The sequence below is a fragment of the Tamandua tetradactyla genome, chromosome 5 (genome assembly GCF_023851605.1).
Source record: "Tamandua tetradactyla isolate mTamTet1 chromosome 5, mTamTet1.pri, whole genome shotgun sequence".
NCBI classification, from domain to species: Eukaryota; Metazoa; Chordata; class Mammalia; order Pilosa; family Myrmecophagidae; genus Tamandua; species Tamandua tetradactyla.
Window position 1 is genome coordinate 83,028,165 of NC_135331.1, and position 72,089 is coordinate 83,100,253.

Genomic DNA, 72,089 nt, shown 5'->3' on the forward strand with positions numbered 1-72,089 from the left:
CTTGAATGAAAGTAACCTTTTGTTGGAGCCTCAGTTTGGACATTTTTATAGACTTGCTTTAATTGGGACATTTTCACAACCTCAGAACTGTAAACTTGCAATTTCATAAACTCCCCCTTTAAAAAGCTGTTCTGTTTCTGGTATATTACAGTCCAGCAGCTAGCAAACTAGAATGGATTTTTGTACCATGGAAGTGGGGTGCTGCTATGGTTTGCAAATACTAAACATGTTGGGATGGATTTTTAAATGGATAAGGGGAAGATTTTGGAGAAGCTGTGAGGAGCTTGATATCAAAGGCCTAGAATCCTTTGAAGAGACTCTTGGTAGAGATGTGGACTCTAAACATATGTCTGATGAGACTTTAGACAGATATGGGACATGTGTTATTGCAAACCAGAAGAAAGGTGATCCTTGTCTTAAAATGGCAGATAATCTGGAAAAATTGACTAGTGGCTTTGGCTGGGATGCAGATTTTAAAAGTTATGAACTTGGAAATTCAGCAGAGAAGATTTCCAAGTTAAATGTGGAGAGTGTAGCTTGGTTTCTCCTTGCAGCTTATAGTAAAATGTGACAGGAAAGAGATAATCTGAGAACTGAATTCTTGGGTACAAAGAAACCAAAAATTGATGTTCTGGAAAATTCTGGGTTTCCAAGAAAGGAGATCCCAGAGAATAGTACCCCATGTGAGGATTTAACCAGAAATAGAATTAGTTAATCATTTCAGAGAAAGCCAGGATTGGAGATGGTGGTATCCAGGAATGATTTGTGGAAACTCCTTCTGTTTGATGGGCATGATCTGAGGCTACTGCATGAAAAGTCAACAAATATGCTGCAGGATCTGTATAAACAGAAACACAGCCAGTCTGGACTGAGAGGGAAAAAGAAAATACACTGTTTTAGTTTTCTAGCTGCTGGAATGCAATATACCAGAAATGGAATGACTTTTAAAAGGGGGAATTTAATAAGTTGCTAGTTTACAGTTCTAAGGCCAAGAAAATGTCCCAATTAAAACAAGTCTATAGAAATGTCCAATGAAAGGCATCCAGGGAAATATACCTTGGTTCAAGAAGGCCGATGAAGTTCAGGGTTTCTCTTTCAAGTTAGAAGGCACATGGTGAATACAGTCAGGGTTTCTCTTTCATCTGGAAAGGCACGTGGCAAACACGGTGTCATCTGCTAACTTTCTCTCCTGGATTCCTGTTTCATGAGGCTCCCCAGGATGCATTTTCTTTCTTCATCTCCAAAGCACTGGCTAGTGGACTCTCTGCTTCATGGTGCTGCAGCATTCTCTGCTTTCTCTGAATCTCCTGCATTATCCAAAATGTTTTCTGTTTTATAGGATTACAGTAAACTAATCAAAACTCACCTGGAATGGGTGGAGACACATCTCCACCTAATCCAGTTTAACAACCAGTCTTGATTGAGTTACATCTCCAAAGAGATGATCTAATTACAGAGTCAAACACACAGTATTGAATAGGGATTATTCTGCCTTTATGAAATGGAATTTTGATTAAAACATGGCTTTTCTAGGGTACATACACCCTTTCAAACCAGCACAGACATATTAGAGGAAAAATAACTTCAGAGGCAGAACTATGGAAGTTAAGATCTAAAGTCAAGAAACTTCAGGCCAGGAGGGAAGACCCACCTAAGCACTTGGAGAGGGTGAGTTTGCCCTGAAGACAGAGTGGACCTTTCACCTTGTTGCAGTTGAAAAGTTGTAGCACCTCAGGCATTGTAGAGGGTGGAGCACATTCCGTGGGGATTGGAGAAAGCCTGGCTGCCATGACATGGAGGGGGTTGAGTCTTATCCATGGAGAGGGCAGAGAGCCCAGATGTGACCCTAATGCTTGGATTGGGTGGAACAAAAAAAAAGGTGATCTCCCTAATGTCCCCCAAGGCTGTATTCAGAGAGAGGGGCCACTGCCTAGAACCTTGGAAAGGGTAGGATGTTGCTTTCTAAAGCCCCAAAGATAAACGACTTTCAAAGTTTGAAATCTAATGGAGTTAGTCCTGCAGTTCTTGAAAACTGCATGGGTCTGGTGTGTAGGAGTTAAAAGGTTGATGTTTAACCTAAAGCTTGTAGACACAAGTCTATAAGGAAATGCAGACTTGAGTTTTCAGGATCTGGAACGTCAATAGAAGCTGGAATATGCAGATAAAGCACAATGAGGTGTGGAAGAGACTTGCTTAAGCGAAATTAACATCCTAGCTTTAGAAGTATTTTCTTCCTGGAACTTGTTTTTGCATTGTATACTCCTTAGCTTTTGCATGCAAACAACCTTTATCGCCTTTCTTGCCAGTGTATAATTTTACAGTTGGCTGAAAATAAACTTGTCTGAAGACTGATGTCTCCAGATCCCCTGATCCCTTTCTCTCTCTTATTTTACTTTAACATTCCTTAGGGTCATAGCTGCGGCCAACACTGATGACCTCTGTGTTTCTGACAATCACTCCTTATGCAAATGGACATATTTATCCTATGACTATCCCTCACACATGATGGAATAATTGTATTTTGTATATTGGAAAAAAACATGTCTTTTTTTGGGTCCAGAGAGTGGAATGTGCTGGTTTGAAAGGATTATGCACTCTAGAAAAGTCATGTTTTAATGCTGATCCATCTTGTAGAGGCAGCCTTTCTTCTAACCTCAATTCAGCAGTGTAGGTTAGAACCTTGATTAGATTATATCTATGAAGATGTGAAACCCCAATTTTGGGTTATTAAACTTTGATTAGAGGAAGACATTACTCCACACATTCTGAGTGTATCTTGATTAATTTACTGAAATCCTTTAAAAGAGGAAACATTTTGGAGAAAGCTCAAGAGTTATGAAAGAGTAACAGGAACCCCAAGAGCCCCCATAGGCAGAGACTTTTGGAAATGAAGGTGAAAAATGCCCCCAAGAGATCTTTATGGAATAAGAGGCCTGGAGAGAAAGCTAGCAGACATCACCATGTTCACCATGTGCCTTTCCAGTTGAGAGAGAAATCCTAAATTTCAACAAGCTTTCTTGAGTGAAGGTAAACTTTTGTTGATGTCTCAATTTGGACATATTTATAGATTTGCTTTAATTGGGACATTTTCAAAGCCTTAAAACTGTAAACTTGCAACTTAATAAAATCCCCCTTTAAAAAGCCATTACTTTTCTGGTGTATCACATTCTGGCAGCTACCAAACTAGAATGTACCTACACAAAAATTAACTCAAAATAGATCAAACATCTAAGCATAAAAACCAGTACCATAAAGCCCATAGATAGAAGAAATGTAGGGATATATCTTCAAGACCTAGTAATAAAAGGTAATTTCCTAAACTTTACATGAAAAGAACAAGCAAAAAAAGAAAAAAATAGATTAATGAGAACTCAAAATCAAATGTTTTTGTGCCTCAAAAGATGTTGTCAAGAGAGTGAAGAAGCAGTCAGCTCAATGGGAGAAAATATTTGGAAATCACACATTGGATAAAGATTTGATACCCAGTATACATAAAGAAATTATACGACTCAACAACAAAAGAACAGCAACACAATTATAAAGTGGACTAAAAATATGAACAGACATTTTTCTGAAGAGCAAATGCAGATGGCTAAAAAGCGCATGAAGAGATGCTCACTCTCATCAGCTATAAGGGAAATGCAAATCAAGAGTACAGTGAGATACACCTCACACCTAAAGAATGGCTGCTACTAAACAAGGAGGAAAATACAAATGTTGGCGAGGATGTGGAGAAATTGGAACACTTATGCAGTGCTGGTGGGAATGTATAATGGTACAGCTGGTATGGAAGACAGTCTGGCAGTTCCTCAGAAAGCTAAATATCAAGTTGCATTATGAATGGGCAATAACATTTCTCTGCATATACCCAGAGGAGCTGAAAGCAGTGACACAAACAGACATTTATACACCCATGTTCATAGCAACACTATTTACAATCTTTAAAAGATGGAAACAATCCAAGTGCCCATCAATAGATGAACAGATTAACAAAATGTGGTATATATAGATGATATAATATGTAGCAGTAAGATAAATGATGTCCTGAACCATATGACAAATGGCTGAGCCTTGAGGACATATTGCTGAGTGAAATAAGCCAGACACAAGAGGGCAGATACTGTATTCCACTTTTATGACCATGGTGAAGGTAAAACCAGAGGTTTACAATACAGAATATAGGGGACCTAGAGATACACAGAAGCTTGAGCTGGGTGAATAGTTTCCTAATGAAGTTGAACTTAATTGTAAGGGAGTAGACAGAAGTAAAGGTAGTTCACTTGTGGGTCTATAAGTACTATTACCATATTGAAGGTGAACATGATTGAAAGGGGTTGTATAGACTCATGTGCCCCCCAATTAACACTAAAAATATAAATAAGTTCTTGCATGAACTATTACAAAGGTATGAATCCTATACAAAGAATGTACAATTTGGGGGTCTAGGGTCAAAATTATATGGCAGGCTCTGGGCTGTGTTTAACAGGAAAATATCAACAGTACCACAGCAATACCAAGGATACAAAATGGAGGCAGGGAAAAGAGTTAGGATGAGGTTTGAATTTTGTATTGGTGAGGGTATGTTTATTGGATATCATTCTCTTGGTAACAATGAAATTATCTAAAATTGAGAGTGTTGGTGCACTGTTGACTTTGAACATTATACATGAGGCCCAGTAGATAGAGGTGGCTGAAAGAAGCACTGACTGAGAAGTAGATTTGTGGAAGAATCATGATGCTGCTACAAAAAGGAAGGAAGTTATGAGGCATGTAACAATGTGAATGAACTTGTAGGGCATATGTGAGGTAAAATAAGCCGGAGACAAAAGAACAAGTATTGTATGATCTCAGTTTTAAAAAACGTATAAGAAAACTGGGGCCTAGATTGTAAGTTCTTAAGTTGGTCATGTTTAGCAAGGAATGGTAATCATTATTTTTGGATTTTGAGGGGCTGTTTTATATATGTATATCTGGTATTTAGAGATTAAGATAATTCAGAATAATACATAGGTAAGGGAGATGTTGCATGTATTTTAGAACTTCACTTACTCTTTGAGATGACAGGAAGAAAGTTATATTATGTCCAGAACCTAGGTTTTCTGTAGCACATAATCTAACTCAACTTCTCTGGATAGATCATTTAAACAATCCAAACACCAGGTGCCCAGAATAAGAATGAGATATTTTAATCCTGAATATCTTAATGTAAAAATGCAATATACCACAGTATATTAAGCAGATAATAATAAAAAAAAAATTGGCAAAGTCCCTTGTGGGATGGGAGAAGAATTATGGAACTGTTAAACTTTATCAATGAGGAATCCCTGAATACTATGCCAAAACAAGCATTAGGGGTACCCAAATGAATAGGCCAAGCCCTTGATCTTAAGGCTTGCTCTTGTGAAGTTTATATATGTAGTATAGAAGCTTAACCTACCTATAGGTATACCTAAAAGTCACCTCCTGAGGACTTCTTTTGTTGCTCAGATGTGGCCTTTTACTCTCTAAGCCCTGTTGTGCAAGTGAAAACATTTCCCTTCCTCCTAAGTGGGGCATGACACCCAGGGATAAAAGACTCTCTGGCAATGTGGGAGATGACTCCTCAGGGATGAGTCTGGCTCTAGCATCATGGGATCAACAATGCCATCCTGACCAAAAGAGGGGAAAGAAGTGTAACAAACAAGGTATCAGTGGCTGAGAGAGTTCAAATAGAGTAGAGAGTTTAAACTGGAGGTCACACTTATCCATGTTTCAGTTAGACATGACTACCTATCGTAACTTGCCAACCCCCAACCAAAGCCATTCCTGCCAATCCTAAAGAATACCTGGGGCATTACATAATATTCTACAAAGGTTCCATGCTCTAAGGTAAGTCTTCAAAATCTACAACCTCCAGATGGGTCCCTGGACCAGATAAGTCCTAAAATGCAGAAGAGTCAGCCCTTATAGAACATCAACTAGTTACATCCCCCATCCCATATTATTGACAGTCCCTTCCAACATGAAAAAGCTAGAATGGAATAGACTGAATAGCCCTAAGGAGTTGGGGAAAGAGCAAAGGTGATGGTGGAGTTATACAGAGAAGGTCAAGTTAAACAAATGAGAAATGAGTGCTGAATCATTATACTGATATTAATTTTAGCCTCCAGTCCCTTAGCAAAGCTATAAATAAAAACTTAATATTGTGGAATTGTAACCCATGCAAAACTCTGAAATCTGTTCTATAACTAATTGTTGAAATGTACTTTGACATGTATTGCAATTATATATATGCTATTTAAAGAGAAGGAGGAGAGTAACAGAGAAGATAGGATTTAACAAATGAGTGTGACTTCTAAATCATTATATTGATATTTCTGTTGGTCTCCAGTGTCTTGGAGCAGCTAGAAAAAAATGAAAAATCATGGGCAGTGCAATGATGGCTCAGTGGTAGAATTCTCACCTGCTGTGCTGGAGACCCAAATTTGATTCCCAGTGCCTGCCCATGGAAAAAAAAAAAAAAGAAAATTATGGAACTGTGACCCATACCAAACTTTAAAATCTGTTCTATAACTATTTGTTAATATGTGCTTGGAAATGTATTGCATTTCTGTATATGTTATATTGCACAGTAACAAATTAAAAAAAAATCTCTAGGGCTTAAAACAATAAGAATTTCTTTCATGCAATTATATATCTATTCATCTATGGGCTGTGCCATGACTACTCTTTCAGATTCACAGTCTCAGTGAGCCATTGCCATTCTTAATGTTGCTAAAGGTTATAGGAGAGGGAAAGAAAGTGCTTTGTACATTTATACCCTGACAGTTGACTATTTTGGCTTGGAATTAGCACTGATTACTTTTCATCACATTGCATTGACCAAAACTAGTCACAGGCTCCAACCAGCTGTAAAAGGCATATATAGGGGAAGGAAGTTGGTTACAGGCTACATGGGGAACTATGTACGCTCAATGAAAACATCATGAATGCTTACTATGATAGTCCTTAGCTGATTATCCATACTTAGATTGAGGAATAGGAGAGTGAAGATTTGAAACTGAAGTGAGTATTTCTTTGGCACAGATTTTATTGTACATTTTTACTCCACACCTGAAGTCAAGCAAATAGCATTATGTGGGGTGACCTAGATAACTTGGTAGGTGTTGCTGGGGAGTTGGGGAGCAGAGTGAACTAATCCCATAATACTTGCTTAAAAATGCATGAATGCCAGAGACTGAATGAGCAGTTGTTAGCTGTAAAATAGAGTAAGACTAGTTGTTGAACTTTTCCCTTCACTAGAAGCAGAGTTCACTGAGAGTTTTGAAACTGCATTTATCAAGATACATACATAGAGAAACAGATTCAAGGTGGAGAAGTGGACACGTACAACACTCATATCACCAACGCATCGTCTCTGTTTGGAAACGGCTCAAATTGAGGAAGTCACAGAATCTTGAAATGCAACTGAATTATTATTTGGAGTGAATATTTGTATTACTGTTGTGATAGCATTTTATTACTAGAACTGGGCATTATTAACATCTGAAAATTACCAAACCAGAAAAATTGTAAGATTTTATTAAAATGTAACACAAGGAAAGGTAATAAAAGAAAAGAGGCATTCTATGGTATGGACAGGATGGATAAAAAAATATAGCTATTGTTTTCTTTAAGTACCACTCCATGAGAAATTTAATTGTTAGCAAGTACATAGACAAATGTTCACTGAGCTTTCTAGTTGCCAGTCACACTACTCATGTTTTGTCTCACTAGACCCTGTGCAGTTAGTACTTGCATTCCACTCACTATAAATTTTGAAATTTTATCTTCAAGAGGGGAAATATCTTGCCCTGGGATTCAGTCTTCTTCTAGATTCCAGAGCCTTTTAAAATACAAGATATTTTCCTAGACCTCTTAGAAAATTCCAAATTCACTGGAAGCAAATAAATACTCCTTCATAGTTTGGTCCTTATTTACTTTTCTAAGTCCTGCTCTTCCCTGTTATGATCTCAATCTCTTAACTATAAAAGACCTCTTGGTTTTCTTCAGGATCCCTTTGTTTCATGCATTAATTAATTAGCACACTGAAAATGACATTGCACTGCAAAGGAAGAAGAGGTTTGATTAGCTCATCAGGACACGTTTTGGAAGAGATGAAATTTAAGCAAGACTTTAAGAAGGACTCTTTTGGATTGCTAAAACTGCTGGAATGCAATGTACCAGAAATGGAGCAGCTTTTAAAGTGGGTAGTTTATTAAATTTCGAGTTTACAATTCTATCATTGTAAAAATGTCCAAACCCAAGGCATCCAAGGAGGTACCTTGACTCAAGAAAGAGCCAATGATGTTCAGGGTTTCTCTGTCAGCTGGAAGGCACATGGTAATGTCTGCTAGCTTTCTCTCCCAGCGTTTTCAAATGGCTTCCCTAGGGGTGCTTTCTGTTTTCATCTCCAAACATCTCTGTCTGTGTCAGCTCTGAAGCTTTTCCAAAATGGTTCTCTATTAAAGCACTCCAGGAAGCAACCCCGCCTTGAATGATGGAGACACATCTCCATGGAAGAAACTTAATCACCAAGATCCCACCTAACAATGTTGAATGAGGATTAAAGAACATGGCTTTTTTGGGGTACACAACAGTTTCAAACCAGCACATTCCGCCCTCTGGACTCCAATAAAAAGATGTATAAAAAAATACATTCATTTCACTAAAATAACACAAACCTTAAACCATTTCAGTAACAGTACAAATACAATAAAAGTCAAAACCAGTATAAAATATCATCAAGGTCAGTTACAGACATGTTTTGTCCTAAGGCAACATCCTCCTCCAGCTATGGACATGTAGAACTCAGAAAAATTTATCTGCTGCCAATATACAAAGGAGGAACAGTCATAGGATAGCTTGTCCTATGCCGTAGGGGAGATTGGGAGGGAAACAGGGGTCACTAGACTCAAACATTTCCTAAAACCTACATGGAAATCTCTTTTAGAATTCAAAGTCTGAGAATCATTTATAGAATGATATTTATCCATGGGACTTTAGAAAGTGGCAGTCCCACCCTTTCCAGGGTCCTACACAATAGGCTGGCTCTCTACAAATGCTGGGGTGAGGGTTCCAACACTGGTGAGTTGGAACTCACTGGTGAGTGTTGGAAGAACCAGCATTTTCTCAGCTTCACGCTCTCCAAACATTGGAGCATCACTTATGTTCTCTGCCATCTCCAAGGCACATATTTAAGCCCCAAAGAAAAATGGGGTTACCATCAACTCCACTCAAACTCAAGTTGATATGCCAGACCTTTCTGAGGCCTGGGGTGGCAAATTCTTCCTGAACAATGAAGCAGAATACCCATGCTCTGTTTCAGGGGCAAACTCATCCTCTGCACATGTATGGGTTGATCTACTCTCTTAGCTCAAGATTTCCTGGCTCTAGATCTTAGCTACCATGGTTCTGCCTCTGGAGTAAATTTTCCTTCAATTTGCCTCTTTTCTGACCCTTTTGTTTCAGAATGGCAGTGACTCTATTTATACAGATCCCACAACACTCTTGTTGCTTTCCTATGCAGTATACTGGGATCATGCCCATCAGACAATCAGATTTCCCATAAATCCTTTACAGATAACTCCATCTCAAATCTTTATTTGACTTATAATGGCTGACTGCTCTCAAGTTTGGTTAAATCCCTACATGGGACACTATCTCTGGGGTTTCCCTTTCCGAAAGCTCAGAATTTTCCAGGCCATCAATTCCTGATTTCTTTGTACTCAAGAGTTTGGTTCTCAGCTTACCTCTTTCCTGTTGCATTTCAATATAACCTGCAAGGAGAAACCCTACCGCACTTTTGACATTTAATTTGAAAATCTCATCAGCTAAGTACCCTGGCTTGTTGCTTTTAAAATCTGCTTTCCATTCACAATCAGTCATCAAATTTGCCAATTTCTTTGCCACTTAAAACAAGGATCATCTTCCTTCCGTTTTGCAATAACATGTGTCATTTCTGTCTAAGGCTCTATCATAAGTATCTTTAAAGTCCACATTTCAACCAACAGTCTCTTCAAAGCATTCTAGGCCTTTGCAAGGGAAAGATAAATTTGTAGAGACTTTCTGTTCGACTGATGTTGCCATTACATGACCTTGGTAAAAAACAGTTGAAATGTGCACTCTAGCTAGAAGGATTGGCTATCCTCCTGGAAGGAGGTGTACTTTGATAAAGATATCTGATTTCTAGAAAGCTCCTCTTGGTCCCTAGCCAGTCCCCAGAGGACCAAACTGGGCCCAGTAACGTAAGCTAATTGGAATTTGGCCATTATTGTGTGAAGATATAATAAAACTGCATGCAGGCAATTATAAAGAAAGAAGAGGAAGGAGAGAGGAGAATCTTGTGAGGAAGAAGAAGATAGAGGAGAATCTTATGAGAAAAAGAGAGCATCTCATCAGGATCTTATCTGGGAAAATAATTCTTTTCTGTGGAGTTTTATTAATGAGACTTTGAATGCTGTCTCCAAGATTGCTGTAGATTTTTATAAATGAGACTTGGAATGCTGCTTCTGAGACATCCCAGCACTCCTCTTCAGGTGTTGGTACATCTCATCTGGTGATGTGACTGTCTGTCTGTCTATCTATCTATCTATCTATTTATTTATTTATTCTTCATGGCCAGGCACCGGGAATCAAACCTGGGTTTCTGGTATGGCAGGTGAGAACTCCGCATACTGAGCCACTGTGGCCTGCCTTATGCCTCATTTTTGAAAATTCTTCTAATTACATTCTTTTAATTACTTTTCCAAGAAAATATACTTTCATATCACTGAAATCTGTGTTGTCTGCGAATCTGAACCTATAAATTAAGTGGCCACAAATATTATGGTGCCTTTCGTGCAACAGCCTTCTTTATCAAGCTTCTCACAAGTCCTCCAGAATTTTCCCTTATCCATTTGAAAAGCCATTCCAACATGACTTGATATTTGCTAACCACAGCAGCACCACACTTCCCTGGTACTAAGATCTGTTCTGCTTTGGTAAAGTGCTGGAGTGTAATATACCTTTTATAAAGGGATTTATTAAGTTGTAAATTTACAATTCTAAGACCTTAATAATGCCCAAAATAAGGCATCCAGAAAAAGATACCTTGACTCTGAAGAAAGCCCAATGTCTGTCACATGAGAAGGCACATAGCTGGCATCAGCTAGTTCTTGTTTCTGGTTCCATTGCTCCCAGTTTCTGATTCCAGTGGCTTCCTCTCTAATTGTCTATAGGTCCTCACTTCGGTAATCTAGGGAAAACATGACAATGTCTTCTAGCTTCCTCTCCAGGTTTCTTGCTTCAAAAGTCACTGGCCAGTGGACTCTAAACTTTCCGTGTCTCTGCTGCTCTTGTCATTTTCGTGGCTCTAAAAAAGGGACTCTCTCCAAAATGTTTCCTTTTTTAAAGGATTCCAGTAAACCAATCAAGAACCACACCCCCAGGATGGGTGGAGTCACAATTCATGGAAGTCGTCTACTCAAAAGTTACCACCCACAATTGGGTGGGTCACATCTCCATGGGAACAATCAAAAAGATCCCAGACAGCAATATTGAGAGAGAATTAAAGGACATAGCTTTTCTGGGGCCCACCACAGATTCAGACAGGCACAATGAAGGTGTGTTTATCAGTTATTTTCTTCTTGGAAACAATGAAATTGCCTAAAATTGAGAGTTTTGATGGACTGTTGACTTTGGACATTATACATAATACCCAATGAATAGAGGTATGTTCCAGTTTGCTAGCTGCAGAATGCAATGCACAAGAGATGGATTGGCTTTCAATAAAAGGGGATTTATTTAGTTAATACATAGTTCTTCAGAGGAAAGGCAGCTAACTTTCAACTGAGGTTCTTTCTTACATGGGAAGGCACAGGGCAATCTGTGCTGGCCTTCTCTCCAGGCCTCTTGGTTCCAACAACTTTCCCTGGGGTGATTCCTTTCTGTATCTCCAAGCCCTGGGCTGAGCTGTGAGTGCTGAGGTGAAATATGCTGAGCTGCTTGGGCTGTGCTATGTTGAGCTCTCTCATTTAAGCACCAGCCAATTAAATCAAACATCATTCATTGCAATAGGCACACCTCCTAGATGACTGCAGATGTAATCAGCAACAGATGACGTTCACATGCCATTGGCTCATGTCCACAGCAATAGGTCTAGGTACCTTCACCTGGCCAAGTTGACAACTGAATCTAACTACCATAAGGTGGCTGAAGGATACACTGACTGAAAACTAGAATGGCAAATGATGGTCTATACATATGATTGAATATTGTGCTGCTACAGGAAAGAGCAAAGTTTTGAGGTCTGCAACTTTGTAAATGAACCTGTGGGACATTTTTGATGCAAAATAAACCAGAAGCAAAAGAGCAAATATAGTATGGTCTCATCTAGAATTTTTTTATAAAAAAATTGGGGCCTAGATTGCAAGCTCTTATAGCAGTTACATTTAGTACAGAGGGATAATTGTTATTTCTAGATTTTGAGAGTCTGTGTTATATATGTATAACCTGGTATTTACAGATGAAAACAGATCCAATCAGATTGGGATTATGGTAATTCAGCATACAAGGGTAAGGGAGACATTGTCTGTATTTTAGGACTTCACCTACTCTGAGACCAAAGCACAACAGATTTATTTTGCTCTGATCCTAAATTTTCTGTAGCACATAACCTAACTCAACCTATCTGGATAGATTATTTAAACAACCGAAAGAAGAGGCCCCAGTATAGGAATGAGGGCCTATAATCCGGTGTATCTTACTTTAGTGCCTGAATACATCCCAGAGTATGTCACACAGATAATCAAAAAGAATTGGCAAAGTCCTTTGAGGGATGGGAGAAAAAATATGAAACTATTAAACTCTACCTCTGGGTAAATCCCAATACTGTGTTAAATGTCAAGTCAATAGGCTGAGGCCCTGATCTTTTTGTTTTCTGGTATTTATTTATTTATGAAACATAACCACACACAAACACAAACATTCTTAATATGATCATTCCATTCTTGTTATATAATCAATAACTCACAATGTCACCACATAGTTGTATATTTGTCATCATGATCATTTCTTAGAACATTTGCATCAATTCAGAAAAAGAAATAGAAAGAAAACAGAAAAAAATTCATACATACCATACCCCTTACCCCTCCCTTTCATTGATCACTAGCATTTCAATCTGCTAAATTTATTTTAACACCTGTTCCCCCATTATTTATTTATTTTTAATTCATATGTTTTACTCATCTGTCCATAAGGTAGATAAAGGAGCATCAGACACAATGTTTTCACAATCACACAGTCACATTGCAAAAGCTATATCATTAAACAGTCATCTTTAAGAAACATGGCTTACTGGAACACAGCTCTACATTTTCATGCAGTTCCCTCCAGCCTCTCCATTACACCTTAACTAAACAGGTGATATCTATTTAATGCATAAGACTAACATCTAGGATAACCTCTCGACTCTGTTTGGAATCTCTCAGCCATTGACACTTTATTTTGTCTCATTTCACTCTTTCCCCTTTTGGTCAAGAAGGTTTTCTTGACCTTCTGAGTTCCAGCTCATTCTAGGATTTCTGTCCCACATTGCCAGGAAGGTCCATACCCCTGGGAGTCATGTTCCCCATAGACAGGGGGAGGGCAGTGAGTTTGCTTGTCGTGTTGGCTGAGAGAGAGAGAGGCCACATCTGAGCAACAGAAGAGGTTCTCTTGGGGGTGACTCTTTGGCCTAATTTTAAGTAGGCTTAGCCTATCCTTTGTGGAGTTAAGTTTCATATTAACAAACTCTAAGATTGGTGTGAGCCCCTGATCTTAAGGCTTGCTCTTGTGAAGTTTATTTATGTAGCATAGAAGCTTAGCCTACCTAGAGTTATGCCTAAGAGTTACTTCCAGAGAGCCTCTTTCATTGCTTAGATTTGGCCTCTCCCTCTCTATGCTCAACTCTGCAAGTGAAATCATTACTTTCTTCCCTATGTGGGACATGACAGGCAGGAGTGAAAGTCTTCCTGGCAATAAGGGATATGACTCCCAGGGATGAGCTTGGTCCTGGCACTGTGTGATGTACAATACCATCTTGACCAAAAGGGGGGAAAGGAGTATAAGTATCAGTGGCTCAAAGAGTTCAAATAGAGTCAAGAGGCTCCTCTGGAGGCTACTCTCTTACAAGCTTCTACTAGACAATGCTGCCTATCCCAGTTTGCCAACCCCCAACCAAAACCTTTCCTCCTAACCCTAAAGAATACTTAGGGCTTCATATGAGATTCTACATAGGTTCCATGCAGTAGGGTAACTTTCCAGAAATCTACACCCTCCAGATGGGTTCTTAGACCAGATAAATCCTGAAACTCAGAGAGGCCAGCCTGCTCAAAACATCAACTAGTTCCATCCCCCTATCCCATATTATTGACAGCTCCTTCTAACATGAAAAAGTTAGAATGGTCATAGTCCAATTGCCCTAGAATTGGGAGAAAGATCAAAGGAGATGGTGGAGTTATACAGAGAAGGTAGGTTTTAGCAAATATTGATATTTCTTTTAGTCTCTGGTATCTTGGAGCTGCAAGTAGTGAAAACCTAAAATTGTGGAATTGTAACCTCTATCAAACTTGGTCATCTGTTATACAACTAATTGTTGTATCAAACTTTGAAATTTATTGCTTTTCTGTAGTTATGTTATTTTTCACAAAAAAAGAAAGTCAATTGTGATGGTGAATGCAGACCTATTCTATGATGTAAACCACTGATTATACACTTTGCATGATTACATGGTATGTGAGTATATAATATTTCTCAAATTACATTAAAAGAATAGAACCACAAAAAGAAAAAAAAGGAATGCATAGATTAGTCAAGTGGCCATTCTGGAGGTTATGCTTATGCAAGATTTAGCTAGATATTGCAATTACCACACTTTGCCAAACCTCAACCAAAATCATTCCTGTTAAACCTAAAGAACAGCTACACTCTATCTGAGTTTCTACAAAAGTCTCATGTACAAAGTTCACTTTCCAGAAATGTACAAACTCCAGATGAGTTTCTAGGCCAGATAAGTCATGAAACCCAGAGGGGCCAGCCTCTATAAGAATATCAACTTTTTCCATCTCCCTATCGCATATGACTGACATCCCTTTACAATATTAAATTTTAGAAAAGGCAAAGCCCATATACTACTAAAGATTGGAAGAAAGATCAAAGGAGAAGGAGGAGTTTTAACAGAGAAGATAGAATTTAGCTAGTGAGAATGATTGATGAATTATTATATTGATATTTCTTTCAGTCTCCAGAGTCTTGGAGTAGTTAAAGGGAAAAATTAAAATTTTGGAACAGTAACCTAGACCAAATCTTCTATAGCCACTTGTAGAAATGTAATTTGAAATGTATTGCTGTTTTGTATATATGCTACATTTCATAATTTTTTTAAAATAAAGAAGTAACCTTGGGACTGTACACCCAAGGATATTCTCATCTCTCCCATCCACAGAGGAAACCCCAAGAGAGGTTTCATGAGTCATTTTTATGAATCTGATAACACAGAATAGCTCTCATCATTTTTGATCAAACCTTTAGCTCCATAGCTGGAATCTAATGCAAATTGAAAAGTCAATTTTATGTATTGTCATTGGATCTGAATATTTAAAATAACCAACAAACAAATAGCTTTCCAAACAATAAGTATATCTAAGTTTGGTATATGTGGTAGTTAGGTTTAGGTGTCAACTTGACCAGGTGAATGTGCCTAGTTCTGTTGCTGTGGACATGTGCTAATGGTATGTGAACTTCATCTGTTGCTCATTACATCTGCAGTCGGCTAAGAGGCATGCTTGCTATAATGAATGATGTTTGACTTAATTGGCTGGTGCTTAAATGAGAGAGCTCAATGTAGCACAACCCAAGCAGCTCAGCATACCTCATCTTGGCACTTGCAGCTTGGTCCAGGCCTTTAGAGAGCAGAAAGGAACCACCCTGGGGAAAGATATTGGATATCTATCCAATAAAGATATTGGAACCCAGAGGCCTGCTGGAGAGAAGGCCAGCAGAGATTGCCTTGTGCCTTCTCAAGTAAGAAAGAACCTCAGTTGAAAGTTAGCTGCCTTTCCTCTGAAGAATTATACATTAACTAAAGAAATTGCCTTTTACTGAAAACCAATCTGTCTCTGGTGTGTTGCATTCTGGCAGCTAGCAAACTAGAAGAGATTTAGTACCAGAGAGTGGGGTGCTGCCACAGTTTGCAAGTACCAGATATGTTAGAACATTTTTTTTTTTTGGATGGCTAAGGGAAAGATTTTGGAGGAACTGTGGAGAGAATGATGGAGAAGTCTTGGAGTGCTTGAAGAGACTGCTGGTATAAATGGAACCACTGCCAATCTGGACAAAGGGGGACACAATAGGGACAAATTGGAGTTTGCAGAGTGAGAACCATGGAAGCTCAGGTCTGTAGCCAAAAAACCTCGGGTAGGAGAGTGGACCCACCCATATACATGGAGAGGGTGAGTTTGTCCCGAGGGCAGAGGATAAGCCTCCCATCTCATTGCAGTGGAAGAGTTGCGTTGCCTCAGGCCTTTGAGAAGGTATAAGCACAGTCCTTGGGGACTGCAGAGAGCCTGGCTGCCACCACATGGAGGGGTTGAGCGTGTGCCCCAGAAATGGCAGAGAGCCCAGGTGTGGGCCTGATGCCTGGAGAGAGTGGAGCCGAGAAAAGGTGGTCTCTTCAGTGTTCCCCAAGGTTAATTTGGAAAGAGGCAGGATGCTGCACAGGCCCTTGGAAAGGATGGGACTTTCTAAAGCTGAAGGAAAAATGACTTTCAGACTTTGAAATCCAATGGTGTTTGCCCTGCAGGTTTTCCTTCCAATTTTGCCCTATGGATCCTGTGACTGTCCCTCCTTTGCATATTGGCACCAGATACCTTGTTTTGAGATTCATAGGTCCACAGCCAGAAGAGAATTTGTGCCACTTTAATATTTTTTAAGGTGATGCATATAGTTGCCAAGTTGACAAGGGGTAGACACATGGTAGTTAGATTCAGGTGTCAACTTGGCAAACTAGAACACCATAGTAGTTAAGTATCAAAACCAGGGCATTAACAGGGAACAATACTATAAATGAACCTGTGACCTAAGTAGAATTACAACAGTTTAGTCACTACTGCCTTTTTTTAACATTTCAGGATCCCAAATTACATTTAGTTATTTTGTCTCTTAAGGTCTTCCAAATTGTGACAGCTCCTTGGCCTTTTCTTTTCTTTCATGTCCTTGGTACCTGAAAGGTTCTGATCAGCGTTTTTGTAGAATATCTCTTGATTTAGATTTGTCTAAAGTTTCCTCATTATTATATTGAGGTTATGCATTTTGGCAGAATACTACAGAAGGGTTGTGCTCTTCGTATTTCATCATAACAGAAGGCAAATGATACCTATATCTTATCCTTTAATGCTGGATCAAGGAGGTGCCTCCATTGTGCACTTATTTTTTTCTGTTTGCTATTAATAAAATCACTTAGGTAGGAATTTGATAGTATGGGTGCATCCTTTTTCATCAAAGCCTAGCCCACTGAATTTAGAATCCATTGGTGAATCTTGACTGCAACAGCTTTTATTATGATGTTTGCCTAATGGTGATTTTGTATTTCCCTCACTGCTTCTCCATTTGTTAAGTGGAATTCTTCTGTAAGGTAGAGTAATTCCCCCCTCCTCTTCCTCCCAGCATTCCCCTCTTCCATCTTTCCCACCCTCCTTCCTTCCTTTCTTCATTCTTTCAGTCCTTTCCATTCTTTCTTCAGTCCTTGCATGCTTGTGGGTATTAATGTTATTATATGAATTATATGCAATGGTATATTTTATTTCGTTGCTCAAATAGTTTCATTTGATCACTGACTATCCGTGCCTTTTGATCCAGTGTCCTTACAAAATACCCCGTCTTTCTCAAGCACTTTCTTATTTTCTGGCAAAAGATTTTTCAGTTTCATCTTATTCTTCTTGCTCCATATATGGAATCCATAACTTTTTCAATGAGCCCTTGTTTCTTTTATTGTAGAATGGTACTTAGGAACCAGGAAGCGGGAGCTAGAAGTGGTTTCTGCTAATCAAGTATCATTGCTTCTAGCCCACTCAGCATTCAGAGCTAATATGTATATATATCATCATAGCAGTAATTATTAATTATAAGTGGCCTAAATTTCCAAATACTTACAAAGGTTGTCAGAATGGAATTAAAAAACAAAAACTAGAATGCACCTTGTATTAGTTGGGGTTCTGTAGAGAAACAGAATCAACAGGAAACACTCATAAATATAAAATTTATAAAAATGTCTCACATAATTGTGGAAACACAGAATCCAAAATCTTCAGGGCAGGCTGTGAAGCTGACAATTCCTAAGGAGGGTCTGGATGAACTCCACAGAAGAGGCTTGCAGACCTCTTCTGAATCCTTCCTAAAAGGCTTCCAGTGATTAGATTAAGCATCGCTCATTGCAAAAGATACTCCCCTTAGCTGATTACAAATGGAATCAGCTGTGGATGCAGCTGAGATGATCATGATTTAATTCTATGAAATGTCCTCATCGCAACAGACAGGCCAGCACTTGCCCAACCAGACAAACAGGTACCACCACTTGATTAAGTTGACACATCAACCTGACCATGACACACCTTAACATATGAAGATACCAAACATTTGAAAATAAAAGATAAAAAAAATAAATACCAGGAAGCATTATCCAACAAAAAAGTGAGCTGGACTTACTAGTATCAAACAAAGTAGACTTTGAAGGAAAAACAATTACTTGAAGCTAAGAGGAAAATTTCATAATGTCAAAATAAGTCATCAATCAGGAAGTTTAATAATCTGCATATAATAAGCATTATATAACATAGGTTCAAAATATGAAGAAAAATTCAAAGATAGACAAATTAGCAGTCTTAATTGAAGATTTAAACAAAACCCTCAGAATAACTGATAGAAAAGCCATATTAACATAAATAAGGATATATAACAAATAAATCAGACAATTAACAAGAATTACCTAACAAATATACAGAGACAACCCTGTATCCAACAAATGTGTTCAACATTTTTTCAAGCACACAGAGAACATTTAGAGCAGATTGGATATATATTGGATAATAAAACAAGTCTCAATACATTTGAAAAGACTTAAGTTATAACGGCAATTTAATTGATATATATAAAATAAAAATAGAAAACAACATATAATGGACAAAATACTAATATTTTAATATGTAAAAATTTCAAACAGAGAGATGTAGATAGAATAATATAAACCTATGTATACAGCAAGATGACATTAACAATTTTCAATATTTGGACAACCTTGTTTTACCTAATTTCACCCACATTTTTGCTGTAATTTAAAAACTGAATCCCAGGCCTCTCATCATTGGAATCATAAGTAATGTAGAAGGAAAATTAATGATATTTTTTTATTTTACCTATCAGTCCTGGTTTATATTTCCTGACTTATAAATTACTTCTCTTTGGATTTATACAAATCAGGATTCAAACCAGTACCATATATTGCATTTTGTTGTTAGTTTCTTAAGTCTCTTTTCATCTCTCACATTACTAAGTGAACATATTCTATGAAAGTTTGGAGAGTAAATATTTTAGGCTTTGTGACCCTGTGGGTTCGGTACCAATTTCTGAACTCTGCCATTAGTGCATGAATGCAGTCATAGACAGTATATAAAAGAATGGGAGTAGTTGTGTTCCAATAAAACTTTATTTACACAAGCATGGAGGGCAGAGTTGGCCTACCATTTGTCAGCTAAGAACCAAAGACTGGTATACAGTTCTGCGAAGAGAGAACTTAACTTGCAGAAACTGATAATTTATTATGATTTTATAACTTGGCATTAAAAATAACCCTAAGCACTCTAAAGGTTGAAAGATGATCATTCCCTGTGAGGAACTTTATCTTTGGGCTCCTTATTTTTCAGTCTTGAACAACCTGTCCTTTATCCCCTGCTACTCCATCCATTATTGAATCAACTAATCATTAGCACATTTGAAAAGTCTGCCTGAAATTTGTGTTTTATGACAGAACATACTTATGACCCAATTTTTATATGGTGAACCTAGAAAAGAGGTTATACTGTGTTTATCTGAAAGATAGAAGTGAATTTAGATAATGTTTGAGATTCCTTTAGGATTATTTCCAAATATAAATTAAAAAGATATTGTTTACAGATCATATACTGATTAAAACCAAAGGAGAGGCTTTCAAAAAGAAAAATAACATTGCCAAGCCCCTGAGTTAGAACAGAGTCTAAACAAGGCTATAACTTCCTAGCAAGCCAACTTCTGGAACCATTTCATCCTTTTCACTCTATTTATCTAGGAACTGGGGAATCAGCAGTGATGAGCCACCCCTCAGCAATCTCCACCTCACAGTCTGGGTTCTGGAGTCAGCCTGTGTGGGCTGATCCCTAAGCCCATTTTTCACATGCTGTGGGGACAAGTTACTCCAACAGTCAATTCTTCGGTTTCCACCTGTGTAGAATAAGGACAATAATCATGGAAAGACCAAATTAGACCACACATTTGATGAACTCACTGTCCCTTTCACATGATCAGAATTCTTTTAATGAGTGACATATTATTGTTGTAATTGTTAGAGCTGATGCTGAAGAAAATGTGCACCAAAGGCTCTAAGTACCAAATAGAGTTCAAGAATCAAAGTCAGTGAGGAATTTCTCACTAACTAACAATTCAGGAATATTTAATACAGAAAGTATTGAGAATAAGTTAGTTAATGACAGTATAGACAAAACTTTAAAAATTTAAATGTTCTAATATACACATTTTTCATGTTTTAATGTACAACTTTTTTCAAATAGTATATATTTTCATCACTTAAGCTATCATGACAAATGATTTTTATGGTTCACAGAAAGAAAGTAGCTAAACAAAATAAATCAAATACTTGTATTGGTTATCAATGGGTTGATGTTCATAAGTGGATTAAATGTGAAATTTTGATTTTCATGTGTTCTATAAATTTACTCTGAAAAGCAAGTTTTATATTTAAGAAAAATGCCAGCAGTTAAATATTTTACTATTTTTATTGCAGATGAATTACATTTCATTGAAGAGACCTTAGAAACAGGGATTAAAAAAACTCACCAAAAATATGACTGCCCAAATAAACTACTAACATTTCATTTGCATCCTATGAAGCTTACTTATATAGTTATTATAATAACAAAAATGGGCAGTACTATATGAATTTCTTTAACTTAGTTTATACTTAATAATTTGCTCATGTCTTTCTAGAATAATTTACACTTCTCTACTGGGTGTAAATAAGTCCTGGTAATAATTGTAAAATAATAAACTAGTCATTTATTTTTGCATGTTTAGGTTGCATCCATTATTAACTTCTATGTTCATGTGTAAATGAAAACAACAAAGTATTATGTTTAAATGAAGGAATTAGACTATCTGTAATAAAATATAGATGTTGAACAAACACACACGTGATTCATCATTGAGTATCAGTACTATCCCCCGATAGAGATATTTTTACTAGATTAAGGGGAGACTAAATCACTTTATTTGGGGGATAATCCTCAAATAAATCATAGTAGCACTCAGAGTATGCCTCTTTTTGTGATTTTACAATTAAAATATGGCAACTCTTTAAACCCTCATTTGTTAAGTGCTAATAGGGCACCTCCCTGAGAAGCAGATGTTCACATCCAAGGCAATGGCTTGTTGCCTGGAGCTACTGAATGGAGTGTAACTATGTTCATTTCTCTAAGAGTAATTCTTTGAATGATCTCAAATATATAGACAGTGGATTCATCTGGACATTTATAATATTTTAAAAATTATATTATAATATGAAAAGTATTTATGTAATTATTTTTACAGCACTTTTCTTATTTCATTCTGAACTTTACTATTATTTCTTTCTTTTTAAAACCCTTTCCACATCTGGAATGCAAATATATATTTCCTAATGTGCTTTTAATATTCTGTAACAAGTACCTCTGAACTTGTGTTAGCTCTTTTTTTCTTGTTGACATATTGTTACGACATCTGCAATTCACAAAAAGAAATTTTGACTTCATATTATGCATCAATTAATAAAATTGAAGAAATTATTATAACATTTTTGTTTAATAAAATAAAGCACTTCCCACAGTTAACGTGGATTAAAAGTCATGTGGGGTAGATATATGTACAAAAGGCCCTCATATGACCAGGGCATACATAGGCCCCTCAGAGGCTAGAAAATGCCTGGCCATACAGAGTTAGAATTTTCCAGGCTACTGAGAGAGGAGCTAGCCATTTATATTCTGAACAAAGTCTCAAATATTCTGTAAAACCTTTCTAGTGTTGAACTCACCTCATAAAATTCTTCAATAGACAACTTTCTTCCAGCATTTATAATCAGAACTCTAGCTCTGAGAACAGAGATGACTCCAAAATTACAAAAACTGATATTAAAGAAGCTCCTTACAACAGGTTGATGAATGCACAGGCTGCAGTTTGTTGGTTGGTTTATTTAGTCTTGGGTAATATGTGCATATCGTCAGAAGAGGTTTCATAGTCCTCAAGTACCTACCCCTACATCAAAAATTTTTCTTGCCCAGGGTTCTGCGGAGGGCTGCCTTGACTTCCTTGTTCCGTAAACTATAGATGATGGGGTTGAGCATGGATGTCACCACTGTATAGAAGAGTGCGAGGAGTTTGTCTGTTCCTGGGGAATGGCTGGCCTTGGGCCTCAGGTAGGTGACTGATCCTGAGCCATAGAAAAGTGTTACCACAAGTAGGTGGGAAGAACAGGTGGAAAGAGCTTTATGGCGGCCCTCAGGTGAGGGCATGACCAGCACAGCAGCTAGAATTCTTCCATAGGAAGCAATAATAAGCAAAAATGGGCTGGATATACAAAGTATTGCCACAACAAATACTGCAGCCTCATTATGGGATGTATCCCCACAGGCAAGGGCCAGGATGGGTGGGAGGTCACAGAAGAAGTGGTCTATCTCACAGGGGCCACAGAAGTCCAAGGAGAAAATGTAGTTGGTTTGGCCCAGTCCTACCATGCATCCCACCACCCAAGAAACCATTGCCAGGTGGGCACACACCCCACGACTCATTCGTGTTGCATAGTGGAGTGGGGAGCATATGGCCATATAGCGGTCAAAAGCCATGGCTGCCAAGAGACAGCACTCGCTAATAGCAAATAATGTAAAGAAAAACATCTGTGTGGCACAACCCTCTCGAGAGATCTCTCGGGCTTCACTCACAAGACTCTGCAGCATCTTGGGTATGACAGAGCAGGTGTAGCCCATCTCCAAGAGAGACAAGTTGGCCAGGAAGAAGTACATGGGAGTGTGGAGCCCTGGGGTGGTCCAGATGGCGAGGGCGATGAACGCATTGCCTGTTAGTGATGCTAGGAACATGAGCAGGATGAGGGTAAACAGGAGGAAACACTGCTCAGGGACCTCAGAGAATGCGGCAAATGCAAAGCGTCTGACAGTCATGCTGTTCTCCTGCCACAAGGAGCAGTTGAGGCTCATGACCTGGAAAAGAGAATGGTAAAGTCATCAGAAAAATTCCTTCAGAGGAGAAACATAATTTTTTTAGAATGCTTATAATAAGGTCTTTATGTCAGAAAGATAATGATATTTACTATTCCTTACATACAATCTACAATCCAAAGATTCTAAAATTATAAGCATTCTCATATCTTTTAAAATTCAATCCTCTTTTAGGTCCATCATCTCAATTCATGCATCCAAAATACCTTTTGTTCTCCAAGCACACAGCGAAACAAATTATTTCACTTCAATTCCCTCTTCATCCCTTCCCTTAATAATTTTTTAAGCTCTACCAAATAAATGTTTCCCATTTCTCTCATAGTAATCCATTTCTGTCTATTTCAGTTGTCACTGACTAAATTTCTTTCTTTACCCTTTCATTCAATAAGTATGTATTGAGAAAGTATACTTGCCAGTTACTGTCTTAGCTGTTGGGATATAGCAATAAACAAAATACATTATTATTTGCTTCCTGAGCAAACAGGTTAGCGAAGGAAAGCACAAACTAAATAATCATGCCATACACTAATAACTGGTGTAGTGCAAAGAATCAAAACTGGTGTCTTTACTGATAAATTGGCATAAATTTACATGCCAATTTAGAGTGGGTGGTCAAAGAGGGTACCTGAGGACAAAATGCACTAATTGATATGTGAATGACAAAAAGTAGCGGTGTGCTACCAAGATAACTCCATCATTGTAACTAATTTTTAACCTTCAATATTTCTCATCTGCCGTCTTTTCTCCACCAAAGTGTCTTTACTAAATGAAAATTCCATTGCCTGCAAATTCAAATTCAAATTTCCTAATATGATTCATAAAGACGTCTCACTCAGGTGACTGGCTACCATACCCAAATGAACCCAGGTTACAGTCATGTCAATATAACTGCATCTTTTAGTTCCTGCCTTGCTTACACTTATTTCCCTTTCACTGTACTCCTTTTCCCATGGGGGCTTGAAATTTGCTTCCCTGATTGTCCACCTAGTGAACTGTGATCTGTGTTCAAGTGTTCATCAGGTGGCTATGTCTCCTTTCTTGAAATCCTTCCTAATTCCCTCCACTGGTTCCATTGCCCTATCATTGATATGATAGCACTAGCACCACTCTGATGAAAATTACTTGCTCATTTTTTCTAAGGAGTAGCTTTAGAAACAAGGTGTTGAAATCTTTTCATGTTTAGCACTATGTGAACCACACTTAACAATTAACAAGTTCTCATGCTCTAAAAGAAGGTCTAATGCTAAACATTATTCTTGCTGCCTGTATATTTTGCCCATTCATAAATATTTTCTGAAGTCATTTAAAATAAATATGATCTCCTGAGATATGACAGCTCTTTAACTCTCAACTCAATGATTATCAAAATGGACAAAATTTTCCTTATTTTTTCTGTGGATGTGTTGTAGTTTGGTTTATTCTTTTTAAAATGTAATTAACCAGAAATTTAATTTGCTCTATAAAGGGCAGAAGATTGAGAGGGTTTCACTTCAATTGCTCTGGTCTCTATCTTTTCCTTAGCATAACTTGAGGTTGTGTTATTGTATCGTGTCTGACAAAATTCAAAATGTTTCCACACATTGTGCAAATCATCAATCCAAACCATTCACATTTTCAGATGCATTACTGTGAAGACATTCAGGTAGTGAACATTGATATTTCTATGAGGTTTTAGTCGATACTGAAGGAACAATATTAAATGCAGCCATATAAGTTTTTAGCAGTATAAAATTACCTGTTTTTAGGCTCTACCCATTCTTTAATGCTTTTGAAATTTAGGGGATTCTGATTTAATCATGTTATTTGCTAATAAGGAATTATTTTCATTGACAAATTTAAATAAACCTAATATCTTCCAGTATTATTATTCTATGATCCATACATTTAATCATGATTAAACAGTGAAACATTCACTAAGCAATCACCCCATAACTACCATAATGGGGGAGCAGAAACTGAAATTATAGATAAGAATAGAGGCTCAGATTGATCAAGTGGGATTTCTGAGAACAGAGAGAAAACTTGCAAGTGGTAGAAATGGGATACAAAGCACTTTTTCAACTTTCAAAACATTTGTTATACCACATTAACTACGCATTGTAAGTCGGTATAGTTTAAAAAATACACGATTTTTGAGGATACTAATTATCATGGCTAAACATACAAGATGCAGTCACAAACAGATGTGTACAAATATGTACATTCTTGCATATGCACATACATCTGTACAGCCACAAATACACATCCACACACATATTTCTGGAGCTATTCTCTATGGGTTCAAATCCTATTGCAGTCATCAAACAGCTGCGTCAAATTTAACATTTTTCTTAAGCTCAGATTGCCCATTTATAAAAGTAGATTAAAATAGTACCTTCTTTACAGAGTTTCTATGAATACTAAGTAATTCATTCCCACAAGCACTTAGAAGAGTGCCACTATTAGAAGAGTGGCAACATAATATTGCTCTCCCTCAATTGTAACATTTCCTTGACAAACTTCTTGATCCACCTTTTCCTTGTATAGGATGAAGTCCTTCCTGTTATCATGTTGACTTGTTCTGGGTTACAAACGCAAATATTGTATAAGCAAACCATGAATAAAAAGTAAGGAACAGTCATTAAAATGCAGTTTATTAGTTGTCAACTTTATAGCAACTTTATTAGTTGTCAAACCTCCAGCCTTTAAATCATCACATTAACAAACGCATAAGAAACTACGTAGAATATTGTTATTACCAATCTTTGAATAACCTATGTGGAGTCAGTAATCAAGTCATTCTAACTGGTCATGTGTGTATCTGAAGAAATAGGATTCCATGCCAATGATTAATTATTATAAAAATTCCCCTTAAATGTTTTGAGAGACGAAGTGGCCACTGAGCACTAGCCAGGTTCTGCTGATTTAAATCAGGAGACGGACTTTTAGTGATCACTGGAGCTATAAAAGAAATATAGGAGGGAGATAAGATACTTTTTATATCTTAATGGTTTGCTTCCACATGCCACTTTACCCAGCCCCAATATGCAAGGCAAGCACACTTTATATAGTTCTTCTTTGGAAAAAAATATCCAGCATACACACAAAAAATCAGCTCCAACGTAATTAGAAATGTTCTTATACTGCTATTATTCAACTCTGTTTTCACAGTTAAAGATTTCTTTGTTTTCTATCAGCCATAGGAAAATATGTGATGTACTTTAGATAATTGTATTTGTATATGTACAGTGCTAAGCATACAAGGAACACTTGTTAATGTTAACTTTCTTTTATGTAATCATTATCTCTAAAATGCTTTAATGATATAGAAATTTGTATAAATTTGTCACTAAGGATAATAAAAATGATTACCTTTTGCTTTTTACAATCCCCCATAGCAACTTCAACTGGGACCTAATACTTAGCTGGGTGACAACATAAAATAACCCAACAGAATCTTATCAATTAATGCATAAACATATAGAGGATAAACGAGGTATTTCTATTCCCCAACATTAAAAGAGATATCAACTTCCAATGAAATAATTAATTTTAAGCAACTTTCAACAATTTTATGACAGAGATACTATGAGGTTGAGTGATGTATTATTCTCTTCAGAGAAGGAAATAATAAACTCATTAAAAAAAATAACCAGTACTAAAATGTCCTTTGACGATCAGCTGCCCAGTCTCACACTTTAATCCACCATCTTTTACAACCCTGTTTTCTTAAGGCTTCAGCTAGATCACATACCTTTAATCATAACATTTGAAGGAAAAACAGTGGATTTTAATGGCTTCAGGTGACACACCCTTGATTTTCTCTGAACCTTCTCCTTATATCCTCCAACATTTATAGGATGTAAAACTGTCCCATTTTCACATCAAAGATTGCACTGAGAAGCCTTTGTTGTATTCAGGGACTCTGTCTGATTTCAGGAAGGTTGTGTGTCTCCTGAGAGATTATTGTGTCCCTGCTTGATATGTTCGCAACTCTATGCACATAAAAAAAATCAGAGAAATATAAAAGTCTGTGCTGATTATGTGATGATGCATTTGAACCTGCTTTATCCCTGAAAAGCAGTGTAATGTGAATATGCCATATTGTAATTATTTTCATTCTGCATACTTATCCTTCCTCAGTCCTCTGGAGACTCATATTTTCTTCTCACTGGAGAATGTCAGGAAACAGTATGATTCCATCTCTCAGGAGTTATCATGAGCAGGTTTATCTTTATTAGTAGGAAAAAACCAATATTTAGAAAGAAAAGAAGTGATTGTGAAGAAGCAGGCAAATCAGCCATTGAATATAATGACATGAATCACATAACTACTATCACAAACTATGTACATAATGCAACATGAATTCAAGCAAAAATGATGGCAACTAATTGTTTAATCACGCTAAACTGCTAATATTCATATTGTGACTTTTTCTGAATTAACAGAAGAGTTTTCAAAAATAGTCATTAAAATGTACAATTCAATTTTGTGCCATAGTATGTTGATGTAGTTAATATTTCTCCTTAATATTCTAAAAGTCTCAAAAGCCCAATATTATTCTACTTATACATAATTTTGACTAAGTAACTTTTTGTTTCTGTCAAAGGAAAGAAAAAAAAAAGAAAATAGAGAACCAAATGTGCATATTAAGGTAAAGAATAAAGACTTAATGCTTATTATTTCAATGATAATGAAAGTGGGCAAGGTACTGAATGTTCATTATTTGAGAAGGCAAAGGACAAAGAGTATGCAAAAGGAAGGTGTCATTTGAATAGAAAATTACTTTATTGCAGACTTCTTAAAAGAAACAGATGTACTCTTTGGGATTCCACAGAAAGAATTTATTTTCCCAACCTTATGTAATCTGGTTGATACTTTTTGCCTCCAGAACTCCTGAGTTAGAACATGATTGGATATTATTCAAGGTCATTCTGAAGGTATTATTCTTTGAATTAGATATAGGGCCAATGGGATTTCAAAGTATTATGAAGTTTGAACAAGGCTGTCAGTTGTCTACACCAACAATTCCAATATTTTCAAATGTTCTCTAGCAGTTTAGTAAAAGAAAACTGAATTTATTTAGAGTGACAAATGAACTCAGGTGAATAACATATTTCTTAGTGAAATGCACCTAGTTGCACATTTCTTGCAACTAGGCAATGCTACAATTAATTCTGGCCATTTAAATAGATTGGTATACCCAGAAGTTCCCCTTATATGAAGGACAATGCATATTTTTAACTCCTCCATCCATCCAGCTGCCCTGGAAACTAGAAGTGATGGATGAAGCTCTAGTATATAGCAGGCATAATGAAAACAAATGTCAAAACCAAGGAATGTTAGAGCAGAAATATCAGCAGAATCTGAATTCCTGACAAATTTGTGGACCCTAGTCTTGTATCTCTTTATATGAGAGATATGAACTTCTAATTTTTTTTAAAGTTCCTGTTATTTTGATTTTTTTCATTACATGCCCCATAACCAGAAGCTTACAGATTCAGGAGCATCATTTCAAGCAAGTGGTTCTATTATGTTGTGGAAAACTACTGGTATTATGCATACTTTCTATCCTTGACTCAAGAAGTTACCTCTCTCCATAATGACCACAAAAGATTAAGCAGACTTGTTGGGTCTTTGTAACATGAGTAGATAGAATATATTGACCTAACTCAGTGACTCAGGCAGAGGCATTTGTTTATCAAAGAACAGGTAAAAATTATGTCAAATATTAATTTATATGCTATCAAATGGCTTATCAAAGTACTGAGGGAATGCTAAGGAAAGTGGCCTGTATCAAGCTGAATTAGTAAGGGAAATTTATGTTGAATGGAGAGAGAACTAAAAGCAGAAGGATAAGAGAGGAAAGCAAATGCAAATTTCCAGTGTTGCCTAATTAGGAGATGCCAGGCCAGGGGAGCTTCTAGCATTGTCTTTTATAGTTCAGAAAACAGTTCAGGAAGCAATTGTGTGCTAATACCAGCTCAAAAGTGCTCACTGTTAAATCTTCAGGAATTTTGTGGGCCATTTGTGAAAACCTAAGTAGCTTGATATGAGTCATGGGAGTATAAACACTAGGGAAAACTGCAAATGCTACAAATCAGAGCCTCATCCCCAACAAAAACCATTTTCAGACAGTTAGCACAGCTTGGCCTGGATGGTTTAACTAGCTTACCAAAGGTACTTACTGAATGACTTACTGGAACTTTGAAGCAAAGTTGATCTCCTTAAAAATCTAGTTTTATAACCATTAAACATGTCTTTCCAATATATCAAAAATTTACCAAAAACAGAAGGTCTCTGTAAATTACTGATTATCATGCAGCATATTTCCTTTTTTCATATAATAATTTAAAAAATCATTAGTAATAATTAACAAATAAATAGGCAAATCTTTAAAATGAAACCATAGTTTCTTTTCCAAGTATTATCAAATTAGATTATTAAGACTAACTATATCTCTGAGAAAAATACAAAAAGCTAAACATCTCTTTGAAGGAATGAAAAAGCAACCAAAGAAGTTTGGAATTATATTACAAAAATTCTGGAGAAGGAGAAAACTCCTGGGCATCCATTTGGGGGTACTTGAGGTATCTGCCCTCACAAATGGAATGAAAAATGTTTTGAAGTTGGGCAGCATGCTTAGCAGATTCCACTGGAGGACCAACCCTTGAGTACAGGGCCTACAGAGAAGGGTTTGCTGGTAACCACACCCATTTTTCTTTGTAGAATCCAGAAAGACTCATCCTAAGAACAAGAGTTGACTAAAGATAGACCATACTTCACAGGCCTGGAAGGCCAGCTTTAAATCTTTTCAGTCCCAGAATGAATTAAAGTTTACTTTAATAAACTTAGAGTTATCCTTCTTGTTCAATTATTAGCATCTAAATATTTGCAGGGTGGGCCATGATGGCTCAGCAGGCAAGGATGCTTGCCTGCCATGCCAGAGGACCCGGGTTCACTTCCCGGTGCCTGCCCATGTAAATATTTGCAGGACACTATACATACATATATATATCACTTAATTTGAATCTTCTTTCTTTCATCTTTATCCTCCTAGCTAAATGTTTTTGGTTTTACCTGTCTTTCCAAGAACCAGTATTTGTTTTCATCAATACTCTCGTTTGTTTGTTTGTTTCCTATTTCATTGTTTTCAACTTCTGTCTCTATTATTACCTTTCTCACATACACTTTGGGTTTCATTTGGAGATCTCTTTCCAGATTCTTAAGGTAGAATTGCAGATTACTAAATATACACCTTTCATCTCTTCTAAAATAAGTCTTTAAAACTACTATTTTTCCTCTAAGGATCACTGTAGATGTATCTCACAAATTTTGATGTATGTGTTTTCATATTTTATCAGTTAAAACTACTTTCTAATTTCCCTTTAGTTTCTTCTTTGATCCATTGATTACATAGAAGTGTATTCAATTGCCAAATAAGTATTTTCCAGTTACCATTTGTGCTGATTTGAATCTGTTGTATACCCCAGAAAAGCCAAGTTCTTTAATCATCATTCAATATTGCCAGATAGGATCTTTTTTATTGTTTCCATGGAGAAGTGACCCACCCAGATGTGGGTGGTAATTTTTGATTAAGTGATTTCCATGGAAATGTGTCTCCACCCATTCAAGGTGGGGTTGCTTACAGGAGTCGTTTAAGAGGGAACCATTTTGGAAAAAGCTTTAGACCCAACAGAGGCCACACAGCAGAGAACTTTGGAGATGCAGAAGAAAGGTAACCCTGGAGAAACCTTATGAAATGAGGAGAGAAAACTAGGCAGATGTTGCCACGTGCCTTCCCAGCTGAGAGAGGTGTCCAGAATCCAAAGACCCCAGCACACGCCAGCCATGTGACTTCCCAGCTGACAGAGCTATTCAGGACAGCATCAGCCTTTCTTGAGTGAGGATAATGTCTTATTGCTTCCTTAATTTGGACATTTTCATGGCCTGAAAATGGAATTTAAATTATTTTTCAAAACTGAATGTAATAAATTCCTATTTTAAACACCATTCCATTTCTGGTGTATTGCATTTTGGCATCTTACAAACTAAAATACCATTTTATTTTTGATTTCTAATTTAATTCTATTGAGGTCATAATCACACTATGTATAATTTCAACCCTTTGACATTTCTTGAGAAGACTTGTTTTATTACCCAGTATATGGTTTATTTCTGAATATCCTCTGTGTGTACTTGAAAAACATTTTTTACACTATTATTGGGTGGAATGTGCTGTTAAAGCCAATTTGATCAATTTGATTGATGATATTGGTAATTACTATCTTTTAGTATTTTTCTGTCTTGTTTCAGTTACTGACAGAATTGTACGGAAATATTTCACAGAGACTTGAAGGTCTATTTTTGTATGTACTTCTCTGCATTCCTTTTCCCCATTCCCTCTTCCATGTTGTTTTATAACTATAGACTCCATAAGCAATATAGAATACTCTTATAATATTAGCCCTTCATGTGGTAATACCTAAACCCCTCTTTTTCTTTGTGTGCAGATATTTCAGTATATTTGCATTTGAGAGCTGCAGAGAGATATCAGGTCTAATGGAACAACCTGAACACACCTTGAACCCAAAACCAGGAACAAGCAGTTCTAGCTGCTTATCAGGGCAGAAACTCTCATTGGCAGTGCCCTTAACCTGTGCACTATATAAATACCCAGCCCTCATGCCAGAGACCCGGGTTTGATTCCTGGTGCTTGCCCATGCAAAAAAAATATATACCCAGCCCTCAGGCAGCACAGATTGGTCTCTCCTCCCCTTCCTACTCCCCCAGGAAGTGGGCAGGTGGAGCTGCCATCCGCCCACACTGACCTGAGCAGTTTGGCTTCCCCAGAAGAATCATCAAATGAAGTATCTTCCCCTACTCATCCAGAGCCTTTCTGCTATATAAGTAATGAAGCAGCCATTGGCTGACAGTTTCTTTTGTGCCTGAGCCTGTTCCTGCAATGCACCATCTACAGAGATATATAGCCATTCCATGTTTAAATTTTTGAAAATCTGCCAAAATGTTTTTGACAAAACCTGCACCGCTTTACCTCCCCACCAGCAATGTAAATATTTCCAATTTCTGCACATCCTCACCAATGCTTATTTCCTATTTTTAATAATAATAACATTATTATTGTTATTAATAGAGCTATCATAGTGGGTATTTCATGCTGGTATTTCATTCTGCCTTTGTTTTACATTTCCCTAAGGATTAATAATCCTGAGCATCTTTTCATGTGCTTATTGACCAATTATTTATCTTCTTTAGAGAAATGTCTATTCAAGCTTTTTGTTCATTCATAATGGATATCTTTTTTGCACTTTTTTGTTGAGTTTTAAGAACTTTTTGTATGTTCAGAATACTAGAAAATTATCAGATATGACATAAATAGTTTATTCCATACTGTAAATTGCTTTTCACTTTCTTAATAACATCTTTGATGTACAAAATTTTGAATTTTGATGAAGTCTAATTTACTTACGTTTTGTTATTTATATATTTGGTGACATATTTAAGAAGCCATTCCCAAATCAAACATAATGAAGATTCCCTCCCCCATCACCATATTTTTTTCTAAGAGTTTTATAATTTTAACTCTGACATATAGGTCATTGATTTCATCTGAGTTAATTTTTGTATATAATGTGAAGAAGATGTTTTCACAAGTGGATATTCAGAGTTACCAGCAACATCTGTTGAAGGTGATATTCTGTCCCTATTGGATGGTCTTATAACCTTGTCGAAGATGAATTAAGAATTGCCATAGATGTATGGGTTTATTTCTGGACTCACAATTCTATTTCATTGGTCTAAATATCTGGCTTTATGCCTATATCCCACACTTCCTTTATCATTGTAGATTTGTAGTAAGTTTTGAAATTTGGACATGTATGTCTTTAAACTTTAACTTCTTTTTCAGTATTGTTTTGGCTATTTGGGGCCCCTTACAACTTGAGTACACAGTTTTCCATTTCAACCAAAGGAGCCAAGGGAATTTTTATTAGAATTGCTTTGAATCTCTAGATTGCTTTAAATGGTATTGCCATCTTAACATTATGTCTTCCAATCCACAAGCATAAGCTATCCCATCAATACTTATATCTAGATCTGAATGTATATATGTAGGTTTATGAATGCATTTGTAAATATGTCTGTATGTATAATATATTTCTATATTTTATTTCACATATTCTTTAAACTTTGCTTTTTCAGAAAACTATTACTATACCATATGATTGTGCATGTGTCATAATAATTGTATATTTTTAATAGCTGCATCTTCACCTATTTCTATTATAATTTTTTATGAATAAAGTTTTTTATAATTGCTAATATTATCACAGTGAATAGTACCTTTTGTCCTTTATGAAATTTTATCTTTTTATTGTTCAAAACTCTTACCGTGAGTTCTACTTCTTACTCATTCTCTTTTGCATTTATAAATTTGGCCATTTATATCATATTTTTTTATGTTATATATATATATCTCTTTGCATGGTTTCTAGATTCATAATTCTTTTTCCTGTTAATTCATTTTTTTCTCATACTTTCATCTATTCTTCAGAATAGAAGGCCAGTGCCACTAGGTTATCTCATGTTTTTATGCAACCAATTTTCTCTCTCTGGGAATTTGTAGGGTTTCCTTTTTATCCTTGGAGTTCATAGTCTATACTAAAATTTCACAAGTTCCTTTCATTAGTCAGTTTTTATTGCTAGAATTTTATTGCATCTTTTAAATCTGAAAAAATGATTTTTCAGTTCAAGGAGATGCATCTTCCATTAACATTTTTAATTACAATGTTCCCCTTCTCTTGTACTTTCATTGTTAAATTGTATTTAAAATGATAGCAAATCATATATATATATATACACACACACACATTGTCTCTTAAATATTCTCTCATAATTCATATCTATTATTTATTCACTTCTATTATGTCATATTTATGCAACTTGATTTGTCAAATCATCAATTCATATATTTAGTAATCTATTCAAAAATGGATAACCATGGATTAACTTCCAAGAATTTTTTTTTCTAGTTGCTAAATTTTCACAGCAAAGCTGAATTGCCTTATAGAAAATATTTAGACACTGAGAGTTACAATTTGTAAAATTTTTTAGGAGAATCTATAAGGGACCTTGAATATTTTGAGCAGGCTTACTCCTGTTCATGCACCCTATGCAACCAGTGTAATACATTGGGAGGTAGATTTTAAGTTAAAAAAAATAAAATGAAAATGTTGCAAACTACTTTGAACTGCATGTGTTGTTACCTCACTCTAGGCAAAAAAAGAAAACATTTAAGCATTATTTCTATTCCACATTGTCCTCATGGTCCTAAATATTTTATTTGAGAAAAGAAGACAGCATCAGCCAAAAAAAAAAAAAAGGTAAATGTGTTAAAAAGAAAGAAAGAAATGTCACTGTTTATAGAAAATACATTTCAGTATATAGAAAAAAATATATACTAATTATTAGAATTTATGAGTGAGAAGCCAACACAAAAAATGGACACTCAGTATGAGTCCACTTAGATAAAATTCAAAATCAGGCAAAAGACAACTATAAGTAACAATTATGTTCATCCTGGTGAGTGCTGTCATTAGTAAATGAGAAAGTATATTGTTGCTCTGTTGCAGAAATTTTAATGGCCTGGTCCCTAAGTGGACTACATATACTATTTACCAATCCTTAGTTTTTTTCTTTCTTGCTAATTATGCCTCTTAACTATCTCCCACAAATATTTTTCTTCTATTTTTTTGAACATTAAACAGAACAGAATATTTTCTTTTTTTTTCTTTTTTTATTAATTAAAAAAAGAATTAACAAAACAATTAGAAATCATTCCAATCTACATGTACAATCAGTAATTCTTAATAACATCACATAGTTGCATATTCATCATTTCTTAGTACATTTGCATCGATTTAGAAAAAGAAATAAAAAGACAACAGAATAAGAATTAAAACAATAATAGAAAGAAAAAAAAAAAAACCTATACCTCACATGCAGCTTCATTCAGTGTTTTAACATAATTGCATTACAATTGGGTAGTATTGTGCTGTCCATTTCTGAGTTTTTATATCCAGTCCCATTGTACAGTCTGTATCCCTTCAGCTCCAATTACCCCTTCTCTTTTTTTTTTTTTTTAATTAACGGAAAAAAAGAAATTAACCCAACATTTAGAAATCATACCATTCTACATATGCAATCAGTAATTCTTAACATCATCACATAGATGCATGATCATCATTTCTTAGTACATTTGCATCGGTTTAGAAGAACTAGCAACATAACTGAAAAAGATATAGGATGTTAATATAGAGAAAAAAATAGAAGTAATAATAGCAAAATCAAAACAAAACAAAACAAAACAAAACAAAAACCTATAGCTCAGATGCAGCTTCATTCAGTGTTTTAACATGATTACTTTACAATTAGGTATTATTGTGCTGTCCATTTTTGAGTTTTTGTATCTAGTCCTGTTACACCGTCTGTATCCCTTCAACTCCAATTGGCCATTATCTTACCCTGTTTCCACCTCCTGCTGGACTCTGTTACCAAGGACATATTCCAAATTTATTCTCGAATGTCTGTTCACATCAGTGGGACCATACAGTATTTGTCCTTTAGTTTTTGGCTAGACTCACTCAGCATAATGTTCTCTAGGTCCATCCATGTTATTACATGCTTCATAAGTTTATCCTGTCTTAAAGCTGCATAGTATTCCATCGTATGTATATACCACAGTTTGTTTAGCCACTCTTCTGTTGATGGGGATTTCGGCTGTTTCCATCTCTTTGCAATTGTAAATAACGCTGCTATAAACATTGGTGTGCAAATGTCCGTTTGTGTCTTTGCCCGTAAGTCCTTTGAGTAGATTCCCAGCAATGGTATTGCTGGGTCGTATGGCAATTCTATATTCAGCTTTTTGAGGAACCGCCAAACTGCTTTCCACATTGGTTGCACCATTTGACATTCCCACCAACAGTGGATAAGTGTGCCTCTTTCTCCGCATCCTTTCCAGCACTTGTCATTTTCTGTTTTGTTGATAATGGCCATTCTGGTGGGTGTGAGATGATATCTCATTGTGGTTTTGATTTGCATTTCTCTAATGGCCAGGGACATTGAGCATTTCTTCATGTGCCTCTTGGTCATCCATATTTCCTCTTCTGGTAGGTGTCTGTTCAAGTCTTTTTCCCATTTTGTAATTGGGTTGGCTGTCTTTTTGTTGTTGAGTTGAACAATCTCTTTATATATTCTGGATACTAGACCTTTATCTGATATGTCATTTCCAAATATTATCTCCCATTGTGTAGGCTGTCTTTCTACTTTCTTGATGAAGTTCTTTGATGCACAAAAGTGTTTAATTTTGAGGAGCTCCCATTTATTTCTTTCTTTCTTCAGTGTTCTTGCTTTAGGTTTAAGGTCCATAAAACCACCTCCAGTTGTAAGATTCATAAGATATCTCCCTACATTTTCCTCTAACTGTTTTATGGTCTTAGACCTAATGTTTGGATCTTTGATCCATTTTGAGTTAACTTTTGTATAGGGTGTGAGACATGGGTCTTCTTTCATTCTTTTGCATATGGATATCCAGTTCTCTAGGCACCATTTATTGAAGAGACTGTTCTGTCCCAGGTGAGTTGGCTTGACTGCCTTATCAAAGATCAAATGTCCATAGATGAGAGGGTCTATATCTGAGCACTCTATTCGATTCCATTGGTCGATATATCTATCTTTATGCCAATACCATGCTGTTTTGACCACTGTGGCTTCATAATATGCCTTAAAGTCAGGCAGCATGAGACCTCCAGCTTCGTTTTTTTTTCCTCAAGATGTTTTTAGCAATTCGGGGCACCCTGCCCTTCCAGATAAATTTGCTTATTGGTTTTTCTATTTCTGAAAAATAAGTTGTTGGGATTTTGATTGGTATTGCATTGAATCTGTAAATCAATTTAGGTAGGATTGACATCTTAACTATATTTAGTCTTCCAATCCATGAACATGGTATGTCCTTCCATCTATTTAGGTCTTCTGTGAATTCCTTTAACAGTTTTTTGTAGTTTTCTTTATATAGGGTTTTTGTCTCTTTAGTTAAATTTATTCCTAGGTATTTTATTCTTTTAGTTGCAATTGTAAATGGGATTCGTTTCTTGATTTCCCCCTCAGCTTGTTCATTACTAGTGTATAGAAATGCTACAGATTTTTGAATGTTGATCTTGTAACCTGCTACTTTGCTGTACTCATTTATTAGTTCTAGTAGTTTTGTTGTGGATTTTTCCGGGTTTTCGACGTATAGTATCATATCGTCTGCAAACAGTGATAGTTTTACTTCTTCCTTTCCAATTTTGATGCCTTGTATTTCTTTTTCTTGTCTAATTGCTCTGGCTAGAACCTCCAACACAATGTTGAATAATAGTGGTGATAGTGGACATCCTTGTCTTGTTCCTGATCTTAGGGGGAAAGTTTTCAATTTTTCCCCATTGAGGATGATATTAGCTGTGGGTTTTTCATATATTCCCTCTATCATTTTAAGGAAGTTCCCTTGTATTCCTATCTTTTGAAGTGTTTTCAACAGGAAAGGATGTTGAATCTTGTCAAATGCCTTCTCTGCATCAATTGAGGTGATCATGTGACTTTTCTGCTTTGATTTGTTGATATGGTGTATTACATTAATTGATTTTCTTATGTTGAACCATCCTTGCATACCTGGGATGAATCCTACTTGGTCATGATGTATAATTCTTTTAATGCGTTGTTGGATACGATTTGCTAGAATTTTATTGAGGATTTTTGCATCTATATTCATTAGAGAGATTGGTCTGTAGTTTTCTTTTTTTGTAATATCTTTGCCTGGCTTTGGTATGAGGGTGATGTTGGCTTCATAGAATGAATTAGGTCATTTTCCCTCTACTTCGATTTTTTTGAAGAGTTTGAGGAGAGTTGGTGCTAATTCTTTCTGGAACGTTTGGTAGAACTCACATGTGAAGCCATCTGGTCCTGGACTTTTCTTTTTAGGAAGCTTTTGAGTGACTAATTCAATTTCTTTACTTGTGATTGGTTTGTTGAGGTCATCTATTTATTCTTGAGTCAAAGTTGGTTGTTCATGTCTTTCCAGGAACCTGTCCATTTCATCTAAATTGTTGTATTTATTAGTGTAAAGTTGTTCATAGTATCCTGTTATTACCTCCTTTATTTCTGTGAAGTCAGTAGTTATGTCTCCTCTTCCATTTCTGATCTTATTTATTTGCATCCTCTCTCTTCTTCTTTTTGTCAATCTTGATAAGGGCCCATCAATCTTATTGATTTTCTCATAGAACCAACTTCTGGTCTTATTGATTTTCTCTATTGTTTTCATGTTTTCAATTTCATTTATTTCTGTTCTAATCTTTGTTATTTCTTTCCTTTTGCTTGCTTTGGGATTAGTTTGCTGTTCTTTCTCCAGTTCTTCCAAGTGGACAGTTAATTCCTGCATTTTTGCCTTTTCTTCTTTTCTGATATAGGCATTTAGGGCAATAAATTTCCCTCTTAGCACTGCTTTTGCTGCATCCCATAAGTTCTGATATGTTGTGTTTTCATTTTCATTTGCCTCGAGGTATTTACTAATTTCTCTTGCAATTTCTTCTTTGACCCACTTGTTGTTTAAGAGTGTGTTGTTGAGCCTCCAGGTATTTGTGAATTTTCTGGCATTCCGCCTATTATTGATTTCCAACTTCATTCCTTTATGATCCGAGAAAGTGTTGTGTATGATTTCAATGTTTTTAAATTTGTTAAGACTTGCTTTGTGACCCAGCATATGGTCTATCTTTGAGAATGATCCATGAGCACTTGAGAAAAAGGTGTATCCTGCTGTTGTGGGATTTAATGTCCTATAAATGTCTGTTAAGTCTAGCTCCTTTATGGTAATATTCAGATTCTCTATTTCTTTATTGATCCTCTGTCTAGATGTTCTGTCCATTGATGAGAGTGGGGAATTGAAGTCTCCAACTATTATGGTATTTTTGTCTATTTCCCTTTTCAGTGTTTGCAGTGTATTCCTCACGTATTTTGGAGCATTCTGGTTCGGTGCATAAATATTTATGATTGTTATGTCTTCTTGTTTAATTGTTCCTTTTATTAGTATATAGTGTCTTTCTTTGTCTCTGTTGACTGTTTTACATTTGAAGTCTAACTTGTTGGATATTAGTATAGCCACTCCTGCTATTTTCTGGTTGTTATTTGCATTAAATATCTTTTCCCAACCTTTCACTTTCAAGCTATGTTTATCTTTGGGTCTAAGATGTGTTTCCTGTCGACAGCATATAGAAGGATCCTGTTTTTTAATCCATTCTGCCAGTCTATGTCTTTTGATTGGGGAATTCACTCCATTAACATTTAGTATTATTACTGTTTGGATAATATTTTCCTCTACCATTTTGCCTTTTGTATTATATATATCATATCTGACTTTCCTTCTTTCTACACTCTTCTCCATACCTCTGTCTTCTGTCTTTTCGGTTCTGACTCTAGTGCTCCCTTTAGTATTTCTTGCAGAGCTGGTCTCTTGGTCACAAATTCTCTCAGTGACTTTATGTCTGAGAATGTTTTAATTTCTCCCTCATTTTTGTAGGACAACTTTGCTGGATATAGGAGTCTTGGTTGGCAGTTTTTCTCTTTTAGTAATTTAAATATATCATCCCACTGTCTTCTAGCCTCCATGGTTTCTGCTGAGAAATCTACACATAGTCTTATTGGGTTTCCCTTGTATGTGATGGATTGTTTTTCTCTTGCTGCTCTCAAGATCCTCTCTTTCTCTTTGACCTCTGACATTCTAACTAGTAAGTGTCTTGGAGAATGCCTATTTGGGTCTAATCTCTTTGGGGTGCGCTGCACTTCTTGGATCTGTAATTTTAGGTCTTTCATAAGAGTTGGGAAATTTTCAGTGAAAATTTCTTCCATTAGTTTTTCTCCTCCTTTTCCCTTCTCTTCTCCTTCTGGGACACCCACAACACGTATATTTGTGCGGTTCATATTGTCCTTGAGTTCCCTGATACCCTGTTCAAATTTTTCCATTCTTTTCCCAATAGGTTCTGTTTCTTTTTGGAATTCAGATGTTCCATCCTCCAAATCACTAATTCTATCTTCTGTCTCTTTGAATCTATCATTGTAGGTATCCATTGTTTTTTCTATCTTTTATACTTTGTCCTTCACTTCCATAAGTTCTGTGATTTGTTTTTTTCAGTTTTTCTATTTCTTCTTTATGTTCAGCCCATGTCTTCTTCATGTCCTCCCTCAATTTATCGATTTCATTTTTGAAGAGGTTTTCCATTTCTGTTCGTATATTCAGCATTAGTTGTCTCAGCTCCTGTATCTCATTTGAACTATTGGTTTGTTCCTTTGACTGGGCCATATTTTCATTTATTTGAGCGTGATCCGTTATCTTCTGTTGGCATCTGCGCATTTAGACAGATTTCCCTGGGTATTGGATCCAAAAATTTGGAAGATTTTTCTGTGAAATCTCTCGGTTCTGTTTTTCTTATCCTGTCCAGTAGGTGGCGCTCGTGGCACACGTTTGTCTGCGGGTCCCACCAGTAAAAGGTGCTGTGGGACCTTTAACTTTGGAAAACTCTCGCCGTCTGGGAGGTTCGCTAGCTGAAGCAGCTTGAGCCGGCCCGGGGTCTGAACACAGGGAGGGTTGCTGGCCGCCGCAGCCCGGGAAAGCGCCCGTCCGAATTTCCTAGTCGGCCCGGGGCGACAAGCGTGGCGGGAGGGCGCCAGCGGCAGTGGCCCACCCAGGAGAGTGCATGTTCCCAGGGAGTCACGGGTTTGGAAGAGGTCCCCCCCACCCGTCACCGTTCTCCGCGGCCTGGGGATTTTCAATCCAATTCTCTCAGTTGGTCCGGGGAGCCGCACGTGGTGTGGGCGCCAGCCGCCGTGGTTTCAGGGGACCGCCTCTCCAATTCTCCCAGCCAGCCCGGGAAGGGGGAAGGGAGCGACTCCGGCCGCTTGCCGCCCCGCCCGGTGAAGCCCGCGCACCTCGGTGATCTCACCCGAGCTGCTTCTCTCAGCCAGCCAGCCGTTGCAGGATGGGATACGCTGTCTTTTTTATCTCTGTTGTGGCTTTGGGCGCTGTTCTGTATCGTTTCTACTCCCCTAGCAGCTGTCCTGGAGAAGAAACTAAGATCCGCGCGTCTTACTAAGCCGCCATCTTCTCCCCAGAATATTTTCTTTATTTGCGAGATCAGGCCACATTTTTATCCTTTTTAAACTTCTGCCTAAATTTTTTTGAGAAGGAACTTAATGTCAGGGGCATATGATCATATCTTTATTTTCTACCTATCATTGCCTGTACATCAGTTTTCTCACATTTGTATATAGTCTACTTTCAGTTTATTTTCAGTTAGACAGCTAATGAACTGAGTCGAGTTTCAGCCTCCTCTCAAAGTTATATGTCAGAGGAGTGTTTCTTATGTGCATCTTATTCAGAATTTCCCACCCCTTCCAAATTTTTTTCTTCTTTGTATGTTTATAACTAGAGATTTATGCTTGATGTCAATATCGAATTTTCCTTCTTATACTTAAATGCATAGTTCTATGACAGGGTCTCTCAAAGTTTCCTCCACTATCCTATTTATATGAGTTGTTAACAAATGTTGCTCAACTATTTGTTTTGTGGCCAAATTATTTGGGGATATTCTGGAAGAAATCTAATGAAAGCTGGTATATCCTTAACTGTATCAATATCATTTGTGAATTTCTATGAAGAATGAATGCAGGATCTCTCAAACTCATTTGACCAGAGAAACTTTAGAAAAATTTGGGAAATACTGACCAAATAAAAAATGTTGCTACTCAGTGTTCCATTGTAGTCGTCCTGAAACAGAATCTGCATGTGAAAATGTATTCCATTAAATATACATCACCAAGATTAAGAAATTTATGTTCACTTTTCAAGATTTTATCGTAATATAAATTGAGGTGCTGAAAGCCTTCTAGATTGAAAATGGAAGTGTTCAGAAGTCATTCTTTCCATACAATTTGCCCAGGTAACTTTGATTCTTGGTACTCTTGTGGTTGGCATCTATTGTTCTATTGGGAATAGTTGGTCCTCAAGATTCCGTCCTGGGCCTGACATAATTTTCTGCTATTGATAACCAACTTTGCTGGCTCATGGTTCCAAAAATAAGCACTTCCACCCTGAATCTGATCTTGATTTCAGAGACCCATGTTCAGGATCTCATGGTCCTGGAAAGCTCATGACTAAGGACCATCCTACTGTCTTGTAAAACTAATTAGAAGAGCACAGGGACAGAATTTTCAGAGATGAGGAAATGATGGCCAAATCCTTGCCCCGGCCTATCAGCATAAACTGTAAATTATTTACATAAACAAAACATGATAATTGCTTTTTTCAGTTGCTCACATAACCTTCCCAATCTACCTTAACCAATAATTCACCTAACTTTCATCCCTGCCTTCCATGAAGTGTTTTTATTTCTGAATATCATATTAACTTGACTTTCTATTTTGGAAGGGAGATCTATTTGAGATTAATTTTATTCATACAGCTGTCTTAATTTTGAAGAATGTACATTCTGGAAGGAGAAATGGAGGAAAAAAACCAAAAGGGTGGTTTCCCTATATTGGAGGGAATTTCCTTTTCACTATCAGCTTTCTTAAAATATTTGCAATTATCCAGTTTGTTTGAGGACTGAAGATATGAACTCTTTCTGATATACTCATAAATTTAAATATATAGGTGTTACTAAAGCAGATTGTTTATGTTTATGAATGTTTATCTGTTCTTGCTTCCTTACTCTAGAACATTCTATTTTCCAAAGAACAGTAGAGAATTGAAGTGGCTCCATTTCTATACAAATATACAGTTTAAAATGTGAGATATAATAAATGGATTCTATTTTCCTAAGTAAAAGTAAAATAGTGGAACTGAGTTGAATTTAAAAAATAAGGAATTATAAGTACATCAGAGGAAAAGTCTGTAAATAAATAGAGAGAGCGAATTTGTTAAGGGTTATAGAAATATATTAGTCATAGCTAGAAAGAGACATAGGACTGGCACAGAATTTGAATCAGAAATAAGAACTTCATGTGAGCATGGTAGTAAAGGAATTAACTTGGCTAGAACAAATTATAAACATTGAGTGATAATTCTGAAAACAAAAAAGGGAATAGACATTGTGCAGACCATATAACTCAATGCTGAGGTTTATGAATTTCACATTTTAAGAAATGAACATGATATTCTGTTGGGCATCCTATTTTTATATGAATCTCATAGTCATTTAGAGAAGGAAATAGGGACTACCAACTGAAAAAATAAGAGAACCCATAGTATATTTTGTCTTCTAGGATTTATATGTGAAAGATCTTTTTTAATTAATTTATTTAAGGATATATTAGTTAAAATGCATGAAATATGCAAAAATATCATTGCTTCAAGCTTACAGTTTGTATGGTTATGAGATGAAATATCTAATTGATAGAAAATTATAAAGTGAAGTTAGGGATAGTAATGATGGTTAACAATTATGACACCCTGGTTATATCCAAAGATGACTAGGAAGAATGTGTGATAGTGAAGAAAGCATAATTGAATTACCCTTGGCATTTTTTATCTATTCAAATATTTAGGAATATGTATGTAGAGTTATGTGAATCTACTATCTTCTCCCCAAAAGTTTTTCTCAGCCTTCGGGTCTTCCTGAAACACCCAGTTGTCAAGAAATAAACCTGTGAGCCATCATTGATCCTTTTCACATACCAAGTCCTGTTGATTAGAACTCCTAAATATCTCTAGTCTAAAGATATATATCTTCCTGCTACCATTGAAGCCATCTCTACCTTAAATATCAAAACAGGCTCCCAATTAGTTTTCACATCTCAGTTTACTACTTTCCCATCCATTCTGCCATCTAAGGCCAAAGTTATTTTTTAAATGCAAACATCAGGTTAATTACCTGCTGCCTCTCAACCTGTGTTTCCTCTTGACCTCTTTAAAAGCCCCTCAAAAGCTCCCTTCAAGAGCTTTAACCAAAATATTTCTCTTCCTTCTTGTTCCTGCCTGCTATTGCAACCTAGCCTTATGACTCATTTCCCATCACATTCTGTATTTCAGGGTACTCCTCAGATGCTCTTCAGTTCCTCAATGCTTTTTAAGCTGTCAGTCACTTTATTATTCCTATGCCTAAAATAATATCTCCTTACATCAAACCTCATCTCTGCACTGGTTAACTGCTATTCACTCTTTAGTCCTTTATTTATACACTACTTGGCATCAAGAAAAATCCACTAGAGCATTTTTCCATCCCATTTTCAAAATATACTCTCTTTTTGGTCACCCCAACTTCCTCAGCATAAGGCCAGCAATGAACTATGGAATAAAAGTACCACTAAACTAATCAGTGACATGTTGCAATGTAATCGACAGACGTTTTATTCTACAGCTCTGTAATGTAAAGTCATATAAAGGAAAATACAGATTATACTATAAACACAATTGCAATAAAATCAAGGAATAATATTTTTAAGTTTTAGTGTTTTAATTAATTAATTGATATAAAATAAAATATTCCTCATCCCACAACACACATCAATGCACCTCACCCCATGCCACGTGTCTTGCACCCCTTTTGACCTACACGCATACACATCTACAACCTGGCCCCTCTTGGCACCCTCAACTGATTCAACATGCATCTGCATCACAAACCCCCACACCTGCACCTCGCTTGCTCCACCACAGCACCCCTGACTCTCGTCCCCTGTGCATATGCTCTACACTGCCTGCGCCCTGACCTCCATGCCCCAAACCCCACATGCTGATACCTGTGAAGTCTGTGCCTCATGTGTGCACTGAGAACTGCCCATGCATCCATCCCCATGCAGCACAGCTCCCCACTCTGCCTCCTATGGTGCCCTGTCTCTGTTTCCCCCATTCCAACGCCTGTCCCAGGATGATCTGAGGTGTACCTTGTCCCCACAACCCCAAGATCATCCCAACACAACCCTGAACCCCATGCTCCCGGGTACCAGCATATTGCCACCAACCCATGCATATCCCTGCAGTGCAACCCATCATTGCACCACTGTGCCCTGCCCCATGCCACATGTCTTCCCTACACCTGTCCCACAAATACAAAACTTTAAAGTACTGAAGGAAATCAACTTCCAAAGTAACCTTATTAAGATAATTACAGGCCCAAGGCAACAGAAAGTAATAAGGTGTGTGAAGATGCAGACAGTTATAGCTCAGCCTAATGACCAAATTTAGTACTGGAAGAGACAGATTTTGGAACAACTAATCAAAGATATTCATATAATTTTATTAAGTAAAATCAGTGGATTGGCTAATGACATAAAGGAGATCAAGAAGACACTAGAAGAGCATAAAGAAGAATTCGAAAGAATAAATAGAAAAGTAGCAGTTATCACAGAGAATGAAGATGCTTCAGATCAAATAAAAAATACTAGAGACACACAATAGCAGATTTGAAGAGACAAAAGAAAGATAAGCAAACTAGAGGACAGGACAACTGATTTTGAATGCACAAAATAAATGGCATAAAGCAAAAAGAAAAATTTAAATTGGATCTTAGGGAAATGATAGACAAAATGAAGTGCACAAATATAATATTCAGTGTCCTAGAAGAAAAAAAGAAGAGCAAAGGGCTAGGAAGATTAGTGCAGGATATAAAAAATGAAAATTCCTAACCCTTATATAGGCTATAAATATGCAAGTCAAAGAAGTCCAATGAACCCCAAATAGAATAAATCCAAATAGACCTACTTGAAGACACATACTAATCAGTCTGTCAAATGTTGAAGAGAAGCAGAAAATGCTGAAATCAGCAAGAGAAACATGATTTACTACAAAAATGGAAAACCCACCTAAGACTGAGTTTGGACTACTCAACAGGCAACATGGAGGCAAGAAGGCAATGGTATGACATTCTTAAGATCCTGAAATAGAAATTCTGTATCCAGTCAAATCATCCTTCAAAGGTGAGGGAGAAGGCAGGCCATGGTAGCTTAGAAGGCAGAGTTCTCTCCTGCCATGCCAGAGACCTGAGTTGGATTCCCGGTGCCTGCTCATGTGAAAAAAAAAAGAAAAAAAGTGAGAGAGAGTGCTCACTTCAGCAGTACATATACTAAAGTTGGAATGATGCTGAGAAGATTAGCATGACACCTGCACAAGGATGACATGTATGTTCATGAAGCATTTCATATTAAAAAAAAAAAGCTGAGGGAGAGATTAAAATTTTCACAAACAAATGCTGAGAAAAATTATCAATAAGAAACCAGCCTTAAAAGAAATATTAAAGGGCATTCTGCCAGCTGAAAAAAATAAAATACAGGAGAGGTGTATTTGGAGGACAGGACAGAATTGAAGAATACCGATAAGGGTAACTTAAAGGATAAAAATAGAAAGAGGAAAAGGAATATATAGATCTGGCAAATAAAATTCACAGAATAAGATGGTGAATTCAGGAAATGCCTTTATAGTAATAACTTTAAATGTCAACAGACTAAATTTACCAATTAAAAGATATAGATTGGTGGAATGGATTAAGAAATATGATCCAGCTATATTCTGCTTACAAAAGATTCATTGTAGACTCAATGATACCAATAGATTAAAAAGTAAAGGATGAAAGAAAACAAAAACAAAAAAGGATGGAAAAAGACTTTCCATGAAATCTGTAATCAAAAGAAAGTAGGAGTAGCTATATTAATATCAGACAAAATAGACTTTAAATGTTAAGACATCATAAGAGACAAAGAAAGACACTACATATTAATAAAACGGACAGTTCAGCAAGAAGAAATAGCAATCACTAATGTTTATGCTCCCAATCAATGAGCTCTGAAGTACATGAGGCAAACTTTGCCAAAAGTGAAGGCAGGAGGGAGGCACAGAAAGATGGTGGCATAGTAAGGTGTTGAATTTAGTTTGCCCTCTTGAAAAGTTAGTAAATAGCCAGGAACAGTGCAGAACAACTGCTGGAGGAACATCATTGACTGGGCACACAATGTATACGAGTCTGGACCAGGTGGCACAACTGAGATCCCAAACAGAACTGTAAGTCCCCCAAGTCACGGAGGCCAGTACCCCTCCCCCATGACATGGCAGGTGGGTTCCCTGAGGGGAAAAGAAACAGACTTTCCTAGTTGCTAAGACTTAGCTCAACCAAGCTTTAATTGCAGAATTAATCAACAAATTCTGAGTAATGGCAACTGACCCCCAGCACAAAAACTTGGAATAAGTTGTAAATGAAATTTGCCCCAGAAGAGAGGAGGCAGGGCTGATGAAAATTAAAAAAAAACAAAAACAAAAAAAACCAGAAGCTATTTGAGTTAGGCAACATAAAATACTTGAAAAGGTCTGGATCCCAAGAAAAGAGGGTATATAGAGTCTAGAGGTACATACAGCCATGTACCAACTCAGGCTCTTGAGTGACAAACCCAAGGACTGGGTATTGGGCTCTTAAAATGCTTTTTTACTTATTTTTTAAACTTCTTTGCAGCTCATTAGATAGAACTGGAAGCATTTTCAAGCTCCAGAACTTCCCCAGGAAAGAGAGAAACTAAAGTTTATCTGACACACAAAGGAACTAGTCAGGTGAAAGGACTTAGTCCCCTAGAAGATGTATCATCCCCAAGAAAAAGGGGGTGATGCCCAGCTCAAGTGGAATCCCTCCTTCAAGGAATTCAGTTCAGGGGTTGGAACTTAAAAGGAATCAAAGCCATACTACTACCTCACCTCTATCTTGACCACTACATGGGCAGGGAGAGTCTGCTGAAATTAAAGGCACTGCATGACTTTAAGCTGGTGGGAAGCCATGGGAAGACAAGCACCACAAGCTGGGCAGGATAGGAAAAGCACAGAGTCTAGAGGCTTCATAGGAAAAGTCTGACAACCTACTGGGTCTCATCCTCGTGGAAAAGTATTGTTGGCTACTCTTTCTTCCTGAGATGTGGCCCTGTCTTGTTTGGGAAAATCTGACTGGGGTCTATAATATCTGAGGAGACCCTCCTCAAGAAAAAGGTTCCATATAGGCAGGGCAAAAAACAGAAAGACAAGAACTGAAAAATTCTGATTAGTTAAAAAGAACCTATGCTAGGGATCTTGAATAAGTTGAACTGAATATCAAAGGACAAATAGAGAAAAAATCCGTCCAGTAGGAAAACCCTAGGCAAAAAAGTGAAAACTTCCAGAGTAAACTAATAAAGGAAATCAAATGCCTAGATGCCAACAAAAAATAATGAGTCATACCAGGAAAATCAAAGATATGGCTCAAACAAAGGAACAAACCAATACTTCAAATGAGAAAAGGATTCAAACAACTAATTCAGGATGCTTGAAAAGATATGCAAAATCTTATAAAAGATCAAATCAATGAGTTGAGGAAGTATATAAGGAAGACATAGAATATTATGTCTTCCATTCTCTAGAGCCCACCAGTCCCATTGCATTCATTATCTCCACTCACCTCCCCAAAGTGATAAATGTCCATATTTCTAAAAACAAAGTCTGTTTGGCCTGTTTTAAAATTTAGTATAAACTGAATCATAAAGTAGATATCCTTTTGTGTATGACTTATTTCTCTTTTGTTGGGAGATTCCTCCACAATATTGCAGAATTTTATTTTTATTGCTGTATAGCCTTTCATAGCATGATTATACTATAGTTTGCTTATCTATTTTACTGCTGATGGATATTTTGTATTTTCCAACGGGTTTATTATGAATACTAATGATATGAATATTTTAATTCAGGTATTTTAGCACCTATACCTCAGAGTGGAATGCCTGAGTAATAAGATATGCATATAAGCTTTAGTAAATATACTGCCTAGCAGTTTCCAAAATAGATAAAGCACTTTAGATTTTTATCAGCCATGTATGAGAATTCCATCTGCTTACAGTCTGTCAAGACTTGGAATTACCATTCTTTTTTTGTCTAGGTGTTCTGTTAAATGTATAATGGCATTAAGTTGTAAGTTTGATTTGTATTTCAATGACGACTAATGAAGTTGAACGTCTTTTTGTATTTTGACTGGTTATTTGAGTATCATTTTTTGTGAAGTGGCTTTTTAAGACTTTAGGACATTTTTCTACTACATTATCTGTTTTTAGCTTCTTGATTTGTAGGTACACTATGATCTGGTTTAGCCTTTGAAGTTATAAGCATTATAAACATCTTCTCCCAGGGTGTGGTTTGCCTTTTCACTTTCTTAATGGTATCTTGTTGATTAATAGAAGTTCCTAATATCAATGAAGTACAATTTTTCAATTGTTTGCTTTATGCTTAATGTTATTTATTAATTTCTTTAAAAACATCTGCCAATTCCAAGATCACAAAAAGATATCTTCCAATATTATTCTCCAAATGGTTTCTTGTTTTACTATTCACATTTATATCTATAAAATACATGAAAACAATTTTTGAGTGATATATCAGTATTTATTTTATATGGATATACAACTGACAGCACCATTTATTTTATTAAAAGGCTGCCCTTTCCTCACTTCTCTTCACTGCCAGATTTGTTATAAATAGAATGTTCAGATTTATATGGGTGTTTTTCCGGATTCTCTATCATGTTTCATTATTTAGTTTGTTTATTCTTACATCCATAACACATTGCATTAATTGTTGAAACTTTATAGTAAATAATGAGGTTAAGTATTGCAAGTCCTCTAATTTTGTTCAAGAGGGCAAAATTACAATCTATTTTTCATGAATATTATGCAAAAATCCTAAGGAAATTATTAATATCTAGCAATATATCAAAAGTAAAACAGATCAGGATTAAATTTATTTTATTATAGGAACAGATGATAGTTTTAATAATATTCAATTGATATAATATACTATTTTAACAAAATAAGGGAAAATCATATTGTCATTTCAATAGATGCAGAAAAAACCTTTGATAAAATATGGCATCCATTCATGTTAAAATAGAAACATAGCATACTGGTTTATGCATAGAAGGGAACTTAATTTGATAAAGGGTAGCTATAAAAGTCCTATAGCAACCACCATTCTCGAAAACTGGAAACAAGACAAGATCACCAATTAAGTTTAATGATAACGAACCCAATCTTGAAGTAAAATAAACATTCTTTAATGAAAATTTCCCAGGGCTCTAGTTACCATACATGACAAAGAGATGAAGAAAACAAGTATTGGTCCATGCATGGAATGATTCAAAATATTTAACATCCTGTAACTCTTATACACTGAGAAGTCATAATAGATGCCCAGTCAATTAGAACAAACACTGCCCAATAGCCGTCATCCTTTTTGGACTAAATATCATGCCTGCAAATAGGGACTAAATCCACCAACATTTAATTTCTTTAATTGTATCTGTCAAACAATTTTTTTTCCATCTAATGATAACTAACAACTCTTTGCACTTAACATCAACTTTTACTCCAATAAAGAGAATTCAGAAGGTGTCAGTGTATTGGGAAAACTTAGAGTTTATCACAAAATTTACTCTCCACTTCTTCAACCAAACCTGCAAACACTGTAAACTATGGACACATTTGAGGAAAAACAGATACTGAAGTTCTCTTAGTTAGGAACTAGGACTTTATGTTTGCAATATTTGAAACCTAATCCATTTCCTGTATATCTTTGTGAAATGTAAAAGAGATGCACAAATATATATATATATATATATATATATATGTAAATTTTAAAATAAAGCAAGGAAGTTTATAGTTTCATAGTATTAAAATATATTAAGATAGGGAGTAAGAAGGAAGAGTCAATTATATAAACACTGCTTAAAAGACAAGAGACATTTGCTCACATCCTCAAGCAACTCATTTTCCACATCTTGTGGTGGGAAATTAATTATATATCCACTGCCCAAACATATCTGGAAAGGCAAGTGTATGCTACCATTAAGGAAAGACTGATTATATTACATTCTTGAAGGTGGATGTTTCTTCTTATTTTCTACTGTAAATTCACCAAAATGACCAATCTAGTCATTCTCCTCTCTTCCCCATATTAACTGCATGATCTGTCCAATAAGGTAAGAAAATAAGTGATTTAAAATTTAATGAGAAGGGCAGGCCATGGTTTCTCTGCAGGCAGAATTCTCACCTGCCAAGACAGAGACCTGGATTTGACTCCCAGTGCCTGCCATGCAAAAAAAAAAAAAAAAAAAGTTAATGAAGAGGTGTTGCAGTTGGAAATGGTCTTTGAAATATTGGGGCTCTTTTTAAAATACCTTCAAAAAGTTCCTTATTGTTTCCAGCCCAGATACCTTTTCCAGAAACTATTATACAATAATGTAGAGTCTCTAAAAACAGGATATAAGGGATATCTGGGCAGTATACAGAAAGATATGATTTCTTGCCTTTTATTTTGCAGTAAAAATTGCTATTCTTCCACTTGGCCTGCTGAGAAAAAATATTATAATGCTGATAAAAAGGATTGAGCACTAAACATAAAAAATGTACTGTTTGGGATAGATGATATTTTTAGATCAAAGGCTTTTACCAGGAGATGTACATATTATTCATATAATGACCATAGGGAAAATTTTTGTTGAATGAGGTATAGAGTTAAAAAATTATGCTAAAAGAGGCTGTTTAAAAGGATGGGATAAGTGAACAAACAAGTAGAGGCATTGTGCATAGACATTTCTATGTGCATTCTTTTGTTCTCCAGAATAGTGCACTGACTGCAGCATACTTTGGTTCCCTGGGGCTGACCTATTATAATACTGATTCGAATATGATATACAATATGCATTTGGACAGCTGCACTTTAAAAAAATGAAGAAATGAATTGATCTCGATATCTATGGGTATTTCCTCCTAATTTTACAGCATAAATTAATCATTTCAAGCAATTATATTTCTGCTTTTTTAACACAAGTTTCAGACATTCCCTTACTGTAAATTTAATGTGTTATATGATAAAAAAATTCAGTTATTAATTTTTAAATGTCATTGGAAAAGACAACATATGTTAGCAAAGTGTTCAATATTTACTAAATTCTATGAATAATCATAACCTATTTTTAAAACTTTGTTTCATTATTTATGGGAAATAATAATCAATATGTTAATTTTTGTGAAATACATAGGTGCAAATAGTCAGCCACAATCAACTACAGTTATTTTGGCCAGAAGACAGTGAAGCTCATGACAGCTGGCAAAAAGCATTCCAAAAGGTGGAAGGGTGAAATTTTAATTGGAAGAGTACTGCCTTCTCCTAAACCACATTCCATCCTTTCTCTTGTTCCCTCCTCAGTAGCTTCTTGACTACTTAACATCCTTATTTCTCAATGTGTAAATAAGAGGGTTGAGCATTGGAGCCATAAGTCCATAGAAGAGTGCAAGAAGCTTTCCCTTCAATTTGGCTGAGCTGTTCTTGGGTGCCATATATGCATAACCACTGATGGCTGAACCATAGAACATAATGACAACCAGGAGATGAGACTCACATGTGTTGAAGACTTTCATGCGACCCTCAGAAGATTGGCTTCTTATTACTGCTCTCACAATGTTGGTGTAAGAGAATAGAATTAATCCAACTTGGATAACCTTTATGACAACCACAGCTGCATACATCTCCACTTCATTGATCCATGTATCAACACATGATAATTGAAGCATAGCTGGTACCTCACAGAAGAAATTCTCTATCTGATATTGACCACAACGAGGTAACAAGAAAGTCAACACCGTCTGCACCAAGGAGTTGCTGAAACCTGTCATCCAAGCCACTGCTGTCAGTTGTTGGCATAGGCGAGAATTCATGATAACTGTGTAATGGAGAGGCCGGCAGATTGCTACGTAACTATCAAAGGACATTACCGAGAGCAATACGCATTCCGTCGATCCTAGACCAAGAAAGGTGAAAAGTTGAGCTATGCAGCCCATGTAGCTGATGTTTCTCCTGTGGCTATGGATATTTACAAGCATCTGAGGGACAGTGGAGGTGGTATAGCAGAGGTCTAAAAAGGACAGATTAGCCAGAAAGAAATACATGGGGGTGTGGAGTTTGGGATTAAGATGAGTTAAGATTATGATAGCTGAATTTCCAAGGAGGGTCATTATGTAGAAGATAGCGATAGCCAGGAAAAGGGCTATTTCTAGTCTGGGCCATTCAGAGAAGCCTACCAGCACAAAGCCAGTGGAATGATGAAAGTTGCTGTTGAATCCTCTCATTGCTGTGACACTACTTGCTGGAAACACCAAGGTCAGAATTTTGGGAACCTTGTTATTCTGAGCACAGAACTTATGTTGGCTCATGAACCCACATTCAATAGAGGAACTGGAAAGTGGATGCTGAAACAAATCAAATCATTAATACATATATTTTTTATTTCCTCACTGTGAAAAAGAGAATTATGCATTTGTATTTATATCTGTGTCTGTATTTTGATGACCAAATTTTATTCATGACTTTCACTTAGTAAATTTATAGTAGTTTATTAAGTAAAGAGGTACTATGCAAGTAAAGAAAGTATAGAGGCATTAGAATATACTCATTAAAAAAGAAGTTGGCGGATTTGGTAAGATTCAGGCAAACTGAGAAATCACTGGATCTTCTCTAATTTACTCAATGTTTTCTAACTTTATTACATTTAGAAATTTAATTAAATCTCAATTTACTCAATGTTTTCTAAATTTATTCCCTTCAATTCAATTCATTTTCTAGCTACTTTTAAATGCATTTCTGTTACAGCAGAGGGAAACTACCACTTATGAAAGGCACTGTCACTAAGAGAAGCTAAATCACACCATGTTTCTCCTTTCAGCTTGCTATAATTAAGTTAATATGGATAAAATTCAAAGATCCAATGCAATACACTTACAGAGTTCATTTAATTATACCTACACTAAGAATAATTAGAAAGAATCAACATCATTAGAACTCTAAAGTTTTACTTATTTTGTTTCTGTGGAAGCCACATTTTATTTATATACAATAATATACATTAATATCAAATACCATGAATCATAAAATGTGTTTGTGGTTTCTATGCATGGCCTTATCATTTCTTCCTGGATTTCCTGGAAATTAATCTTCAGAATCATATAATCTTCTGTTTTCGAAAAATATATGCCTATACAATGGATTTTGTGTGGTGAAGTGGAAAAACTATAAACAATTGAGAAAATTCCCTCCTGGAGTCCTGGATGTTAATAATTACCAAACATATAATCATATACATAGACACACACACACAACCTACATGTTTTGTTTTCCTCAAGTGTAAAGCAAATATATAATTCAAGTGAGGACATGGGCAATGCATCACACAAATAGAAGTATTAATATTAAAATAGAAATAACAGTGATAATTCATGGAATGATTCTATGAGTGAAGGACTTTTATGATCACTTTAATAGCATCACATTTAATCCTTCCAAATTCACTAATCATATCTATTTTATAGACAAGAACACTGAATTTCAAAAAGTTAGAAAGCTTGCCAATTATTGCATACTAATAAATGGCCAAGCAGACTTAAGATTCATGCTTGCCTCAGAGAAAACTATGTGCTCTTAAACACTATTGTCCATAGTCACTGGTATCCATGAATAAACTTATGGAGTGTGAATAATTGGCCATTCACTTAGCAACAAGTTTTATATATAACGTCAGATATTAGCTGGTAAAGATATGAAACCTGTCATCTCCAATTATCTACAAGTCTGAATTCTAGGTCATTCTTTTGTCTGAATGTATAAATGATGATATATCTGAGATAATGCAGGATTGTGCCCTGGAAAGAAAAGCGAGCTGTTTCTACAGTCAATGAGGTGAAATAATAAAATGAAATTAAAACATAAAATATTGGAAACAATGAAACAGTAGTATCATTTATAGATAATTATTGTTTTGAAATACAATTACATAAAATTCCTATAAAATATTAACTTCATAAAGTGAATATCAAATTTTTATTTAATGAAATCATACATACCAAAAAAATGTAAACACCACCAAGAATTTTAAAACAGATATGTTATTTTTAAATGATAATATAAATCATACACTTTTATCTGAAAATTTCTCCTTAAAAACATCCTTGATCTATAATCAAATGCATAAAAATACCTAAATGCTAGGATAAGCAGTACTGGTATGTTTAAAATCATTGAAAAATTAGAAAACCAACCTTTATGTTTTAAAATGGAGAATTATTGAATACATTTTGTTTATTCATTGATTTGATTACTATGCCATCATAAGAATAATTTTAAACTGTTTTTTCACAGTATCTTAGAAATAGCACCCATATATTGTTGAAATATATATAAATATTGCATACAAGAGCATGGAAAAACATGCAACAAAAATGATCATTGGGAGTGTCTCTGGAATTTAGGGTATTATTGTTTTTACTATAAATTTTTGCTACCTGCTTTTTCAAATTTTGTTCAGTGATTGTTCTTTCTTATAATAAACAAAAATATTATAGAAACACATTCCTTCAATGAGAATTCCTTGTTTATCCTATCTTATTCTGGTTATATTAAATGGTCTTTGATTGGAATCCTGTTATAAGGTTTCCATTGCTACACAATACATCTGATTTTATGCTTTAAATATTCCTTCTTAGAAACTATCATTAAATAACTCAAAGAGGCAGTTATGGAGTGGGGACTGCATATACTCCACTTTTATTCATTTTATGTCATTGAGCATAAAATAAATGAAATGAATTGATATAAAACATTTAGCACAGAATGGATAAAATAAAAGATTTCAATATTAATTGGTTGTATTTGTTGTTGTGGCTTTATTTCCATGGTGGGAAAGCATATTTTGGCTTAGTCATCAATTTCTTTGTGGTCAATCATATCCATACTACAAATAGGCAGTACTATTTCACAGACAGCAAGAAAAAAACTAAAAGCTTAATTTCATTGAGTTAATATATTATCCTACTAAAATTTATTCTGCTATCATGTGTGCATTTTCACCATTCATATCATTATTTGTTTGATATAAATCTGAGAGCATTTTCATGTAAAGAAGAGGTCATTCTGCAGCAAATGAAAACTTCCATGCATGGTTGGTCATTTGGACAGCATAGGAGAACTTCCAGACCTGAGAAGGTATCATGAAGGAGAACAAGGCAATGAAAATAGAAGTAAAAGGTCACTAAAGCCACATTTCACCTAATTCAAAAGTTAATCCATAGCCAGCAGTGACTTCCACCTCTTCAAAGGATAGTATTCATTATTCCTTTTTTGATAAAAAGAAGTAAAAAACAAATCTGATTTTAATGGTTCCTGGAAAGAAAAACCATAAAGTTTGCATTTATCATATAGGGGTGTATTTCAAACACTAAGTTTCATATAGTAAGTCTGAACTGGAGATGGATTCAGAAACCATTTTTTTGCAGCCTAGTTCATGTAAACAAATCACTCACAGAAATTACTCAAAAAGTTGTTACTCTTACTTTCCTCAATAGTGTAAAATACATTTTTCTTTTTCTTCATTAAAATAGGGCATAACTGTGAGCAAAATGTATAATCAAATTGGTTTTGGACATGAGTGAAATGAGTATTTCCTTGTACCACTTAAGTGACCTAACTATGTAATAACAAACTGATTGGATCACTAGCACGTGATGTCAGCAGATTTTCTCCACTTTTGGGTTGTGTTGCTCAGATGAACATGTAGTGCCCCTAACTCCACTGGTAAATCTTTCCAGATTAAAAGTTACATGTATGCAGAATGATGTCTTGATATGATGGGGCTTATTCCTTTGATTAGATAAGTCATTTCCCCTCCTCTAAGCAGATTTCTTACCAACTCTACATTGATTTGGGGAAGATTCCAGTCCACGCCTTATAAAACTACCAAGCTCAATATCTTTCTTCATTCAGTTAGCTCTTTCCATAATTAATGATCCCTGAAGCTTAAAATAAAAAATATACCTAACCTAATTCAATTTTACTCACTGTTATTATTCAAGTATTGTAATATTACTATTCTTTTTCCTTTTACCTGAAATAACATATTTCCTCAAAATTATTTTTACCTCATATACCATGATTGTACTCTTCTCTCCTGCTGTGATCTATAGTTTCAGTCTCTATTAAACAAACTTCTTGGTAGTCAAAATTATAGTCCCTAAGCAGAATGTTCTCTCTCTAATATCAAGAAAAGCCCAAAGAATACAAGTAAAATTGCCTTCTTTCATAACTGGCATTTCTTGCCCTCAAAAGAGTGCCTCCTGGGTTCTGTCATATTCCTCTTACCTATTATTTTTGCTCCATTTTCCCACTTGTAAGGAAATGGTTCCCTCTTTTTAGTTCCTCCTAAGTTTAAGTATTTTGCATATCAATGCCATCACAATATTGACTCTACTCATCTTTATTCTAAATGTAAAGAATGCAAAAACATGTAGGGTCTCTTTGTCCTTTAATCCTTAGCAAATGTAGCAACTTTAAGATGGGTCTTGCTAGAGATTTGGACCTTGGGGAATCAATCTCAGCTGCAATTAAACAAAACTCATGGAGATGGGACCATAGGGAAAATACGAAAAATAGCGTCTTAAACTGCTTACAATGCAAATGAATTCTACATAATTCTGCCATTTGTTTCTTTTTCCTGTAGAATAAACTTTGCATTTCCATCTGTCTCTTCACCAAGCTATTTTCCTGTCCCTGTCATTTATAAATAGATGCTTACATTGTTTCCAAACTCCATGGAAAATTTCAAATTCAGTCAAAACACAGCTAAGCTCTTTTTATTGAAATAGCTATTTTTCCCAGAGAAACAGCATTTCCTTGAGGGCTATGAGAGCTGTGTGAAAGATATCCATTTTCTGAATTAGGGATTTTAAATTCCATAGTTTTTTTCATAGAAATATATCCAACTCATTAATTTTAAAAAGAATATTTAGCTTTTACTTTGTGCTAGGAACTATCCTTATCAGCCAAATGTGAACTATATCATTTAGTTTTCCCCAGAGCCTCACTAATATAATATACGGTCAAACTTAGAAATATTTTTCCAAATTGATAGTGGAGAAATGGTATCTTAATGCCATTTTATTTTGAGGTTTTCTTATTATTAATGAAGTTGAGATTCTTTTTTATGTTTATAAGCCATTTCCTTTTCTTGTAGAATATCTGCCTATATTTGAAGATGCTATTGGGTTGTAAGTCTTTTTCTTTCTGATTTCTGGGTGCTCTTTATATATTAAAAAGGTTTGGCTGTTTTGTTAAGGAGATGAATAGATAATTTTTTGGTTGTCCTTTGTAATGTGACTTTGCTTATTACATTTTTCCATTGAAATACAGCATGCATCCAGAAAAGTATAAAAATCATAGTGTAGAATTCAATGAGTTTTTATAAATTGCACAGACCCCTGTACAGCAGTATACAGAGTCAAGAGATAGAATATATCCATCACACCAGAAGCTCTCCTTCCCAGTCACTATACTCGCAAATATAAACATGGTTTTGACTTTTGAAACCATAAATCATATTTGCTTATATTTCAAATTTGGATAGTACATGCTATTTGTGCTTGATTTCTTTTGCTCAACATTAGCTAAGACTCAGCCAGTTTGTTACATGTGCTTTTAATTCATTCATTCTCATCACTTTTATGACTATATATTTTTATTTTGTTATATTTTATGAACATAAAAGAATATGCATACTTTTATGAATATAACAAAATTTATTTAGTCTTTCTCCAGTTGGGTAGTTTCTTTTGGGGTTATTACAAATATTGTTGATATGTACATTGTTGTACACGTCTTTAAACGAATAAATATACAAATTTATTTGGGTCTGTACTTAGGATTAGAATTGTTGACCTAAACAGTATAGAGTATATTTAGTTTTACTAGAAACCACCAACTTGTTTTCAAAGTGATTGAAATGACTTGAACTCCCATCAGCAGACCATTTCCCTCCTATATAAACAGGGAAACCATATATTCTGCTGAAACATTTGGCCTCTTTAATGATTTCTCTATCAAAGCCAATTCTTAATGTAAATGAACTCCTACTTCAGTCTACTTGAGACTGATGTTAGTATATAATGTTGAACCAACTGAAAATATGGCTGAGTTCTTTTCTCCCTTAATCAACATGCAGTTGAGTGGATGTTGCAGTATGATCCCTGCTCATGCAATGTACTTGTGCCTCTAGTATCTATTCAATCCCAAATTTTCTTTCTTTTCCAATTCATAATGAAGGACTTCTGTGTACACCCAAATTACAGTTTGCAGATCAGAAAAGACCACTGTGTACAAATAACTCTTCACATTTGCAGACAACTTGCACATAATCCTACTGTCATGGAAAACTCTTGTTGACAGCAGTAGATTCCTAGATACCTGAGCTTGAGATTAGAGTCATATTGACCTAAAATGAGTCTAGCCATAGCATCCTCATTATAACTAAACAGCCCACATTCCCTGAAGTTTCCCTTTTACTTCCTTAAATACTTACACTGTTTTATGCACTAAAGTTTGATAGTTTTTGGTACCTGAAGTGGATCCAGGAAAACAGCCTCAAATATGCATTTCTGGAATTAACTTGCTATATGATTTGGTTCAGCTTGAAGGCATTGATGGTATCATAGCGAACAAAAAACTGAATGCTGGTAGTTGGCATGAGTTATCACCTGAACTTGCCTTGAATGAAGTAACTATTTAAGATAACCCATTAGAGTAAGGCTAGAAATACATGACTAAAATAAAGAATATGAGGACTGGTGAAATCTGGGTCCTTCTGATTCCACTGAAAGGCTTATAAAAAACCAACATGATCAAGAATTTAATTTCTTGGCTATGTGAAAGAGTCTCCTCTCTCTTGTATTTGCAGGCTGATGTGGCAAAATGCCAGTTCAAGTCTGCTCTTGTAGTTTTAGGAATACTTAGATAATTTCAAATACATTAGAGTACTATGAATCCAAAGGCAATAAATCTTTATTTCCATCTCACAAAGTTTGCTTTTGTTACTGTTTCACTACTTTACTACCAGTGCCTAAATATTGCCAGACACATAGTAAATTCTTAGTGAATGAGATACATATATTCTATCTTTTCAGGAATACCATCACTTCAATAGGGTGAAATTATGCCATTTACACTGCTATATGCCTCCTTATCAAAATCTTTACCTGGGATTTTTACTTTCAGTTAGGCTATGAAAAGTCGCAAGGGAACATTGATTTCAAATGAAAAATGTGAAAGGAACAATAAATTACAAAATCATAAGACTTTGTAGCCTCAGAGTACTGAGGATACAAAGAAATCTAAATGAAACAACTTCAAAGAGGTCAACTGAACATCTATCTCAAAATAGTATAGTGAAGGTTGAAGGCAAGACAGGAGCATGAAGATCTTCCCCAAGACATTGAGAGTTAAAGGAAATCAGTAGGGCTGTGGGACATACATGAAAACAATGCTGGTATTCACCAAGTGGAACAGGAGAGCTAAAGATAATTCCTTCCAACGTACTTGAAGCCTTCATAAAGTACACTGAAGTGCTATTCCAAAACCTGGATGTAGGCCAGTTGGGCAAAGAGATCTCCCAAAGGGCAGAAAACTAGGGTCAGGACTGTTATAAAGATACCACAAGAAAAAATTACAAATGAATATAGGTTGTAAAAATCCTGAATAAAATACTAGCAAACCAAATCTAATGCACATTGAAAAATTATACACCATTATCAAATGGGATTTATCCCAAGCATGCAAGGATAGTTTAACAAAAGAAAATCAATTATTATAATAATCAAATTAATGTAATGAAGGTTAAAACAAAACACATGATCCTCTCAATTGATGCAGAAAAGACATTTGACAAAATCCAGCACTCCTTGATGACAGTACTTAGAAAACTAGGAATAAAAAGAAATTTCCTCAACATGGTAAACAGCATAAATGAAATACTCACCACTAACAATGTACTCAGGGGTGAAAGACCAAAAGCTTTCCCTCAAATGTCAGGAATAAGGCAAGGATGCCCACTATCACCACTATCTTTCAGCATTGGCATGGAAGCCCTAGCCAGAGCAATTAGGCAAGGGAGAAAAAAAAGAAAGTCATCCAAATTGGAAAGGAAAAAGTAAAAGTTTCCCTCTTTGGAGATAGCATAACCCTATATTCAGAAAATGCTCAGAAATCCACAGATATAGTACACTAGTGTACATACAGGCATTATTCACAAGTGTCAAAAGATAGAAGCAGGGCGGGCCACAGTGGTTCATTAGGCAGAGTTCTTGCCTGCCATGACAGAGACCTGGCTTCAATTCCCGGTGCCTGACCATGCAAAAACAAACAAAAAAAGAGAGAGAGAAGCAATCTGTGTCCATCAACAAAATGTAATAAATACATGCAATGCAATATTATTCATTCATAAAAAGAAATGAAATTCTTATACATGCAACAACATGGATTAACCTTGAAGATATCATGCTTAGTGAAACAAGGACAAATACTTTATGATCTCACTGTTACCAAATAATTAGAATAAGCAAATTCAGAGTCATAAACAAGAACATGGGTTACCAGGGGCTGGGGTTTTGGAAGGGAATGAGGAGCTAATGCTTAAAGTTTTTGGAGCTTCTTCTTCGGGTGATAATTAGATACAGGATGGTGGTGATGGTATCACAACATATGAACATACTAAAACAGCACTGAATTCTATATTTGAATGTGGTTAAAATGGGAAATACTAGGTTGTGTAAATGTTACTGGAAAAAAATTAAAGAACAAAACAAAATTTAGGATTGTTCAATGCAAATAAGAAACCCTAATATAAACCATGGATTATAGTTAATAGTACAGTCATAATAATATTCTTTCATCAATTATGACAAATGTACCACACTAATGCAAGGTGTTAATTTTAGAGGCAGTGGTATATGGGAACTCTATTTTCTACATGAATTTTCTATAGACCTGCATCTTCTCTAATAATAAAAAAGCACATGGAAAGGAGAAGAAGAAACATAATCAGATTTCAATTTAAGTACCTTATGTTGTTTCTAGAGCAGAATAAATTGTGTGATGGTATACTGATAAATTAAAGATGCATATTTCAAATATTAAAGCAGCTACCTGAAAAAATGGTATAAAGGATTTGAATAAAAAGTTAATAAATGAGATTAAATGAAATGTTAAAAAATAATCAATTCACCCAAAATAATGCAGCAAAGGAGAGCAGAACAAAAACAGAATGGATGAGTCAAATAGAAAACAAACAACAATGTAGTAAAGTTGAACATGAGAATTTTATTAATTAGTTTATATTGAAATGGACAAAACACTTCAGTATAAAAGCAGAATTTGTCATATTGAATAGCATAGCATACTGAATAACATAGGATAAAATAAAATATGTTTTCAAGAAACACACTTCAAGTATAAAAGTAAACAGGTAGATTGAAAGTAAAATGGTAGATAAAGATACACCATACAAATCCAAGCATTAGAAACCTGGCATAGGAACATTTATATAACACAAAGTAGTATACAGAAGATAAAGAGTGATGTTACATAATGATGGCATTGTCAATATTTATGAATACCTATAAGTCATAAATGTGTATACACCTAATAACAGAGTTTTAAAATACATAAAGCAAAAATTGTAGATATTGAAAAAGAAATAGATAAATGTGCAAACATGGTTGGTGATATCAGCACCCCTCTCTCAGTAATGGATAGAACAAATGGACAAAAAAATCATAAAGGTGTAGAATATGTTTGGAAAACACTATCAGACAACTGGAACTAATTGAAAAATATCAAATACCATTCATGGTTTCCAAAATCCTAGCAACAAGAGTTACAGCTGAACAAACTGAAAACAACACTTCTTTACTCCATCAGAGAATCAAAGCCACTAGGCAAACCACTGCCCTAAAGCCAAGAAAGAGGTGGATAAAGAACATTACAGCTTACCTGGAGGAGAATGCTAGGAACAGAAGCTCTCTATGGGAGCCAGTAGAAGGAGGAAAATCTTGTCACAACTCAGGAAACCTCTCTACAAATGTAGAAGAGAATGAAAAAAAATTTTATTATTGAATGAGCTTTAAACCCAAATGTGATTTATCATAAGCATTTCACAAAGCAATTGCAATAACAGAAAGAGAACCTATCCTTTTTATGCAGCTAAGCTAAGCAGAACAAACCATTGCATACACATTCTCAAGATATTTTGGAGATATATTTACAATTCGGAATGAAGAGCCCCTAGAAATTATGCTCCTCTCCTCCCAAGAAAAGATTATGTAGGAGTTATAGGCCATATCTTCCTTGATGACATTTCAAAAGGACAGGTGAAAAATGGGTTGTTTTCTAAAGTAAATGCTAAGATATGGAAATGAGGAAGAAGTCTTTTTCCTTCTGTTCAACAGGATGAATTAAGCCATTTTTATTTTAAAATTTATTTTTTCTTTTGTTTTTGTTTTTGTGAGTGTTTTTTGTTTGCTTGTTTGTTGCCTGTATGCTATCTTGAGTCTTGAAGTCCCTAGGACCAGTTTTAGGGGACCCTCCCCTCTTTCCTGAGTTTTACCTCCTCCAGATCCCTGCCAAGTTTTCACTGTGAAGAGAAAATTCCCTCCTGTGTTCAGCAGGGGAAGTTGAATAGCAACCATCTTGAAATATGCCCAGAGGTGTCTGTTCTCCTTAAAAAAGCACTACCCTCAAAAGAACCTACTTCAGCAGAACCTCACTGACTAGGATTTTACCAGGGTCTAACTGACTTGGGGAAAGGGAAAAACCCAACTACAACCCCCTCTAGATTTAGGGTTTCAACTAAGGGGTTGGGAAAGCTGAGAAGCATCGTGAAGGTCATACTCCACAGGCACAGTCTCACCGCAAGACCCAGATCCAAACATAGGATCATAGAACGCTCCCACTGCCCAAACCTTCCTAAGGCATCAATAGGTTTTTGCATAATATAAGAGATTACAATTAAAGAACTGCAAGGTTCAAGATTTACTTAAGAAGCCTCAGTGGAACCCAAAGTAAACAAAGGTGATATAAGCAAGGATACCGGAGAAAACACTAATCTCTGCCACCTACAACTACAACAAGCAGTAAACGCAGTCTAACTCCTAGTCACATAAACAAAAACACCTCACACTAAATGCACATTTACTTCAGTTCTTTTTATCTAGGACATCATATTTGGCTTTCAAAGAAGCTTACAAGAATAATAAAAGGCAGAAAACATAGTCAGAAGATGCAGAACAATCATTAAAACCAGCCCCACATATGGAGTTATCAGACCAGGAATTTGAAATAGCCATGATCAATACGCTGAGGACTCTAATGGAAAAAAGTGGACAGTAAAAAAAAAACAAAACAGTAACATAGGTAGAGAAACTCTAAAAAAGAATCTAAGGAAAATTCCAGAAACCAAAATCACTGTAACAGAAATGATGAATGCCTTTGATGGGCCCATTAGCAAACTGAATATGGCTGACAAAGAATTAGTGAGCTGGAAAATATGTCAATAGAAATCTCCAAAAAAGAAATGCAGAGAGAAAAGGAATGAAAAAAATGACAAAACATCCAAGAACTGTGGGAAAATTATAAAAAGTACAATATACATGTAATGGAAGTATCAGAAGTAGAAGAAAGACAGAAATGAACAGAAGAAATGTTTAAAGTAATAATGGTTGTCCTGGTTTGCTAGCAGCCAGGATGAGATATACCAGAAATGGAATGGCTTTTAATAGGGGGAATTTAATAAGTTGCAAGTTTACAGTTCTAAGGCCATGATAAGGTTCCAATTAAAGCATGTCTATAAAAATGTCCAATCTAAGGCACCAACAAGAGTTGCCTTCACTCCAGAAAGGCTGATGATAGTCAGGGTTTCTCTCTCTCAACTGAAGAGGCAAATGGTGAACATTACAACCTCTGCTGGCTTTATCTCCAAGCCTCTTATTTTATGACGCTCCTCTGGGGATGTTTCCCTTCTTCAGCTCCAAAGGTCTCTGGCTGCATGGGCTCTTGTGATTCTCCTGGCTTTGTCAGATCTCAAGCCTTTTCCAAAATGCTTCTTCTTTTAAAGGATTCCAGTAAAGTAATCAAGAGCCATCTGGAATGGGTGGAGTCAAATCTTCCTCTAATTAACACCCACAATTGGGTAAGCCACATCTCCATGGAGATTATCTAATCAAGTCGCCAACCTAAAATACTGAATAGGGATTTAAAGAAACAGTTGCTCCCCACAAGATTAGATCAGGTCTAAAACATGCTTTTCTAAGACATAATTCTTCCAAACAAGCACAATGTTGGAGATTGTTCCAAAATTATTGGAAACATTGTACAGAATTTATGCCCCTTGGTTTCAGGTTTAAGGTACAATCAGGCCATTACATTAAACCTAAAGTCTCCCCTAAGCTATAGAATGGTCCAAAGTAAAGGAAGGTAGAGGGTGATAGGGGAGGGTTGAGAAATGAGAAGTCAAGTCATGTCCTTGACTTCCCCACGAGAGGTCTTAGCCCAGTGTGTTCTCCTGTGACTTTTCATTTCATTGGATCCAAGATCAGAAAAAAGCTGTGCTTGTGTGAGCAAGGTTGTTGTTCAAAGAGAGTTTTATGTGTCCAGAGGCTGAATTTGGACCAACACATGAAGGATAAAGAGATAGAACATTTTCACTTGGGTAAATGGGTAAGATCACTTTATGGGCATCCCAGGCTTCTGTCTGGGACTTGGACACCTGGTAAGGCAGGTATACTTGGGGCACCTTTGTGGAGAAAAGTAAAATGGAAGATATGGAGACTAAGAGGAAGACAAACCCAAGAGGGAGCCAGTGAGAGACTTGGGTTTGACCTGGGGCATTTTAGAGTGCACAAAAATTTTTAATTCAATTAATTGTTCAAATATACCTCTACTCTTTAAAAAATAAATAAAGATGTTAAAAACTATCAACCTTGGCTTTCATTTCACTTCCAATATAATTTACTTTTCCAAGTATATCTACTCTCTCTCTCTCTCTCTCTCTGCCTGCTGCCTTTCTCCTCTCTTTCTCTTTCTTCTTGCTCCATCTCTACACACACAAACATACCACCTAAGTTAAAATATATATTTTGAAGAACAAATTATACCATGGAAAATATATTTTTCTACAAATACCTTTCTTCATTTACCAGTATGTCCATACATTGAGATCTTCCTTACTCATTTAGCAAAGAACAGTATTCCATAATTCATATTTAATATAAAATGTTCTTGCACTGAGGATTAGCATTTGGGTACTTTCCAACTTTTCACTTTTACAAAATTTGCAAGTAATGTTTGTGGATTTATATTGCTGCATTTGTCGCAGTATTTCTTTCAGTTAGTTGCTTAACATCTGAAGTTTTATGTCAAAGTATGTACATTTTGCATATTGATAAATAATTCCAAAACACCTGAAATATATCTACATCAATTTACCTTCAGTTAAAGAATGTATAAAAATCATTCCTTCCTCAGAAATTCACCTTATCTGACACTAGAGAAATCATTTAACCATTTGGAAAAATATATTATTGGACCCTCTACTTTATATTCTTCACACTGTTATAATTTAGTTGAAGTAAGGATCGAAGAATGAAATATCAAATTTTTCAAATTCTTAGATTTACGTAGAGTAGAATATCTTTGTGCTTGGAAAATATCTCAAAAAACAGAAAGTGTAAGCCATAAAGAGCCTATATGATATACTCAAGAAATATAATTTTGGGTTATTTTGACCATTTATGAAATTTTATGATATAAAGATTTCATAAAATCTGTATAGCCTGGGAGAAGACGTCTACAATACATATAATTTTATTGATAAAAGATTAGCTTTCAGATTATATGAATAAATACTTCAAGGGAAAAAGATAAAGATCCCAATATAAAATTGAGCAAAAGTTATGCAAATGTATTTTACAGTGGATAATAAGTATTGCCAAATTGCCCTATTTGTTGGTTCCACTAACTTGTCTCAGTACGCATGAGCATTCCTATGTCAACAGTGAGGCTATTTTCACAATCTAAATGACAAAAAATTATTTCTTTTTTTAGTTTTATTCTGCATTTCACTTATTTCGGTGTGGTCTACAAATATTGCATTTTAAGTTCATTTTATTTTTTCATCAAACTCCATAATTTTTTTTTTATGAAAACCTGGTTCTCTTTTTATTGTTCATTGTTAGATTTATTTTCCTAGGTTAAACTATCTGATGTCATTCTAGGTCAGCAAAACTATTGTCTAGTTCTCAGGTTATATGTATACAAGAAGTATTTTGGCCTTTATTTTTCCTCAATTAACTGAGATTTTCTTCTCTGGAACTGCTATAATGCTGTCTTTCTCCAATTCACTCTTTCAACAATAGATTACTTCCTTCAAACTCACCTTACCTTCCTGATTCTTATTTCTGCTTTTCCTAGATGCCATCTAGAGATTGACAAAAATTTGTGTGGCCAGGCTTCATTCCCTATTCCTGTTGTTATAATTTATGTAGCCAGTCTTCATTCCCTGTTCCTGGTTTTAAAATCCAGGCTTTGTTTCTTATTTAGGGGAAATGTGCTTTATCAGTTATCATTGAGTTCAGCAGTGATGGACATACTCTATCTTAAGTCTCCTTTGAGAAGCCATTATTTGGTGGCTCTGGTTTACATATGCATCTTAGATTATTTTGCTTTCTGTTTTCTTTTTTAATTTTGAGTTTATTTCTGAGAAGAGAATAGGAAAGACAGTTATTTTATTCAGCTGTAGGGATATCGGAATTTTTAGTTTTCATTGATAATCAATCTCTAAGTTCATTACAGAGAAAATGCTTTATGTTCCTAAAAAGCAAACTCCACAGCAAAAGAAACCCACTGAAATATTTTGAAGTAACCCATGTCTATTAAATGTCAGTGATGAAAAAAAATTTCAGTGGTGGTTACGTTGGTTATATTGTATAATACTTTTTGAATTGAGGTAAATGGCAACATTTCTAATTCTATACTATGTTTCTAGATTTTCCTCCATCAAATCATTGTAGTTTATATATCTGTGTACTTTTATACCCATTACATTTCTTTTTCTTCTCTTTCATTAGATAGATGTTTACTAGAGTCATCCACTGCCAAAGTGCTGTTCTATACTGCAATCATAAATACCTTTGTCAATAAAATGTATTTCAAAACTTTAGATCATTTATAAGAAAATATGTTGAATTAAAGAGTGTCAATCAAGTCAGAAGATATAGATGAGTGTTTTGTTTGTACTGTTTATTACTTGTTCACACTGGGCTTGTCCCATAATTCCTATGACCCTCAGTTTTCATGTATATAAGTAGAGAATAATAATATCTACCCAAAATTCTTCAAAGAAGAATGCAAAAAGATCTCATGACTAATAAAACATGACATTTAAAATCATCATAATTATTTTCACTTATATTAGCATTATTTATAAGAGTATTATAAGGATGTTTTTTTATCTCTATTCAAAGTTAAAAAAAAGGAGCTGACTTTGGAAATTGGGAGTTTATTTTTTGGAATAATTTTTTGTTTCATTTTTGCATTTCTGGGCAATTATTAATATATATTAATCAGACTCTCCAATTATTTTATGTTTGCTGAAAAAATTTCAACATTTAAAAGTCAATAGTTATCATGTTTGCTAATGCATCTACATCTGTGCCTACAAAGCAGTTTCCACAAAATCCATAAAGTTAAGGGGGAGAAGAATTCAATTGATTCAAATTATGATTTACTAAATCTTTATCTTATTATGATACTGTAACAAAAATGAAAAAATTCAATATTTTTGCCTATGGCTCACCTCTCTGTTCCTATTAAGATGAAAACTTCTGTATGAAGATCCCAAATACTTCTCCCATCTCTGACTACCTTAAAGCAATGTGGCTACATTATGTGAACTAAGAGATATATCTATTTGTAGCTATTTTTTTTAGCATGGATTGGAACTCTCTCAAAATTATGCTATAAAAATAAAATGTAGGAACAACTTGTACACAGTTTGATATGATTACAAAGATAATAACCCATTCTAGGATTCGAAACTTTATATTAATCCAATAAGTTCATAAATATTCTTGCAAGTTAGTAGTTAGTAGATGTTACATATTTACTAACTTTTTATAAGACTGGGGTAATCATTACAAGGATATTGCAAGAAAAGAACATCACATAACAATACTCTTCATGCACATGGAGGCAAAAGTCCTTCACATAATATTAATAAATCAAATTCAGAAATAAAAAAAATGATACATCACAATCAAGTGGATTTACTCAAACTATGCAAGGCTAGGTTGGTTTAACAACACACCATATTATTCTGTTAATATATCCCATGCCATTGACAGCATAAAAGTGAAAAATATATCATAATCTCAATAGATGCAGAGTATTTCAACTCATTCATAGGGGAAAATACTTGGTAAACTTGGAATAGAAACAAACCTCCTTTACCTACTAATGATTAAACTACCAACAAACATTATACTAAAGGGTAAAGGTAAACAAACTGAACAATGAAATACAAGGGAGTATGAAAGTCTAAATACATATACCATCAGCCAATTCATGACAAATGCAACACTGCAATACAGAAGAGAAGAGACAGTCTTTTTGATAAATGGTTCCAAGTGAAATGGCTATCATTATGGAGGAAAAACGTATCTGGACCTCATATACAAAAATGCATTTCAAGTGGATTACAGATACAAATATGAAAGATAAAACAATATAGCTTTTAATAGTGTTCTCTCTGAATTTAGAATAGCAAAAGGTTTACTAAACAAGGCACAAAAACTGCTAACCACAATAGAAGTTAATTCAAATGGGGTATAGTAAATTTAAGAACATCTGTCTATCAAAAAGCCCATTAAGAAAGCAATATGTGCATTTGCATGTGTGTGTATATCTAAGAAAGGACTCCTGCCCAGAATATATGAAAAATTCCTACAAATCAAAAGAAAAATACAACAGAACAGTAATTCCACAAAAGAGGATATCCAAATAACAATAGATGAAAATGTGCTCAATTTCACTAATCATCAGGGAAAATTATAAACACAGGAAGTCTTATTGCGCACTCACAAATAAATGCTCCATGAAAACAGGATCTATTGCTCCAAAAGGGTTTCAGAGCTTCACAACTTACTTCAGCAGGAGTTGAGAACTGGTTTGGTTGTGGACATCAAGGAATATAAAGCATAAGGCTTGAAATATCTGAGTTTATTGATATGGATGCTCTCACTTAGAGCACAGGACACAATGGATTGGTTCAAGCTGCTGAAAGTAACACTGACATACCTCTGCATTGACTACTTAAAGTTTGAACTCAAAAGGTAGCTTTCAGTAAGTGAGGTTCAAATCTTGTAACTTCCCTGGTACAATGGAGAATGAGAAACTAGTGGATTCAGGAACATAAGAATTTTGGAATCTATTTAACGTCATATTCTTGGTCACCTCCTAAACAATACTTATGAAAGAATAGGAGAATATTTACTTCACTGAGGCATTTAGAAATGAATTCTTAAAGAATTCAATATCCTTAAAGTGCTCTGTTTCAGAGATGTTAGCGGGAAATTCAGCAGAGGAGTTGGATACCTGATATTGAGGATAATTATATCCTGCAAAATCAGGGCCATCATAGACAAAATAAGAGCAACGGCCATGGTTAAGCTGTAGTACTGGGGTATTTATTATAGCCTACAAGGATCTGTGGTGAGCAATAATTTTTCATAAGTATTCTAGAAATGGTATCTACTAAGATGTCATTTGGACCATATTAGGGGGAAAACTCTTTAAGTCTAGGGGCAGAAACATTACTTGAATCAAAATAGTATTTATGGCTTCCTAATCATTTCCCAGACATTTTCCAATTCACAGAACCAGACACTCTCAATTGAAAGGGGAGGTTAATCCTTTTAAGAAATAATCCTACTATGTAATAATTATACAATAAAATATTATTCAAGATTCTTCCCCCTAGCTTTCCCAAGAGGAATATTTCAACATTTAAAAGTTGACCACACACTGGAGAAGGAGGTTCTTAGCTGCTGACTCTGAATAGCTGTCATTCCTAGTGATCTGGTTATTCCCCAGTGCTACTTTGACGAGTCTGGGAACCGAAAAGGAAAGAAGATATGGAAATGAGTTGTAACTGATTCACTTTCATTCTGAACAACAATCAGTTCCTTTATTGTTTTTATTCTTAGAGAAAACAGTAAAGGTATTTTTGCTGTGAGAACTACTAAGAAATTTAATTTTTTAATAATTTCAAATAGCATTGTGAGAAATTAAAGTTCAAAGTGACAGAATCTCTTGGGACATGGTGAAAAATGAAAACACAAACACCAGTAACTCTGTTCAACTTTATAATGAGGTCCCTTGGGTCATGTTCTTTCTTCTTGTGAGTAACTGCTTAAATGAAAAGTCCCTTGTTCTTTACTTGACTTTTTTTTTTTCAGGAGGGTTTTCCAGCTAAGGCCAGAAAACCTACTAGACAAATTCTAAAAGAGCTGCAACACTTTTCCTTGACTTTT

At 35.5% G+C, this 72,089-nt stretch overlaps 2 protein-coding genes and 2 non-coding genes across 4 annotated transcripts; 1 reads left to right on the plus strand and 3 right to left on the minus strand.

Moving 5' to 3' along the window:
* Positions 1-21,254: 21,254 nt before the first annotated feature.
* LOC143682560 (olfactory receptor 10C1-like) lies at positions 21,255-23,546 on the minus strand. Its single transcript, XM_077159180.1, has 2 exons — positions 22,613-23,546; positions 21,255-21,283 (listed from the first exon to the last, which is right to left on the minus strand). The coding sequence occupies exons 1-2, from the start codon at positions 23,544-23,546 to the stop codon at positions 21,255-21,257; spliced, it is 963 nt and encodes a 320-aa protein (XP_077015295.1).
* A 23,138-nt stretch (positions 23,547-46,684) lies between these two features.
* Positions 46,685-46,791, plus strand: LOC143685364 (U6 spliceosomal RNA). Its single transcript, XR_013176607.1, has one exon. It is a non-coding gene; the product is annotated as a U6 spliceosomal RNA (small nuclear RNA).
* Positions 46,792-52,856: 6,065 nt separating this feature from the next.
* LOC143683160 (olfactory receptor 2B8-like) lies at positions 52,857-53,849 on the minus strand. The gene has a single exon (XM_077159390.1). It carries the CDS (start codon positions 53,847-53,849, stop codon positions 52,857-52,859), a length of 993 nt encoding a protein of 330 aa, XP_077015505.1.
* An 18,165-nt stretch (positions 53,850-72,014) lies between these two features.
* On the minus strand, positions 72,015-72,076 carry LOC143685425 (U7 small nuclear RNA). Its single transcript, XR_013176651.1, has one exon. It is a non-coding gene; the product is annotated as a U7 small nuclear RNA (small nuclear RNA).
* Between the last annotated feature and the right edge of the window lie 13 nt (positions 72,077-72,089).

What these genes read in the sequence shown, in the direction of transcription:
- LOC143682560 (XM_077159180.1), bottom strand. Translation starts at nt 23,546, where the DNA reads ATGAGCCTCAACTGCTCCTTGTGGCAGGAGAACAGCATGACTGTCAGA. An exon ending in AGCCCTCCGCAGAACCCTGG is followed by an intron (nt 21,284 to 22,612) that starts GCAAGAAAAATT and finishes TATTCTAGAAAG; the next exon opens with ACATGAGCAAATTATTAAGT.
- LOC143683160 (XM_077159390.1), bottom strand. Translation starts at nt 53,849, where the DNA reads ATGAGCCAACATAAGTTCTGTGCTCAGAATAACAAGGTTCCCAAAATT.